Source organism: Orcinus orca, chromosome 18 (genome assembly GCF_937001465.1).
Source record: "Orcinus orca chromosome 18, mOrcOrc1.1, whole genome shotgun sequence".
Lineage (NCBI taxonomy): Eukaryota > Metazoa > Chordata > Mammalia > Artiodactyla > Delphinidae > Orcinus > Orcinus orca.
The window spans coordinates 8,113,326-8,185,414 of NC_064576.1; the positions used below are offsets into that span (position 1 = coordinate 8,113,326).

At 40.1% G+C, this 72,089-nt stretch overlaps 1 protein-coding gene across 1 annotated transcript; it reads left to right on the forward strand.

Annotated features, from left to right (window-relative positions):
• The first annotated feature begins 37,339 nt into the window (after window positions 1-37,339).
• On the forward strand, window positions 37,340-55,383 carry SLC10A2 (solute carrier family 10 member 2). The gene is made up of 6 exons (XM_004273614.1): window positions 37,340-37,758; window positions 44,429-44,547; window positions 48,759-48,847; window positions 50,034-50,209; window positions 52,382-52,539; window positions 55,072-55,383. Exons 1-6 carry the CDS (start codon window positions 37,382-37,384, stop codon window positions 55,227-55,229), a joined length of 1,077 nt encoding a protein of 358 aa, XP_004273662.1. The 5' UTR covers window positions 37,340-37,381; the 3' UTR covers window positions 55,230-55,383.
• Window positions 55,384-72,089: the final 16,706 nt, after the last annotated feature.

A 72,089-nucleotide genomic window follows, 5' to 3' on the forward strand; every position in this document is an offset into this window, starting at 1 on the left:
GTGGGATTGCTCGATCATATGGCAACTCCATCTTCAGTTTTATAAGGAACCTCCCTACTGTTTTCCATAGTGGCTGCACCAGTTTACATTCCCACCAACAGTGTAGGAGGGTTCCCTTTTCTCCACACCCTCTCTAGCATTTATTATTTGTAAGCTTTTTGATGATGGCCATTCCGATGAGTGTGCAGTGATATCTCATTGTAGTTTTGATTTGCATTTCTCTAATAATTAGTGATGTTGATGCTCTAATTTTTGAAGGGAAGAGTCAGAGAATTTGTAGGCAGGTATTAAAAGCACCAGGCCTGGTTTCCTTAGTTGCTGAAAATACATATTTGCAAGACAGATCACTAGGGAGAGAGTCTATACATGAAACAAAGCACTGTTAATAATCCTACAAGAAAATCAAACTAATGACTACCACCAAATAGCTGCTTTGCTGTATTGCACTATCAAAAACAATTTACACATTTTTAGATTTAAATCTGATGTCAAGGAAAGCACCCTGACGTCATCTTAGTCCATTCTTTCTTTGCTCTTAGTTTCCTTAGATCTGTATCTGCATATTATAATCAATAACCCAATATTTGATCAATACTGACTACATCTACTATCAATATTGACTGCATTTACTAATGAATGTTTTAAACAATGTTCTCGCTTGTTAGCGATAACAAGGTTATTAGAAGAATCAAATAACTTAGCAGGTGAAAAATCATCATAGCACAGTGCCTGGCACAGTAGATAAATAGTTCAATAATTATTCCTCTCTAAGTCAAAATGAAAAAAGAATGTAAACTAACCACTAATAAATCAGTATCTCTTGACTTATTAAGTCATTAAGACTTGCTTAAGTCACTGCAGCTATAATCCTGTAGGCTCCAGATCATATAATTTTTTTCCCTCTGGTCCTAAATGGTGAAAAGTAACTTGTCTCTTTTGCCTGATATATTATTGGTACAAAACATACAAAAATAATAACATGTCAAGCTGAGCATTCTGCTTAACTGCCTTCTTCTTAAACTTTGTCTATCCCTTTGACCTTGAGGAAACATGAAGTGAATCTCTTCCACACTACAGGTTTAAAGAGGTGATTACCCTGCATATCCAATGAGATAGTGGCTTATCTCATAAATTTCCAACTTCAAGATATATTCCTTTAGCTGTTGAAAGAATTAACCTTTTAACTGATAATAAACTTTAATTACTGATCACAACTAGACCTTTCGATCTATTGTGACTTAAAATGAATATTCTGTATATGAGCGAGGTAAGCCTTGTGTGTAGCCACTCACTAAAGATATTTATGCCTCTTGTTAAGTTCCTGTGTCAGCCAACTCTTAATTATTTGTGCTAATATATAACAGCATAATTGAAATTAATGATCAAATAACGCCATCCTATTTTTCAAAAACCTTTGTTTTGTATTTGCCACAAAAAGTACCACACTTAAATAACTTAAGTTTCGAGCTTCCAGGAAGATGGCGGAAGAGTAAGACGCGGAGATCACCTTCCTGCCCACAGATACACCAGAAATACATCTACATGTGGAACAACTCCTACAGAACACCTACTGAACACTGGCAGAAGACCTCAGACCTCCCAAAAGGCAAGAAACCCCCCCCCCACATACCTGGGTAGGGCAAAAGAAAAAAGAATAAACAGAGACAAAAGGATAGGGACGGTACCTGCACCAGTGGGAGGGAGCCGTTAAGGAGGAAAGGTTTCACACACTAGACGCCCCTTCGCGGACGGAGACTGCGGGTGGCGGAGGGGGCAAGCTTCGGGGCCGCGGAGGAGAGCACAGCCACAGGGGTGCGGAGGACAAAGCGGAGAGATTCCCGCACAGAGGATCAGGGCCGACCGGCACTCACCAGGCCGAGAGGCTTGTCTGCTCACCCGCCGGGGCGGGCGGGGTTGGGAGCTGAGGCTCGGGCTTCCGTCGGAGCGCCGGGAGAGGACTGGGGTTGGCGGCGTGAACACAGCCTGCAGGGGGTTAGTGCGCCATGGCTAGCCGGGAGGGAGTCCCGGGAAAAGTATGGACCTGCCGAAGAGGCAAGAGACTTTTTCTTCCCTCTTTGTTTCCTGGTGCGCGAGGAGAGGGGATTGAGAGCGCTGCTTAAAGGAGCTCCAGAGACGGGCGCGAGCCGCGGCTAAAAGCACGGACCCCAGAGACGGGCATGAGATGCTAAGGCTGCTACTGCTGCCGCCACCAAGAAGCCTGTGTGCGAGCACGGGTCACTATCCACACACCCCTTCCGGGGAGCCTGTGCAGCCCGCCACTGCCAGGGTCCCGGGATCCAGGGACAACTTCCCCGGGAGAACGCACGGCGCGCCTCAGGCTGGTGCAACGTCACGCCGGCCTCTGCCGCCGCAGGCCCGCCCCACATGCGTGCCACTCCCTCCCCCCAACGGCCTGAGTGAGCCAGAGCTCCCGAGTCAGCGGCTCCTTTAACCCCGTCCTGTCTGAGCGAAGGACAGACGCCCTCTGGCGACCTACACGCAGAGGCGGGGCAAAATCCAAAGCTGAGCCCCGGAAGCTGTGAGAACAAAGAACAGAAAAGGAAATCTCTCACAGCAGCCACAGAAGCAGCACATTAAAGCTCCACAATCAACTTGATGTACCCTGCATCGGTGGAATACATGAATAGACAATGAATCATCCCAAATTAAGGAGGTGGCCTTCGAGAGCAAGATTTATGATTTTTTCCCCTTTTCCTTTCTTTGTGAGTGTGTATGTGTATGATTCTGTGTGAGATTTTGTCTGTATAGCTTTGCTTCCACCATTTGTCCTAGGGCTCTATCCGTCCGTTTTTGTTTTTTTTTCCTCTTAATAATAATTTTTTTTATTTTAATAACTTTATTATATTTTATCTTATTTTATTTTACCTTATCTTCTTTCTTTTATTCCTTCCTTCCCTCCTTCTTTCCTTCCTCCCTCCCTCCCTCCTTTCTTTCTTTCTTTCTTTATACTTATACTAACTCTTTCTACTTTTTCTCCCTTTTCTTCTGAGCCGTGCGGATGAAATGCTCTTGGTGCTGCAGCCAGGAGTCAGTGCTGTGCCTCTGAGGTGGGAGAGCCAACTTCAGGACACTGGTCCACAAGAGACCTCCCAGCTCCACATAATATCAAATGGCGAAAATCTCCCAGAGATCTCCATCTCAACACCAGCACCCAGCTTCACTCAATGATCAGCAAGCTACAGTGCTGGACATCCTATGCCAAACAACTAGCAAGACAGGAACACAACCCCACCCATTAGCAGAGAGGCTACCTAAAATCATAGTAAGTCCACAGACACCCCAAAACACACCACCAGACGTGGACCTGCCCACCAGAAAGACAAGATCCAGCCTCATCCACCAGAACATAGGCACTAGTCCCCTCCACCAGGAAGCCTACACAACCCACTGAACCAACCTTAGGCACTGGGGACAGACACCAAAAACAACAGGAACTACGAACCTGCAGCCTGCAAAAAGGAGACCCCAAACACAGTAAGATAAGCAAAATGAGAAGACAGAAAAACACACAGCAGATGAAGGAGCAAGATAAAAACCCACCAGACCTAACAAATGAAGAGGAAATAGGCAGTCTACCTGAAAAAGACTTCAGAATAATGATAGTAAAGATGATCCAAAATCTTGGAAATAGAATAGACAAAATGCAAGAAACATTTAACAAGGACCTAGAAGAACTAAAGATGAAACAAACAATGATGAACAACACAATAAATGAAATGAAAAATACTCTACATGGGGTCAATAGTAGAATAACTGAGGCAGAAGAACGGATAAGTGACCTGGAAGATAAAATAGTGGAAATAACTACTGCAGAGCAGAATAAAGGAATAAAAATGAAAAGAACTTAGGACAGTCTCAGAGACCTCTGGGACATTAAATACACCAACATTCAAATCATAGGGGTTCCAGAAGAAGAAGAGAAAAAGAAAGGGACTGAGAAAATATTTGAAGAGATTATAGTTGAAAAATTCCCTAATATGGGAAAGGAAATAGTTAATCAAGTCCAGGAAGCACAGAGAGTCCCATACAGGATAAATCCAAGGAGAAATATGCCAAGACACATATTAATCAAACAGTCAAAAATTAAATACAAAGAAAACATATTAAAAGCAGCAAGGGAAAAAGAACAAATAACACACAAGGGAATCCCCATAAGGTTAACAGCTGATCTTTCAGCAGAAACTCTGCAAGCCAGAAGGGACTGGCAGGACATATTTAAAGTGATGAAGGAGAAAAACTTGCAACCAAGATTACTCTACCCAGCAAGGATCTCATTCAGATTTGTTGGAGAAATTAAAACCCTTACAGACAAGCAAAAGCTGAGAGAGTTCAGCACCACCAAACCAGCTTTACAACAACTGCTAAAGGAACTTCTCTAGGCAAGAAACACAAGAGAAGGAAAAGACCTACAATAACGAACCCAAAACAATTAAGAAAATGGGAATAGGAACATACATATCGATAATTACCTTAAATGTAAATGGCCTAAATGCTCCCACCAAAAGACACAGATTGGCCGAATGGATGCAAAAACAGACCCATATATTTGCTGTCTACAAGAGACCCACTTCAGACCTAGAGACACATACAGACTGAAAGTAAGGGGATGGAAAAAGATATTTCATGCAAATGGAAACCAAAAGAAAGCTGGAGTAGCAATTCTCGTATCAGACAAAATAGACTTTAAAATAAAGACTATTAGAAGAGACCAAGAAGGACACTACATAATGATCAAGGGATCAATCCAAGAAGAAGATATAAGAATTGTAAATATTTATGCACCCAACATAGGAGCACCTCAATACATAAGGCAAATACTAACAGCCATAAAAGGGGAAATCGACAATAACACATACATACTAGGGGACTTTAACACCCCACTTCCACCAATGGACAGATCATCCAAAAGGAAAATAAATAAGGAGACACAAGCTTTAAATGATACATTAAACAAAATGGACTTAATTGATATTTATAGGACATTCCATCCAAAAACAACAGAATACATATTTTTCTCAAGTGCTCATGGAACATTCTCCAGGATAGATCATATCTTGGATCACAAATCATGCCTCGATAAATTTAAGAAAATGGAAATTGTATCAAGTATCTTTTCTGACCACAACGCTATGAGACCAGATATCAATTACAGGAAAAGATCTGTAAAAAATACAAACACATGGAGGCTAAACAATACACTACTTAATAACGAAGTGATCCCTGAAGAAATCAAAGAGGAAATTAAAAAAAATACCTAGAAACAAATGACAATGGAGACACGATGACCCAAAATCTATGGGATGCAGCAAAAGCAGTTCTAAGAGGGAAGTTTATAGCAATACAATCCTACCTTAAGAAACAGGAAACATCTCGAATAAAAAACCTAACCTTGCACCTAAAGCAATTAGAGAAAGAAGAACAAAAAAAACCCAAAGTTAGCAGAAGGAAAGAAATCAGAAAAATTAGATCTGAAATAAATGAAAAAGAAATGAACGAAACGATAGCAAAGATCAATAAAACTAAAAGCTGGTTCTTTGAGAAGATAAACACAATTGATAAACCATTAGCCAGACTCATCAAGAAAAAAAGGGAGAAGACTTCAAATCAATAGAATTAGAAATGAAAAAGGAGAAGTAACAACTGACGCTGCAGAAATACAAAAGACCATAAGAGATTACTACAAGCAACTCTATGCCAATAAAATGGACAACCTGGGGCTTCCCTGGTGGCGCAGTGGTTGAGAGTCCGCCTGCCGATGCAGGGGACGCGGGTTCGTGCCCTGGTCCGGGAAGATCCCACATGCCACGGAGCGGCTGGGCCCATGAGCCACGGCCGCTGGGCCTGTGCGTCCGGAGCCTGTGCTCCGCAACGGGAGAGGCCACAGCAGTGAGAGGCCCGCGTACGACAAAAAAATAAAAAAATAAAAATAAAATGGACAACCTGGAAGAAATGGACGAATTCTTAGAAATGCACAACCTGCCAAGACTGAATCAGGAAGAAATAGAAAATATGAACAGACCAATCACAAGTACTAAAATTGAAACTGTGATTAAAATTTTCCAACAAACAAAAGCCCAGGACCAGATGGCTTCACAGGCGAATTCTATCAAACATTTAGAGAAGAGCTAACACCTATCCTTTTCAAACTCTTCCAAAATATAGCAGAGGGAGGAACACTCCCAAACTCATTCTACGAGGCCACCATCACCCTGATACCAAAACCAGACAAGGATGTCACAAAGAAAGAAAACTACAGGCCAATATCACTGATGAACATAGATGCAAAAATCCTCAACAAAATACTAGCAAACAGAATCCAACAGCACATTAAACGGATCATACACCATGATCAAGTGGGGTTTATTCCAGGAATGCAAGGATTCTTCAATATACGCAAATCAATCAACGTGATACACCATATTAACAAATTGAAGGAGAAAAACCATATGATCATCTCAATAGATGCAGAGAAAGCTTTCAACAAAATTCAACACCCATTTATGATAAAAACCCTGCAGAAAGTAGGCATAGAGGAAACTTTCCTAAACATAATAAAGGTCATATATGACAAACCCACAGCCAACATCGTCCTCAGTGGTGAAAAACTGAAAGCATTTCCAATAAGATCAGGAACAAGACAAGGTTGCCCACTCTCACCACTCTTATTCAGCATAGCTTTGGAAGTTTTAGCCACAGCAATCAGAGAAGAAAAGGAAATAAAAGGAATCCAAATCAGAAAAGAAGTAAAGCTGTCACTGTTTGCAGATGACATGATACTATACATAGAAAATCCTAAAGATGCTACCAGAAAACTACTAGAGCTAATCAATGAATTTGGTAGAGTAGCAGGATACAAAATTAATGCACAGAAATCTCTGACACTCCTATACACTAATGATGAAAAATCTGAAAGTGAAATCAAGAAAACACTCCCATTTACCACTGCAACAAAAAGAATAAAATATCTAGGAATAAACCTACCTAAGGAGACAAAAGACCGGTATGCAGAAAATTATAAGACACTGATGAAAGGAACTGAAGATGATACAAATAGATGGAGGATATACCATGTTCTTGGATTGGAAGAATCAACATTGTGAAAATGACTCTACTACCCAAAGCAATCTACAGATTCAGTGCAATCCCTATCAAACTACCACTGGTATTTTTCACAGAACTAGAAGAAAAACTTTCACAATTTGTATGGAAACACAAAAGACCCCGAACAGCCAAAGCAATCTTGAGAATGAAAAACGGAGCTGGAGGAATCAGGCTCCCTGACTTTACACTATACTACAAAGCTACAGTAATCAAGACAGTATGGTACTGGCACAAAAACAGAAATATAGATCAATGGAACAGGATAGAAAGCCCAGAGATAAACCCATGCACATATGGTCACCTTATCTTTGATAAAGGAGGCAGGAATGTACAGTGGAGAAAGGACAGCCTCTTCGATAAGTGGTGCTGGGAAAACTGGACAGGTACATGTAAAAGTATGAGATTAGATCACTCCCTAACACCATACACAAAAATAAGCTCAAAATGGATTAAAGAGCTAAATGTAAGGCCAGAAACTATCAAACTCTTAGAGGAAATCATAGGCAGAACACTCTACGACATAAATCACAGCAAGATCCTTTTTCACCCACCTCCTAGAGAAATGGAAATAAAAACAAAAATAAACTAATGTGACCTAATGAAACTTAAAAACTTTTGCACAGCGAAGGAAACCATTAACAAGACCAAAAGACAACCCTCAGAACGGGAGAAAATATTTGCAAATGAAGCGACTGACAAAGGATTCATCTCCAAAATTTATAAGCAGCTCATGCAGCTCAATAACAAAAAAACAAACAACCCAATCCAAAAATGGGCAGAAGACCTAAAGAGACATTTCTCCAAAGAAGATATACAGACTGCCAACAAACACATGAAAGAATGCTCAACATCATTAATCATTAGAGAAATGCAAATCAAAACTACAATGAGATATCATCTCACACCAGTCAGAATGGCCATCGTCAAACAATCTAGAAACAAATGCTGGAGAGGGTGTGGAGAAAAGGGAACCCTCTTGCACTGCTGGTGGCAATGTAAATTGATACAGCCACTGTGGAGAACGGTATGGAGGTTCCTTAAAAAACTACAAATAGAACTACCATATGACCCAGCAATCCCACTACTGGGCATATACCCTGAGAAAACCATAATTCAAAAAGTGTCATGTACCAAAATGTTCATTGCAGCTCTATTTACAATAGCCCAGAGATGGAAACAACCTAAGTGTCCATCATCGGATGAATGGATAAAGAAGATGTGGCACATATATACAATGGAATATTACTCAGCCATAAAAAGAGACGAAATTGAGCTATTTGTAATGAGGTGGATAGACCTAGAGTCTGTCACACAGAGTGAAGTAAGTCAGAAAGAGAAAGACAAATACTGTATGCTAACACATATATATGGAATTTAAGGGAAAAAATGTCATGAAGAACCTAGGGGTAAGACAGGAATAAAGACACAGACCTACTAGAGAATGGACTTGAGGATACGGGGAGGGGGAAGGGTAAGCTGTGACAAAGCGAGAGAGAGGCATGGACATATATACACTACCAAACTTAAGGTAGATAGCTAGTGGGAAGCAGCCGCATAGCACAGGGAGATCAGCTCGGTGCTTTGTGATCTCCTGGAGGGGTGGGATAGAGAGGGTGGGAGGGAGGGAGATGGAAGAGGGAAGAGATATGGGAACATATGTATATATATAACTGATTCATTTTTTTGTAAAGCAGAAACTAACACACCATTGTAAAGCAATTATACTCCAATAAAGATGTTAAAAGAAACACTTCAGTGTAAAAACAAAAAAAATAATAACTTAAGTTTCTTCTCTTTCTATTTCTACTACCCGTGTTTATAGATGAAATGGTAATAAGCAGACAAGAGTCATATAGGTCAACTAGAAGAATATAAGAAAAGAGATGAGCATACTCAGAAAAGAATATTCATTCCCCAAATAAATAAGAATCAACTGCACTTCCTATTATAAGAACAGAGTGGGGGGAAAAAACTTTACATTGTGGTAATTATAAGTGATATGCCATCAGATCAAAAACTATTATTTTTCACGAGGCCAATAAATAGTTTTCATCTTATTTATCAACTTCAATCTAAGTTATATGATGCTAAGCATTGTACTGCAAAGGATTGCAGAACCAAGGACATGGATGGAGGGAGAGTGGTAGCGTATCTTCCTCTGTCTAGACTTTTGAGAATAGCCTCATTCATAATAAATTGCTTGAACCATTTCATATCCATCATGCTCACTTAATTCATGTAAACTTTACCTTTGAGCCAAGCATACCTTCCGTTTCTGAGATGTAGATTACCATTGACCATCCACGTCCTGCTCCCCACCTCCACTAATGCAACTGCCCCTGCAGATTCCCAGAAAATGGCACTCACTCCCAAAGGAGGACAGCAGCCATGAGAGAAGCTACATGGGAAGTTCAATCCAGAAAAGGAAGCAGAGAAGACAAGACAGCAAAGCTCCATGGGAACAGTCAGAGATGGCCACAGCTTTGAAGGGAGCTTATAATTCTTAGGGGGAAAACGAATAATGCAAGTTGGATGTCCCTGAAATCTTTGCCTGGTGACCCACCTTCATAAGGATTGACCCAGCTTGCCTACGGATCTACTTATGGGCCAGGGAGGAGGATAACATGGGCTTCTATAGACAGTATAAAGTGAGACTCTACCTGACAGCTTCTGGAAGACAATTATTTGTACAAAGCAGTAGCTGTTCTACAAAAGGTCAGTGCTAGACAAATACGCATTCAACAAACATGTTTACCCAGTGCCTAGGTAATGAAAGAATATATGTATTATTATGATGATGATGATCATCTATACCAGACTGCACTCTGACACAGACCTCTGCCTTGACACTACTCCTGGCCCTCTGGAGATTTGCTCAGACTATCAATCTGGTTTATCAGAGCGGGAACCCAACACTTCTCTCAAAGAAGAAGGAAAACTTCCACAATTACTTCTCTCACAGCAACAAGGATCATTTCATATTCCAGAGGAGTAGTTGCCCTCCTGTGGCTCAGCACATAGCTCCCAAAGTGTGTTTACTCACTAGGCTTTCCTGCGCATCCATTTCTTTAACAAGTGCTTTGCCCTTAGAGAGCTGATGCAGACAGATGTGTAAGGGCCTCTCACCGATGTGCCTTAGATCTTGAATGTCCTTCCAAACAAACGACCAGTACCCAAAAGCCCATTTATTGTAGAGACAAATGTATTTGTTCCTACTGTAGAGCTACAGACGAAGCCCAGCAGTTTGGAAACAAGTAAAGGAAAAACATATCTTTACATCGTTATGTCCTGTGTACGGTTTCAGTCAAAGTAACAAGACCAACCAAGTAACAAGTCCAAACAAATTTACACCAAAGACCTCCTTCACCAATTTTAACATGTGTGTGCATACAGCTTGTAAAAAGAAAAAAACCTGTTTCGAAGACTGAATCTTCATTTTGCAAGTACCCAATCTAAGTAACCACTTATTTATGTTAATTTAATAAATCCTTGATAATATCCGTGTGTGATTTGTACCTGCATTTCTATGACTTGAATATTGAAACAATGCCTTTATTATTTTTTAATGTTCCTAGACTATTTACCTTCATAATTGCCTTTTTTTCTATTTTCCTTTGTAAGCTAAATTCTAACTTCACCACTCCCAGCCTGTGTGGCCTTGAGCAAGTCACTTCCCCTTCTTCTGCCTCAACGTCTTTACCTATGAAGTTAGAATATAATAGCCCCAAACCCCTAGGGTTGGTGAAAGGATGGAACGTGGTGATACACTGAGAAGCACAGAGACCTGGGACATTTTCAGTTTGAATATCCATTCAGGGAGAGATCAAAGCCTCAGGTGACAATATCTGAAACTTCAATATTACAAAGTGAACATGAAAGAAGTATTAACTTTTGTTATTGTCACCCAAGGGCCCAGCACCCGATAGTAGCATATTCAAGGCATCCAAATCCTAGACATTCTTATCTCAGTAAATAATTTCCCATCAATGATATTCCCATCATTGGCTGACTCCTGACTTTCTAGACTTTCCCTCTTTTCTGGTACCTGGGCCTGATGACAATTCGGCTCCTGTGGTTTCACTTTTCAAATTCCCTGTAGGGAAGGTTTTGTCCTCTGGCTTCCTTCTCTTTTAACTGTCTTGAGTTGTGCGATGCCTATCCTCCAGTGCCTCCCTCATGACACCCTTGCCTTGCCAAAGGTAACTAGCCAATGAGAAATAAGTACCTGGCAATGGAGGCACTGGCTCCAGTGCAGCCTGGGAGGGCCTCCTGAGTGGGACCAGGTGAATCAGCAGAGATGCACCTTTGGAGCTTGTTTGAACTCAGTCTTTCTTCCAGCACTTTGTGGTTGAAAGAGTGATCAAAAACATTTTATAATGAAAGCAACATCACATAGAAGTAGAGAGAAAATTAGCCATCAACTAGATGCAATCTTGGCACGTGCTCTAACCCTGTTCCGCTTTCTTGCTTCCCAGAAAGCCTAGAAGGGAGGAAGTGTTTCGAAGAGAAGCGAGACACACCTAAACCAGAAGCAGCAATGAGCTGACTGGTTCAGACCAGCCAGTCCCCCGTGAACGCCAGCATCAGGCTCCACAGCTTAGGCTCTCAGATCTCCACCCCTAGTGCCACCAACCTCCTTTGGGGCTTCTTCAAAGCTCTTTTCAAGTTCGTCCCCACCTGCCTGTCCAGCCCTGTCTCCTTTGATTACCTCCATACATAACACGCTCCAGCAAGGCTGGAATATTTGATGTTCCCCTGTGATCTTTCTCAGTGACGTGTAATATTGTTTCCACCAGAAAGTTATTTACCCCCATCTTACTCATTTTCCACATCAAATTTTACTTTCCCCCCTGACCACAATCACCGTGTCCTCCCACTCTCACCACAAGATATAATCTCTCTCTATCAAACCTCCCTTAAAACTGTGGGTATACCTCTCCTTGGGCCCTATTCCATTCTGCTCTGCGCTATAATCATTCACACATTGAATTTTTTGTCTTGCCACCATTAAACCATATTCAGCTTCAAGGTAAAGACGGTATCATTGTATCCCCTGCCCTGCCTAAAACAGAGCTGGGCATGCTGAAAGCCCTGAGTAAATATTTTCAAAGTTGAATTGAAGATTGTATTATGGATAGATATCCTTTGATTTACTTTATATCTATTTAAAGTTATTTTGTTTCATTTTGAAAATATTACTGACTCTATCAACTTAATATTTATCTTTCCCTTTTGTTCCTCTTACTGGCAATGAACAATATTCTCTACAGAGTGTGTATATATGAAACCCACAAGGAAAAACGAAAGCGAGAGAGAGAAAAAAATAGAGAAAGAAAGAAAATGGTGAACCAACCCTTATGTTTACTCTCCATGTTTTATATTTCCAGATAAAAGTCCAACAGCACCTCCATGTTCTCAGATAACCTGCGTAATACACTAGGCTATGGCTCTACTAAAAAAAAACACAATATTTAAAAAGCAAGGTTATATTATTCTTTGAGACCATACTTCTCAATTATCCTTTGCTTTGTCTCTAGATCGTCTTCCATCCCCATGAAGTTTAGTGTTCTCTCCCTTTTTCCATTGTAAATAATTCACTTCACAAATGCAGAATGAAGTTAGGTTTAATCATAGAAGGTTATGAATGCTGGTAGAAAATAAATCATCTCTCTTTATCCTCCCTGTGCTTTGCTTCTTGGTCTCTGTGGCTTCTTCTTTCTGGATCTGTGCCTCTTCAATGCCTTAAGGTCTAAAAGTTGAAAAGTGGCAAAGATGAGAAGAATTTTTGTTAATGAGAACAATTGGGTACTGTGACTTTGTAGTCAATGTTCTCAATACGAAGCAAAAGAATGCTAATTTCACAGCTAGCTTAAATGTTTCATCTTGTTTTTCAACAGGAACACCTGGAAGAATGTACTGTTTTTGTTTAAATAGATTTTTATAAGGCCCAACATATCCCAGCATATTATGATGAACAAAAGGTTTTGAATAAAGACAGTATGGTAAAGATAAAAATTGTCAATATTTTGTTTTCCAGATTATTTAAAAAACATTGAATCACAGAACCAGTAAAGGAAAAGAAAGAAAGAAAGAAAGAAAGAAAGAAAGAAAGAAAGAAAGAAAGAAAGAAGAGGGAGGAAAAGGAAAGAAAGGGAAAGAAAAGAAAAGGAAAGAAGAGAAAAAATGCTGGTATGGGAGAATTAACACAAGCTGTCTTTTATAGTAAGTAAATTGAAAGAGCAAAGACTTTCAACTAACTTCCACAGTACCTGTCAAAGTCCAGGGTTGAGTCTATCTAAAGAAAACAATATGGTCAGTTTCTACATTAAAGAGCTCTAATAAAACCATCTGAAATGTCTAAATGTTTGTTCATTGTGACTCACGTTTTTCCTGAACACCCCGTCATGTACCTAACTGTTGTACAGTCAGCAACATATAAGGTATCTTTCCAGGTTCAATGACCAAAAGGCTAAGTGTCTTGGAAACCTTTTGTCTTCTACCTTCTATAGCACTTGTGCTGAAGGGAAGAGAATGAGGTGGGTGAAGGGTGTTCAGAAACTAGAATATACATTTTTTAAAAGTAAATCAGTGAGGAAGAAGAGGTACATTGGAGACATTTTCCTCCATCACAATTCTCCATTCAGATATTCCTATTCAAAGACTCAAATTCTCTTAAAAGCAAAATTTCTCCCTATTTTTCTCTTGCCATTTCCTTAAGATTCCATCTATTCTCTATACCTCTTATTTGGGTTGCTGGATTTTGCAAACAAATATACAGGATGTCCAGTTAAGTTTGAATTTCAGGTAAATAACATAATTTTTTAGGACAAGTACATTCCATGAAAGATTGGGAAATCTTACACTAAAATAAAAACCTCATTGTTTATCTGAAATTCAAATTTAAACAATGAATCATTTTTTAGTATAAGTATGTCCCAAATATTGCACAGGACATAATTATACTGAAAAATTATTTGTTGTTTATTTGGAGCTCAAATTGAACTGGACTTCCTGAATTTTTATCTGGCAGCTTGGCTCTTATGTAAAATCTTCCATTATTCAAGCCCAGATCAAATCCTATTTCTTCAGTGAATGTTTCCATACCTATCTTATTTTGAAGGAATTTGTGCATTTATCCATCACCCCCCCAATCAACAAATATATATTGAACACCTGTTTTCCTGCAAGAACTGTGTTAAGGTCTATAGCTAAAAGGCAGAGGATGGCCTGGAAGGCAGCAACAATGACACAAGGGAACAAGTGCCATGGAAAGAGATGCAAAGGGTACCAAGGGAAACCCCCAAATGAGCCTCCTAGAAGGACATCTCTTTTATCTCCTTTCTAACTGTATCTTGTCCAAAGCCAATCACTGTTCACATCCCTGGTTACTACCAGACAACAGCACATCTGCTTGCTCTGAGAAAAGAGAGTCATGAAAAGCTTTTTAAGTAACTGTTTAACTTAAGGTTAATTATCATGTAATTAAAATAAGTAAAAACATCCTTACACATTTGCTAAAAATGTTTAGAGAAAACCAAACATGGTGCACAGAGATATACTTAGGATGGGGTATATTGCAACGTTATTACAAACCTAAGTATGCTGAATGCTCTAAAGTTTTAGTGACTTGATGAATATTAAAAATATCCATTTTTCGGGCTTCCCTGGTGGCGCAGTGGTTGAGAGTCCGCCTGCCGATGCAGGGGACACGGGTTCGTGCCCCGGTCCGGGAAGATCCCACATGTCGTGGAGCGGCTGGGCCCGTGAGCCATGGCCGCTAAGCCTGCGCGTCCGGAGCCTGTGCTCCACAGCGGGAGAGGCCACAACAGTGAGAGGCCCATGTACCACAAAAAAAAAAAAAAAAAAAAAATCCATTTTTCCATTTGCATAGAATGAGGATACTTAAAACATAAAAGATTAATTTGGAAGCACTCCAAACCTTCATTCTCTAAAGTGGGCTCTGCATGTTCCTACTTTTTGATGGCCAGGGTTTGTAGCAAATATGTCATGATTTAAATTTCAGCTACCTGGGATACCAATGGGAACCAGAGAAAAAACATTTTTACCATGGAACGAGATGAGGAACTGACAGTACTCAGGAAGAGGTTTTCATCTTCAGGAAATCATCTTGGTCTACGAATAACAGAGGTGGTGGTGGTTTGGTCTCAGTGTTTATGTCCCACTTAGTTTAATGTAGTAAATCAGGGGAAGTATAAACTTTGCTAATGAGTTAATGTGTTAAGCAAAATTGTTGGGAAGAGCTGTTTGTCCCCATATGGCATACGGATACCAAAGCTAAGACTTCATTAACTGTGAAATACAGTCTATGGCTGTTTTCATTTCAGAGTCAGAAATGGGAAGGAAACATAGCAAATTTTGTTTAATACTCATATAAATCACATTTTGAAATCTCAAAAATACACAAAATCGTCTTACTTTGGGTAAATTTCCCAACATATAAATTAGGATGAACTTCATATATAATTGATAATAAATAGTATGACATTTAGAAAAAGATAAAATGTCAAAAGACACATCTAGAGTGAACATGTCACAAAAGCCTGTGTTTATCACAATAAAAGATAAACAGATTTGGGGGAATAATAGAATCTCAGAGGTTGAAAGAACTTTAAAGGTTATCTAGTTCACTCACCCTGAGTTTTAATATACTCTCCAGTATCTTCTCCCAAATCTGGCTTAAGTATGAGTGACTGTACAGTGTCACCCAGGAGTTTGTAGCCTGTTTCCACTCAAAATCATCACTGAGACTGACTTATTGAGAAAAAGCAAGAAAATGGGACCAAGATTGGGAAGGGACTTTGAAAGCACCTGTTTTCCACCAATTCCACAACAAATAATCCTTTTTGTCTCTCTTTCAACTACCACCCACTTTGTATTCCAACCTTTAGAAAGAGAACATGGGCCCTTGGAGAAGTACTGGGAAGCATGGATGGGAAAACTGATAAGAAAGGAGAGTGAGGGTAAAAACAGGCGTGAGGGTCAGTGGGAACAGTGTGCAGTCCTGAAGGAGGACAGCAAGTGTCTTCACCTTAGTCTGAAGCTGGGGAAAAGCAGTGTGATCAGCGACTTTTCTTTTCTTTAATTGTGGTAAAACACACATAACATAAAATTTACCATCTTAAACTGTTGTCATTTAATAATAGTCCATCATCATGGTTCATACATCATTCTCTTGTGAGTTGTTTTAAGGTGTCAGTCTTTGAAAAGTTGATAAACTCCAACCACCCTGCACCAGCAAACCAGAAGATAAGACTTTCACAGGGGCATCTCCCCAGAATTCTGCCACTAACGGCATATTCCATGCGCAGCTGAGCTCTGTCACGGGTTTATCTTTGGTATCTAACATCCATGTAGTGTCAAAGGATATCTATCTATTTATCTATCTCTCTACCTCTCTATCTATCTATCCAGCAATAATAAAGAATGAATCTCAGTGGGAAGATCCACCACAAAGTATGAAAGTCAAATTTACTTCAACCTGAAATAAAGGATAGAAACTGGGACAGTACAGGATAAAAGCTTAAGTTGGAAAATGGTCACAGTCATTAAAACCAGGACACCCAATAAAAATGAAGAAATAATTTAGACAGTCTCAAGCCATGACAGGCAGGGCTGGAAAGAAGCAACAGCATGCATTAGGACAGATGTGTCTTTGACACCCTTCAACCCTCCCCAGTCAGCAAAAGAATCCTGTCCGCCATTTTCACCCCATTGTCCCTTGATGTTGAGCCTTTCTTCCATCCCCTTTTAGGTGCAACTCTCAGAAAATATATATATAAAATCAATCACTTACACCTTAACGTGAATTTTATTCTACTCAGTGGGCTCTGAGGATTACTCATATGTTAAGCCCTACCTTCTATGATTAGGCACCATAATGAACTGAGTCCCTGGAAATAACCATAGAGGTATTTAAGCGGCCAGATGGCAGGGGAACCAAATAAGGTAGTCAACAGGTGTGCTAGGCCCAGGCAGGCTAAGTAGGTTCAGAATCAGAAACCCAGGCAAAGCAGAAGCTCAGTTTAGAGCCTGGTTCTGACCTCTCTGGCTGGAATTTGTAACAGACATCAGTCATTGACTGCAGCTTTTATTTTGTTCTCTGAGGTTTTGTCTGTTTGTGGTTTTGGTCTGTCTGACATCTTGAGGGTCGCTGGTGAGGTTGGGGTGAGGAGGAGAGTGTATTATTCCTTCTCTAAGAGAAAAAGACAGGGATGACAAGGGTTCTGAAGCCTAGTTTTAACCAGTTATTATAGCATCTATAGCCACCTCCAAAAAGACCTGGGGTAGTCATACACACAAAACACAAGGACGGGGCTTCCCTGGTGGCACAGTGGTTGAGAGTCCGCCTGCCGATGCAGGGGACACGGGTTCGTGCCCCGGTCCGGGAAGATCCCACATGCCGCAGAGCGGGTGGGTCCGTGGGCCATGGCCGCTGAGCCTGCGCGTTCGGAGCCTGTGCTCCACAACGGGAGAGGCCACAACAGCGAGAGGCCCGTGTACTGCAAAAAAAAAAAAAAACACAAGGACACACAAAATTACACTGAATGACTTTAATACTTTGTTCCACAACTCATAATCTAAAATAACTCAGTATGCCACCTCTGCCCTGTTGCTATCTGCACCTATTTTAATGGTTGTTCTCTGTTACTTTAAAAATCCACAGAAAGACGAACCCAAGCATGCCAAAAGAAGGAAAGAATGTAGTCCTAAGACCAGCTTTGAAAAAACAATGTAAAAGGCAAGAGCCATCTATTCTACCTTCCTCATTCTGTGGCCATCACTCTGGTTCCTACTCAGTAGTGCAATCCCTCCACAACATCCTGAGTTACACAGAAACCCAAAAAGTGGCCAACAGCTTGGAATAAAGATGGAACTCTTATAGTAAAAACAAACACACAAAAATACCTCAAAAATTATTTTGCCACACAGGCAACAAAAATTCAAAATGCTCTCCTCAATAATTATCAAATGTTAAGATAATTCTCAGTGAAACAGATGGAATAAATTATAGTTAAATATTTAAACATTTATTGGGGCTGCAGCAACTTTCCAGACAGTCCAAAATCCCAGAGTAATATTCCTCAAGATATAGTGTATTTTTTGGAGTTCTTACCACATCTGAGAAGCTCTGCTATTTCTATTAGGTCCTCAGGAACAGGGAAGGGCATTCTGATGGGTGACTTCCAAATCAATGAGATTTTTCTGTTTATGGAAACAAGATATGCCACAGGAAAATCAAACTCATATGTGAGTAAACTATGGTGTCTCACATTTCTTTATGGGAATTGACATCCATTGATTTTTTGAACGTATACATTTAACCAGAACTCAGGAATGTTTTAAACAAGGCTTTCTCACACAGTATCATCAGCTTCAGTCACTCTATAATTAGATTCAATTAACATGTCCCAAATGTCAGAGGGGTTGGCAATAGTAACAACATTTAGTACAGTTAATGCATAAAAATTAAAATGTTTGCTCTCCATAACATTGAATTACATATCATATGCCTCTTTACTTCTCTAATTTTTCTTTCTAGGAACCTTGAGAATTATGGTTTCTTGTAGTGGGTCATACATTGCGACATATTTTAAAGACAAGTTCACTAGTAGATTACATAGTATGAAGACAGAAAAACCACCTCATAATAGAAGTGAGAAGTTTCCATATCCAACCCCTCTTTCTTGTCAATTGCCTGGTTGGAATTAAGCTTCCTGGAAGAGATCACCTTTGAGGATGAGAGAAGAGTAGTCTGAAAAGATGAAATATAATATTCCTCAAGCTATGTAATAGCAACCTCCAGTTCTGTCAAATAAGAAGTATAAAATACAATAAAATCTAAGTACAATCATGCCTATAATATTTAGTGGATTCATAAGCATGAGGAAAATACCATGTTAAGAGTGCAAGACAGAAAGCAAACAGCAATAAACTATAGTGTGAGGTTTCAGGTTAGTACAACACACTCTGCCACATTATTTTCAGAATAAAGTTTACACATGAATTACTAACTCCAAATAGACTAATTCGTTGACAGAAATAAATTCACATACAAATATTAATCAATAAAAGAGAACAAAAAGAAGGGAGAAGTAAATAAATATTTAATAATTTGTCAACATAAATGTACCCATGTTACCACAAAGCAAGCAATTTTGAACAACATTCCAATGAGATTAAAATAAGTGTCAACACCTTTTTAAAATCTGCTTGAGGATAAGAGAGCTGATAAGACAAGGAATGTAGAGCTGCAAGGAGGTTAAACAAGTATTGGTGATCACATTCCCCCAAGGTTGGAATTCTAAAAGAGAGCATAGAAAGGATTAGTTGCACAGTTGACACTTTTTAGGGATGGAACACTGTGCTCAGAGTTTAGCACATAAAAAATAACCAAGAACTTAAGAATACAGGACAAACTAAAGCCCAGTGTGAGAAAAAAAAGGCACCAGAATCAGATGCATGGTGGTTCCAAATATTGGAGAGTCTGTATTTTAAAAGTATGACTACTGTTTTCAACAAGATTGCAAACAATTGATAGTTATGATCTGAGAACTGGCCAATTTCAAGATAATGAAAATTCTAAAAATAAAAGGCACAATAACTGAAATTAGGTAGATATGAATCAGTTTAGCAACAGAACAAACACAGCTAAATGAAAAGAGAATTGGTGAACTGGTAGATAGACCAGAAGAGAAGATTCAAAATAAAGGATAGAGAAAATGTTATAGAAAATATATGAGAGAATAAGCAATTCAGAAGGTACAATAACAAGACCTAAAATATATGTAATTTGTGTCTGAGAAAAAATAGGACAGAAGTAGTATTTGCAAAAGACAATGGCTGACAGCTTGCCAAAATTGAGGAAAGATGTCAAACAACATATTTAAGAATACTATAAAGTCCAGGCAAGATAAATAAAAAATATATGTAAATACAACATATAAAATGCTGACAACCAAAGACAAAGAGAAAATATTAAAATCAGGGAGATGGGGGAGGGAAAAAGGCAAATACTTTCAAAAGTGCAACAATAAGATTTACAGTTAATTCTCAACAAGCGCAATGAAATTCAGAAGAAAATGGCATAATTTCAAAGCTCTGAAAGCAGGTAACTGCTGAAATAGAATTTCACATCTAGTTTAAATATCCTGCAAGAATGAAGATGAAAATCAAAACTAGAAGAATCTTGTTAGAAGCTCCTCCTTAAAGAAAATGTTGAGTGCTGTTTGCAGGCAGAAAGAAAACCATCCCAGATGGAAGCTCAGAAATGTAAAAAAAAAAAAAGTAAATAGAAAGATTACAAATAAAAGAATACAAAAAGATGTACTATGCAAGCAGTAACAAGAAGAAATTCATCATAGTCATATTAAAAATTGAGAAAATTTGTTTTTTGACAAAACGTATTACCAGAGATAGAAACAGCTGTAATAAAGAAATGTTTAAATCATTAAGAAGACATAATTTTTTTTTTTTTTTTGTGGTACGCGAGCCTCTCACTGTTGTGGCCTCTCCCGTTGGCTCAGCGGCCATGGCTCACGGGCCCTGCCGCTCCGCGGCATGTGGGATCTTCCCAGACCAGGGCACGCACCTGTGTCCCCTGCATTGGCAGGCAGACTCTCAACCACTGCGCCACCAGGGAAACCCAGAAGACATAATTTGAGATTTCTATAATTTAATAAAATAGCTCACAATACATTAAACCAAAGCTGATAGAACTTTAAGAAGGTGTAAGTATATTCACAATTATCATAGGATATTTTAACGTACCTCTCCATATAACTAATAGAACAAGCAGACAAAAGATGGTGGAAATAGAGAATATTTTAAAAATATGATTAACAAATGTGACCTAAATAACACTATAGTCAAAATTGCAGGGTACAAATTCTTATCCAGTGCACACAGAACATTTACCAAAATGGAACATAGGCTCATTCATTAAACAAATCTCAACAAATTTCAAAGGATTAAAGCAAAACATGTCCCTTAACCACAATGCAAGCTATAAATTTCTTAAAAAGATAATTAGGAAACTATATATTTGGTAAATATTAATATATACCTCTAAATAAACCTTGTATCAAAGAAGAAATTTTTAAAAAATTAGAAAACATTTGCCACCTAAACATGCCTCCCTAAAGACCATAGTAAGGTTTTGCTTCATTTTGCATTTTAAATAAATAAAATCACAGACTATGGGTTCTGGTAATGGCAGAGTGGCTCATGGTGAGCTCATCCTCCTACAGATATCAATTATAAATTTTGGCAAAAATATTAAAAAGAACTATTTGAAGGTAATGGATAGCCACCAAAGGCAGGAAGAAACCAAAAGACATTTGATTTTTGATTTAAAAAAAAAAAAAAGAAAGGAACCACCTGGGTGAGATCTATGATGACAAAGCTTCTTTCTGAAGGCAGCCCTCTGTCCATGCAGTGTGGTGTAGAATTAAAGCAGAAAGCCACACAAGCTTGAGATGTCAGAGAAAAAGAAACTGGGATTGCCAGAGAATCTAAAAGTTAAGGGAAAATCCCAGGAAGAAGGAAGATATAGGGAGATTTCCCCAATTCTCCATATAATCTTCCCGAAATCCTTGGCTAACTCCTCAACAGCTTATGTGCGGGAGAGGCACCGAGGAGCGAGGCCGAAAGACAGAGCTGGGAGTCCAAAAGAGGTGGGCATAGTCTTCAGCTTCTGCCCACCACAGAAGAAACGACTTCCGATTTGAGTTCCTACAAATTAGAGGGGTTTTGTAAACACTTCAGGCTTCCCATCAAAGTCAAAGAAGGGCCATGCCTCAAAAGTAAAATCTATGTCTCAAGACTAAGAGTCTAGCCGTTAAGATTAGACTAAGTATGAAACGAAGAGCCTCACTCTAACAAAATGAAAAGCCGATACAAGTTCAATGTAATAAGCCAGTAATTTAACCCAGTAATTTACTGGGTCAATAAGAAACACTCTTCAGAAGAAGATCCTATAATTAAGGTCTCTGCAACACGTAATGTACAATATCCAGTACACACTTGAGAAAATAAAACCTAGACATGTGAAGAAACAGGAAAAGGTAACCCAAGCAAAAATGTAATGATGTCTAGAAAAGACCTCGAAATGTGACATTTAGTCTCAAAAACTGGTGAAGTCAGCACCCTTCCTCAAATAAAAAAAAGTCTAGAAACAAACAGGTTGGATACATAACCCAAAGGTAAGAATTTCAACATGTAGTGTCCCATCAATGGGTGAATAGATGAAGAAATTATCTATTCATATATATATATATATAATGGACTAGGAATAGTACTCAGCCATAAAAAAAAGAAATCTTGTCATTTGCAGCAACATGGATGGACCTTGACAGTATTATGCTAAGTGAAATAGGCCAGATGGAGAAAGACAAATAATGTATGATTTCACTCATATGTGGAATATAAAAAACTAATAAACAAACAAAATAACAAATGAATAAAGCAAAACAAACAAGCAGATATAGAGAACAGGGTAGTGTTTACCAGAGGGGAGTGGGCAGGGGAGAGGATGAAGTGGGTAAAGGGCATCAACTGTATGATGACAGGGGGAAAATAAATTTTTAGGGTGAGTGCACTGTAGGGTATGCAGAAGTAGAAATATCATGTACAAATGAAACTTATACAATGTTATAAAACAATGTTACCTCAATAATTTTTTTAAAACAAGAATATTTTAGCTAGTCAAGTTGCTCTTCCAATAGGCAGGCAAAAAGGTATTCATTCTCAAACAGGAAAGAACAGGTGATGAGCCTTTCTGGATAAAACTAATCAATTGAATACACACAATTAAAAAGATAAATCAAAATCCAAAACTCATAAAAGGAGAACTCAAATAATCTGTGATGAATTAAAATTGGCCACAATTTCTTTTGTCATTCCCCCCAACGAAAGATGAAGGTTTGGGCTTCCCTGGTGGCGCAGTGGTTGAGAGTCCGCCTGCCGATGCAGGGGACACGGGTTCGTGCCCCGGTCCGGGAAGATCCCACATGCCGCAGAGCGGCTGGGCCCGTGAGCCATGGCCGTTGGGCCTGCGCGTCCGGAGCCTGTGCTCTGCAACAGGAGAGGCCACAGCAGTGAGAGGCCTCCGTACCGCAAAAAAAATGATGAAGGTTTTTCTTCCCTACCTGGAATCTGCATCAGAAACGGCGCTGTGCCAGTTCCAGACGTAGATTTCAAGGGGACTGGGATGCTTTCTCTCAGAACCCAAGCGTCACGATGCGAGAAAGTTCTAGCCACATGGAGCGGCAGTGTGTAACTGTTACAGGCAACAGCTCCAGCTGAGCTTCCAGCCAACAGCCAGCATGTGAATGATCCATCCTAGATGCTGTAGTCAACCACATAAGCGTGGGAATTAATGTTATGGTTATTGTTTGAAATCACTAAGCTGTGGGATATTTTGTTACACAGCATTTTAAAAAAACTAAAACACTAATATAGAAGAATTGATAGTAAGCACTAAATCCATTTTTAAAAATCTAAACATCCATGAAACATAATTATAAAGCAGGATGTAAATATTATAATGACTGCAATGAGAAAAAGAATATTATGACTCATCATGGCTCATACTTCACTTCGAGTATAAGCCAACATCCTTACAATGGCTTATAGGGCTCTGCTTGGTCAGCCCTTCCAATCTGTAAACTTCTGCCCTCTTCTGTTCGTCTCTTATTCACTCACTCCTGTCCAGCCCTGCTGACCTCCTCACTGGTCCTAGAATTGCCAGGCATGGCTGAGGGATTTAATCTAGGTTTCCTATGGCTAGAATGGGTACACCAGCTATCTGACTCCACTCACATCTTTTCTGCAAACTTGCCTTCAAGACGAATTATTCAAGAGAATAACCTTCTCTCAACACCCATACCTGGCACTCCAACTCCTTCTTACCCTTTGTTTTTCTATTTTTATTTACTAAATTATCATGTTTAATTTCATTATTTATCTTCTCTCTCCCTCTGACCATACTACAAGCTCCACAAGGACAAAAATCTATTCATTCTATTCATGGAAGTATCCCAAACACCTAGAACAGTTCCTGGCTGATAGTAGGTGATCAAATATATATTAAGTAATATAGTCGGAAGCTGGCAGATTGAGAAGAAATGTGAGAATGCTGATTTTTCCTATCTTTTATGCTAGGGAGTCAAAATTGCATAAAATTCATTATGAGTTTTTAAATGCATTCAATGTCTTATGCTTTCCATAATACCCTCTCAATATTTATTTCAAATCCTTTATTTTACATTTTTCTGATAAACTCATATGAAATCACTTTAATGCATCTAATTTTTAAAAGAGTGTGCATACATGATCTCATTTTTATAAGCTTATCTCTTTCTGTGCCAACAGAAAGACCTTACCCTTCCCTCAGCTTATCTGCATGGGGACACATTTGACCTGATGCTCATTTAATATTAACAAAGGTTATTTCTGGAGGCTGGTATTTGGACATTTTTCTTACTTCCTTCTTTGAACCTGTTTGCATTAATCGAATTCTTTATAATAAATATTTATCAGTTGTAAAAATTATAAAGTTAAATTTAAAAGATAAATTACTTACTGCTTAATGAAGTACCGGTACCCAAATGTCCCCAAGGTAGCTCATATTCAACATGTACCAAAAAAATTGACTATCCTCATCCTATTTACCCCAAGCTTGTTTTCTTGTGCTTCATTGAGGATGAGGCCTGCTTATCAAATTGCAACTTGAAATTTAAATCTCTCTTTGACTCTGTCTTAACAAGGCACCTAGTTACCAAGCGTTCTTTGTTTATAATTTTAATTAGTGTCTCAGATCCATGTCTGCTCCTCAATTCCATTGCTGTGATCAAAACCCCTGTGCAGGAAGCAGTCCAAATTCCTTCATACATCACTGAAATATCTGATCATTTGTCCTTAATAGCTTTTCCTCGCTGTCATTGTCTCTCCCCAGCCTAAGCACCCCTCCTGAATTCTTAAAAGCCTGGACAATTTGCATATATGTAGGCTTTCTTGTATTTTATTAGTTTTGTTTTCTCCTCTCTTTGTATTTACTCAAGTATCCTTCGGAAAGTCGAGTGTTTCAAAGTGCAAAGGAAAACAAGCAAAGATTGTCTGTCTGTTTTGTTGTCTTGGTTTCCCCCCAACCTAGAAGTTTGACAGGAGCTAGAGTACATGAAGATGGTGAAGAGGTGGGGAACCAAAGGGAGAAAATCTGAGAAAGAAGACACATCAAAGGGCATATTCCAGTGTTAATGTCATCTGCTTAATGAGCTGCCCCTGCCACTTGGAGAGGTCTATTGCCCGGATACCACTGCTCCAGGTTTGGTGGGTGTGTGTTTTATTAGAAAGCTTGGTACCCTGAACTTTGTTTTTCAAAGTACAATTGAACATGGCCTCCTGACATGACTGACATATAACTGGCACGCAATGGCCAGGCCCTGGGTCCTCTCTGAGGTGCAGGCAGCGGTGAAGCCACCTCCTAGGGCATCATCTCTCATGGGTCAGAGGTCAAGCTGTGGTGGACATGACCAGTTCTTTGAGGACCAGGAGAGACAACGGTAATCCAGGCACCTGTAGAGAAGCATCGGAAGTCAAAGTGAAACCATGTTCAAGGACTTGTGAGGTTGGGGCTGGCAATAAAGCTGAGGTCAAAGAGAGGTGGAGGAGAGTTGCTGAGCAAGGACAGTAGGTCCCAGTCACATAGCAAACTGATAGGCGAGGCAGGGAGGAAAGGTGGAGATGACTGATACAGTCAGGACACAGGAAGCTGCATATGCGCATCGACCATGGAAACCCCCAGGACAGGGGTTATCACAGCCTGATACAAAGCACTAAGCAAAGGTCCAGCTGAATGTGTGCAGGCAGAGAATATTCTCATGCATTTAGTTAGCAAGGACATCCTTCCTGACACCATTCTGGTTCCAAATACACAGTAATGAGTAAGCAAGAGCCATTCTCCAGAAGGAACTCATAGGGTTGGTGCTATGGATTCAATTGCGTCCCCCCAAAATTTGTGTGTTGAAGTTCGAACCCCCAGTACCTCAGAATGTAGCCTTATTTGGACATACAGTCTCTACAGATGATCGATTTAAGATGAGGTCATTAGGGTGGAGCCTAGTCTGATACAATGTATTTTTAGGTCTCATATTTCAAGTTTTATTTTTTTACTTTTTAATTATGTTTTATTGCAGTAGAGTTGATTTACAATGTTGTGTTAGTTTCAGGTATACAGCAAAGTGAATCAGTTATACATATATGTATAGCCACTCTTTTTTAGATCCTACTCCCATATAGGCCATTATAGAGTATTGAGGTTCTTATTAGTTATCTATTTTGGGCTTCCCTAGTGGTGCAGTGGTTGACAGTCCGCCTGCTGATGCAGGGGACACGGGTTTGTGCCCCGGTCCGGGAAGATCCCACATGTCGCAGAGCGGCTGGGCCCATAAGCCATGGCCACTGAGCCTGCACGTCCGGAGCCTGTGCTCCACAATGGGAGAGGCCCACGTACCGCAAAAAAAAAAAAAAAACTACAATGAGATATCATCTCACACCGGTTAGAATGGCCATAATCAAAAAATCTACAAACAATAACTGCTGGAGAGGGTGTGGAGAAAAGGGAACCCTCTTGCACTGTTGGTGGTAATGTAAATTGATACAGCCACTATGGAGGACAGTATGGAGGTCCCTTTAAAAACTAAAAATAGAACTACCATGCGACCCAGCATTCCCACTACTGGGCATATACCCTGAGAAAACCATAATTCAAAAAGAGTCATGTACCAAAATGTTCATTGCATCTCTACTTACAATAGCCAGGACATGGAGGCAATCTAAGCGTCCATCAACAGAAGAATGGATAAAGAAGATGTGGCACATATATACAATGGAATATTACTCAGCCATTAAAAGAAACGAAATTGAGTTATTTGTAGTGAGGTGGATGGACCTAGAGACTGTCATACAGAAGGAAGTAAGTCAGAAAGAGAAAAACAAATACTGTATGCTAACACATATATACGGAATCTAAAAAACAAACAAACAAAAAAATGGTCATGAAGAACCTAGGGGCAAGATGGCAATAAAGACGCAGACCTACTAGAGAATGGACTTGAGGATACGAGGAGGGGGAAGGGTAAGCTGGGACAAAGTGAGAGAGTGGCATGGAATATATACACTACCAAACGTGAAATAGATAGCTAGTGGGAAGCAGCCACACAGCATGGGGAGATCAGCTTGGTGCTTTGTGACCACCTAGAGGGGTGGGATAGGGAGAGTGGGAGGGAGGGAGACGCAAGAGGGAAGAGATATGGGGACATATGTATATGTATAACTGATTCACTTTGTTATAAAGCAGAAACTAACACACCATTATAAAGCAATTATACTCCAATAAAGATGTTAAAAACAAAGAAAAAGATAAAAATAAATAAATATATTACATGCCCCAACCAAAAGACACTGACTGGCTGAATGAATACAAAAACAAGACCCATATATATGCTGTCTACAAGAGACCCACTTCAGACCTAGGGACACATACAGATTGAAGATGAAGGGATGGAAAAAGATATTCCATGCAAACAGAAATCACAAGGAAGCTGGAGTAGCAATACTCGTATCCAATAAAATAGACTTTAAAATAAAGACTGTTACAAGAGATAAGGAAGGACACTACTTGATAATCAAGGGATCAACCCAAAAAGAAGATATAACAATTATGTATGTTTTTGCACCCAATATAAGAGCACCTCAATACATAAGGCAAATGTTAACAACCATGAAAGGAGAAATCAACAGTATCACAATGATAGTAGGGGACACGCCACTTACACCAATGGACAGATCATCCAAACAAAATAAATAAGGAAACACATGCTTTAAATGATACAATAGACCAGATAGGTTTAGTTGATATTTATAGAACATTCCATCCAAAAGGGGCAGAATACACTTTCTTCTCAAGTGCACACAGAACATTCTCCAGGATAGATCACATCCTGGGTCACAAATCAAGCCTTGGAAAATTTAAGAAAATTGAAATCATATCAAACATCTTTTCTAACCACAACACTCTGAGATTGGAAATCAATTACAGGAAAAAAATGTAAAAAACACAAATACCTGGAAGCTAAACAGTGCGCTAGTAAATAACCAAGAGATTAAAGAAATCAAAGAAGAAATTATAAAAAATACATAGAAACAAATGAAAATGAAAACATGATGACTCAAAACCTATGGAACACAGCAAAAGCAGTTCTAAGAGGAAAGTTTACAGCAATTCAATCTCACCTCAAGAAACAAGAAAAATCTCAAATAAACAATCTAACCCTACACTTAAAATAACTAGAGAAAGAAGAACAAAGAAAACCCAAAGTCAGTAGAAGGAAAGAAATCATAAAAATCAGAGCAGAAATAAATGAAACAGAAACAGAAAACAAAGCAAAGATCAATAAAACTAAAAGCTGCTTCTTTGAGAAGATAAAATAAATTGATAAACCCTTAGCCAGACTCATCAAGAAAAAAAGGAAGAGGATGCAAATCAATAAAATTAGACATGAAAAAGGAGAAATCACAACTGACACCACAGAAATAGAGGATTATAAGAGACTACTACAAATAACTATATGCCAATAAATTGGACAACCATGAAGAAATGGACAAATTCCTGGAAAGGTACAATTTTCAAAGACTGAACCAGCAATAATTAGAAAATATAAACAGACCTATCACAAGTAATGAAATTGAAACCATAATTACAAATCTTCCAACAAACAAAAGTCCAGGACCAGATGACTTCACAGGTGAATTCTATCAAACATTTAGAGAAGAGCTAACACTGATCCTTCTCAAATTCTTCCAAAAAATTGCAGAGGGAGAAACACTCTCAAATTCATTCTACGAAGCCACCATCACCCTGATACCAAAACCAGAAAAAGATATCACAAAAAAAGAAAATTAGAGACCAATATCTCTGATGAACATAGATGCAAAACTCCTGAACAAAATACAAGCAAACAGAATCCAGCAACACATTAAAAGGATCATGCACCACGATCAAGTGGTATTTATCCCAGGGATGCAAGGATTCTTCAGTATATGCAAATCAATCAATGTGATATACCACATTAACAAATTAAGGAATAAAAAACATAAGATCATCTCAATAGATGCAGAAAAAGCTTTTGACAAAATTCAACACCCATTTATGATAAAAACTCTCCAGAAAATGGGCATAGAGGGAACCTACCTCAACATAATAAAGGCCATATATGACAAACCCACAGCAAGCATCATACTCAATGGTGAAAAACTGAAAGCATTTCCACGAAGATCAAGAACAAGACAAGGATGTCCACTCTTGCCACCCTTATTCAACATAGTTTTGGAAGTCCTAGCCACGGTAATCAGAGAAGAAAAAGAAATAAAAGGAATACAAATTGGAAAAGAAGAAGTAAAACTGTCACTGTTTGCAGATGACATGTTGCTATACATAGAAAATCCTAAAGATGCCACCAGAAAACTACTAGAACTAATCAATGAATTTGGTAAGGTTTCAGGATACAAAATTAATGCACAGAAGTCTCTGGCATTCCTATACACCAACAACAAAAAACCATAAAGAGAAATTAAGGAAACAATCCCATTTACCATCACAACAAAAAGAATAAAATACCTAGGAATAAACCTGCCTAAGGAGCGAAAGACTTGTACTCAGAAAACTATAAAACACTGATGAAAGAAATGTAAGATAACATAAACAGATGGAGAAATATACCATGTTCTTGGATTGGAAGAATCAATATTGTAAAAATGACTATACTATCCAAAGCAATCTACAGATTCAACGCAATCCCTATCAAACTACCAATGCCGTTCTTCACAGAATTACAACAAAAATTTTACAATTCGTATGGAAACACAAAAGACCCCGAATGGCCAGAGCAATCTTGAGAACGAAAAATGGAGTTGGAGGAATCAGGCTCCCAGACTTCAAACTATACCACAAAGCTATAGTAATCAAGACAGTATGGTACTTGCACAAAAACAGAAATATAGATCGATGGAACAGGATAGAAAGCCCAGAGGTAAACCCATGCACCTATGGTCACCTAATTTATGACAAGGGAGGCAAGAACATACAATGGAGAAAGGACAGCCTCTTCAATAAGTGGTTCCAGGAAAACTGGACAGCTACATGTAAAAGAATGAAATTAGAACACTCCCTAACACCATACACAAAAATAAACTCCAAATGGCTTAAAGACCTAAATGTAAGACCAGACACTATAAAACTCTCAGAGGAAAACATAGGAAAAACACTCTTTGACATAAACTACAGCAAGATTTTTTTTGACCCACCTCCTAGAGTAATGCAAATAAAAACTAAAATAAACAAATGGGACTTAATTAAACTTAAAAGCTTTTGCACAGCAAAGGAAACCGTAAATAGGACAAAAAGACAACACTCAGAATGGGAGAAAATATTTGCAAATGAAACAACAGACAAAGGATTAATCTCCAAAATATACAAACAGCACATGGAGCTCAATATCAAAAAAACAAACAATCTAATTAAAAAATGGGCAGAAGACCTAAATAGACATTTCACCAAGGAAGACATACAGATGGCCAAGAGGCACACGAAAAGATGCTCAGCATCACTAATTATTAGAGAAATGCAAATCAAAACTACAGTGAGGGGGCTTCCCTGGTGGCGCAATGGTTGAGAGACCGCCTGCCGATGCAGGGGACACGGGTTCGTGCCCCGGTCTGGGAGGATCCCACATGCCGCGGAGCGGCTGGGCCCATGAGCCATGGCCACTGAACCTGCGCGTCCGGAGCCTGTGCTCTGCAACGGGGGAGGCCACAACAGTGAGAGGCCCGCATACCTCAAAAATAAAAAAATAAAAAAACTACAGTGAGGTATCACCTCACACCAGTCACAATGGCCATTATCAAAAAACTCTGGAAACAATAAATGCTGGAAAGGGTGTGGTGAAAAGGGAACCCTCCTGCACCTTTGGTGGGAATGTAAATTGATACAAGCATTATGGAAAACAGTATGGAGGTTCCTTAAAAAACTAAAAGTAGAGCTACCATATGACCCAGCAATCCCACTCCTGGGCATATACCCTGAGAAAACCATGATTCAAAAGGAGACATGTACCACTATGTTCACTGCAGCACCATTACAATAGCCAGGACATGGAAACAACCTAAATGTCCATTGACAGATGTGAAACATATATACAATGGAATATTACTCAGCCATAAAAAGAAATGAAGTTGAGTTATTTGTAGTGAGGTGGATGGACCTAGAGTCTGTCATACAGAGTGAAGTAAGTCAGAAACATAAAAACAAACACCGTATTCTAACACATATATGTGGAATCTAAAAAAAAACAAAAAATGGTACTGATGAACCTAGTTGCAGGGCAGGAATAAAGATGTAGACATAGAGAATGGACTTGAGGACACGGGGTGGGAGGGGGAAGTTGGGGCGAAGTGAGAGTAGCGTTGACATATATACATTACCAAATGTAAAATAGTTAGCTAGTGGAAAGCAGCATAGCACAGGGTATAGCACAGGGAGATCAGCTCGGTGCTTTGCGATGACCTAGAGGGGTGGGATAAGGAGGGTGGGAGGGAGGCTCAAGAGGGAGGGAATATGGGGACATGTGTATGCATATGGCTGATTCACTTTGGTGTACAACAGAAACTAACACAGTATTGTAAAGCAATTATACTCCAATAAAGATTTAAAAAAAAAAAGGAGCTGATACTCCCAGGTCTTCCACATCTGCTTGTGTGATCTGAGCATAAGGAAGGCTTACTTCCTCTGAGCCTCAGTTACTTCATCTGTAAATTGGGGGTGATAATACCTTCCTTACAAGGAGATAGATTATTATTCTATGTTACAATGTCATGATCTTAGTGTTCCAAACTTGACAGATGATAACTGAATAATTTAAGACCCTGGTGACCTTCTCTAAGAAGCCAAATTTCACTTAATCTATTGATGGTATACAAATTTACAGAGAGTAAATGATTGAAGAGCTGAGATTATGAAACCATTCCTTGAAATTACGCATCTACGTTTCCACCAGCTCTTGATGATGTGATCACATGGTTGAAGATTCTCAGAGAATCTGGCTCAGGTAGGAACACAAGTTCTCCATTTTTTTTAAAGATAGTGTCAACTTTCAAGTTTAGTACCACTTTGAAATCATTGTGTGGGTTGCAGTGTGTGATTAGCTGTATTTGTATAAAAATGTTTGCAGGTTTGAACCATTAAAAACTAAAAAGCATACCCAAGAAATAGCGATGGTCATCCTCCTAATAAGAGAGGACATGACCCAGAAAACAAACTTATGGTTACCAAAGGGGAAAGGGGGTGGGGGAGGGATAAATTAGGAGTTTGGGGTTAACACATACACGCACTACTATATATAAAATAGATAACAAACAAGGACTCACTGTATAGCACAGGGAACTCTACTCAATATTTTGCAATAACCTATAACAAAAAAGAATCTGAAAAAAATATATATGTATATGTGTATAAATGAATCACTGTGCTGTACACCGAAAACTAACACAACATTGTAAATCAACTAAACTTCAATAAAATAATTTTTTTTAATATTATGGGTCACTGAGGAAGCAAAAAGGACAGAAGCATTGCCTTCTATAAAGATGATTTGCTTGGAGGTTTATCTAGAATTAACCCAAAAGTACTTTATTAAAGATTCACAGAGATTCATGTTTTTAGACATTTAGAAAATGTTTAATTGATCACCACAAAGTTACTAAGTCATAGTTAGTTAGTTAGTAACCAGAGGATGGTTAATAGAACCAATCCTTGCTAAATGGTAAGAGCAAAATATCCATCTCCCTAACTCCCTCCTAATCTTGATCCTCCCCAAACCCCCCACTTGTACCCCCTGCTTTATTCTCACACGAAATCATCTCAAGTCTAGTGTTATCTTCTGTCACTTGACTTCCCTAGGACAGGACGTGTATCTCCTCCCAGGCTGTTCCTACCAGGATAGAAGCATTGTTATTTTTAACTTCCTATTGAAGTATGGCATACTTCTGACCTATTCAGTCTCTTTTCTCCTGCATCCAAGGGTAATACCATCCCGACCTCTAACACCATAGATTAGCGCTGCCTGTTTTTGTATGGGCTCTTGTGAGTCTGGTCTCTTTCACTCAACATTAACCTTGTCACGGTAGATCATCCATCCTAATTGATGTATAAAATTACACTGTGTGAATAGATCACAATCTATGTACCCATTCTACTCCTGATGGACTTTTGAATAGTTTCCAGTTTGGAGCTATTATGAATAGGGCTACCATGAACATTCTAGTCCATGTCTTTCAAGGAACTCAATTTATGCATCTGTTTAGGTCTTTACCTGGGACTGGAATGACTGGGTCAGAGCCCATGTGTATAATTTAGCTTTAATCGTTTTTGAAAATGGTTGCACCTCCTCCAGACTTTTAATAAGGTTTCACGTTCATTCATAAAAGCCTTAAAAGTCGGCCCAGTGTTTCCCACAGAAGAAGACCTAGAACTCAGATCTTCTGATTCCAAGTCCAGTGCTTTTCACATTCAGTAAATTTTGAACCCTTCATACTACTTCCTCTCACCAATACTTTGCTGTTTTTTTCCTTTAATGCAACTCAGATTCGTGGACAGCTAGTCATTCATAGGCTATTCTCCCCAGGGTATTTTTGCCTCAAAGAGGGTCCTTGGAGACTCCAAATAATAACTCTAATTGTGGACTTGCAGGTTCCACAAAAGGATGGGAGAAAGGAGAGAGGAAGGTCATTTCAGGCAGAGGGAACAGTTCTCCGGAATCTCTCAAGTCCCAAAAGACTGTTGGTCTGAAGAGAGCCATCCCTGATGAAACACAATAGAAAATAGAAAGCTCATCTTTTATCATATGAACTTCAGAGCAAACACCTTGAAAAGCTATTAAATCCTCATTTCTCCAGAGCGATACACCAGAACCAGAGGGAAGCCTGAGCTGTCGAGTTGACTCACAGCCCTTGGTTTCTCCACCCAGGGAGCTAGGAACAGAAATCTGCTGCTGGTTTCTTGAAGACTGCCTATAGCTGAGCCCAGGGCATGAAGAAACTGAGCAGAAAAGACTGAAAAAGATGACAGTGGAAATCAAGCCCCAGCCTCCTGACGGCCCACTCAGGTGTGCATCTGTTCCCCGATTCTGTGTCGTAATGAAAGCAAACGATTTTTTTTTCATATTTAGATCTTTCCTATTCATCCTGGTCTGATGCCTGAATTTGGATGCAGCTGAAGTTCAGGGTATTAATTAATTGTGAATCTCTCCGATACTTGAATAGAAGGCCTCTCGAGCCTTAATGTGCAAATTTATGCAAAAACAATGTGAAAATTAGAAATGCATTGGCACATTTGTTTTAACCAGAACTGTAGCACTCTGTCTAGTCAAACAGACTGCTCATTTGCAAGTTGTCTATATGCAAAGCATTCTGCCCCTGGGAGCCTCAAATCTCCTTAGCAAGTCATCTGAAATTTGAGCAGAGCTTTGTTCTGATCCTACCCTCCCTCTCTCCCTTCACTTTCTCTCCTGCGGACCAGAGGCTCAGTAGGCTTTCACCTGGCACCTCCAGGCACGGCCAGAACATGAAGCCCCTCCCAGGAAAAATCCTAATCCTTCACCCCACCCGACAGGACCCCAATTTCCCTTTCCAGACCAGACCCAGTGAAGTAAAAGAGGCTGTTTGCGGGCAGGGCCTGGGCTAGCTTTCAGACTCTCGGGTGATGCTGGAGGTCAGAGTAGGGCAGCTGCTTGGAAAGCTGACGGACCCTGGGTATGTATGTGTCAAGTGCATGATTCTGCAGCTCTGCACCAGGCTGCCCCTCACCGCCCCCCAGCTTGGCTGGAGAAGAGCCAGCACAGCAGGTGCCAAGGTGCAGCGGCAGGGGGCGCGTTCAGCTCATGCGCCCTTGGCTGGCTGGCACGTGAGCCAAGAAGTGGGTCAGAGATCAGGAGATGCTTGGAGCCAGCCAGCAGGGCAGGGCCAAGTCACTCCACGCCTAGGAGTGGGAAGGGAGCCCTGACAGGAACGAGCTAGCTAATCATTTAGCTGTGGGAGTGAGAAGGGTGATGGGAGAGACAGAGGATCTCCAGGACCTAGTAAGCAGTCAGGCAGAGCTGATGGCAGGCAGCCCACCCATGAGGGGAAGGCAGCTGAGGAAGAGCGCTCCTGGGACAGGGGGCTGCACCAGCAGTGAGCGTGAGTCACTGTCACCCTTTGTGGACGGGGCTCAAGGTTTTCCCAGCAGCTCAATCCACGATGAAGAGGCCATCGTCAGGGACCCCAGGCGCTGAGGCTTTTGGCTCAACTGGCTCCTTTGTTTGGTGGCCCCCCTGCTGCCCATAGCTCATGTTCATTCAAGTTATGGAATCAAGTTGCTCTGTAAACGCTGTTTTCAGGAAGTTCTTCAGTAAGTAAGTGACCAGTAAATTCAATTTTTACCAGCTTGGGTGCAGTTAGGGTCACCCTGATGTCAGTATCCTGAGACCAGTGTGGTCCCTGGGTCAGCATCGTCACCGTGACCTGTGAGCTTGTCAGAAACGCGGACGCCTGAGGCCCACCCCAGACTTCCAGATTCAGAATCTGCCTTTTAACAAGACCCACCCGGGAGCTGTGAGCACGCTGAGTTTGGAGCAGCTCCTTTCTAAGGTATTTCTCTCAATCGCCTCCAAGCCAAACTGAGTTCCAGTATTTCCAGTTATCTGCTGGGTAACCTTGAATAAAGCGCTTCATTTCCTAGGCTCTCAAGTCCTCATCTGTAAAATGGGGATGCTAACCCTATTTAAGGTGATTAAATTGAATAATAAATTAGAATTTGTCCTATAAATTGTGAATCATGATCCAAATATTCAATTTGTTTTGTTTTGTTTTTTTGCGGTACGCAGGCCTCTAACTGTTGCGGCCTCTCCCATTGCAGAGCACAGTCTCCGGACGCACAGGCCCAGCGGCCATGGCTCACGGGCCCAGCCGCTCCGCGGCATGTGGGATCTTCCTGGACTGGGGCACGAACCCGTGTCCCCTGCATCGGCAGGTGGACTCTCAACCACTGCGACACCAGGAGAGCCCCAAATATTCAATTTTATTCTTAGGCCGCATCCTGACCCAAAAATTGGATTATAAACTCCTAAGAATAGGAAGAATCTCTCCTCTACTTCTTTTTTATCTTCCTTATATGCTGAGGACAGCTTTCTGCTCATAATACGTTTGACCATTTGACATGCACAGAAATCAACCTCCCTTGGAACCTCAGATTCCCCCCCCACCGCAAAAAAAATTTCTAATTTCCATTCCTGATGTCAAGCACAAAGAGCTTCCATCACTTTGACCTAATCCTCTGAGGTTCATCCCTCCAAATAATTGTATTGTCTCTTGCTATGCAGCACTTTGTTACCATGGCAACACATACATAATTGTGTGTGTAAGTAACTGAGGGGGGCTTTCCTGGCCGCCTTCCCACCAGACAGTACAGAAAGCATCCTACCCTCCTGCATGCTACTCTCCCATAGGTTTGCATCAAAACCCTACAAGTTTCTCAAACGTAAATATTCTTTATGCACACTATAGACCAATACACACAGACAGAATAATACAGTAGGAAAACTAGTAGGGGAGGAAACTGATGGTCTGGGTTCCAGCTCAGAGTCTGATACTAATCGGCAATCTGATTTGTCACAAGGCACTGGACTTCTCAGGACCCAGTCGCCCCCATTGCAAGGAGATGCTTTCCTGCGGCTTAACCCCTACAATGTTCTGTAATAGTCGGACTTGATTTTAAGCGTCATTTAACTGAGATTATTGAACAAAGCTTCTCAGCATTAAACATTAACACAGCTCTTTTTATATGGCACAGTTCATTATCATGTCAATAAATGATTAATTAGAATTCTCTGTCTGGACCAATAATTTGGCAGGACTTTTATGATCCATAATTTGTGCTGTGTTGTAAGGTTACCTCTCGAAACTGACATACTAGCATTTATTGTTTTTTATTGCCTCTCTGAGGTGGCTTTTGAAGGAGACACCAGGTGACATATGTTTAAAAAGGGTTTAAAAGTTTGATGCAGTTGGAGTAGACAGTACTCATCTCGTGAGGAGTAGAGGACAAGCGCTTCTGTGGACTTCTGTGAGAATTTGAGCAGAAAAGCCAGCAATGAATAACTCAACGGTCTGTCTGGCCAACGCAACAGTCTGCGATGGCGCGTCCTGTGTGCTGCCAGAGGATGATTTCAACACCACTCTAAGTGTGGTCCTGAGCACGGTCTTGACCATCCTGTTGTCTCTGGTGATGTTCTCCATGGGATGCAATGTGGAAATCGAGAAATTCCTAGGGCACATAAAGCGGCCATGGGGCATATGTGTTGGCTTCCTCTGTCAGTTTGGAATCATGCCCCTCACAGGATTCGTCCTCTCAGTGACCTTTGACATCCTCCCCATCCAAGCTGTAGTGGTGCTCATCATGGGATGCTGTCCGGGAGGAACCACCTCCAACATCTTGGCCTATTGGGTTGATGGCGACATGGACCTGAGGTAAGATATCTAAACCTCCCAGTACTGCAATCACCTTGAATTAATCTTCTCAGAAGCCTGTGGCGTTGTGAATGGCCGTATGATCTGCCACTGATCTAGGGTCCAGCTAAGAATTGAAACAGGAGACGAAATGCCTTTACTCGCCTTCCTATGCAGCTGCTTAGCTCTGCGAATTTAGGGGTTCTCTTTTGTGTTTGCGTTTTAAAATCTAACTCAGTTAACAAGGAGTTGTATAATTGCTGTTTCTCTTTGGGAAAAAAGTCAAAGTTTTTCAAAAAAGAAATCCTTTCCAAGCCACAAGCTGCAGCTGAGAAAGTTTTCCTTGTTGGTATCAGAAAAAAAGAAAAACAAGAAACACTTTCTTTGTGGTGATCAGGAGCTTTGAATGCAATCGTGAAACTAAGTTGTTCATTAAAAGTTAGACCCTAGGATGAGACAATGGCCAAGCACAGCCAGTTTTTTGGACAAGCTTTTTCTTGGTATAAGGTGTAAGAAAGATTTTGTACATTTGCTTCACTTCTACTGGCATTAAACAAAAGAAAAGAAAAGAAAAGAAAAGAAAACCTCTACAACAGCTTTTTTAAAATTATGCTTACCTTCCTATAAAATAAACAGAAAATGGTTTCTCTGCTTCCCACAGAGTAATCTAAATTGCAATGCTTGCCCAATTCATCCTGTGCCAGTCTGAACTAGCATTGGAAAAAAAAAAAAAAAGTAATAGGAATAAGACAAAGCAGTAATGCAAGGACACCAAGAATTTTAACGCTGCAAGTTGAATAGACAAATGTCTTTTTCCTTCCCTCACCATTCCTCATTTCCTGTGAAAGGTATGCCTTTCTGCAAACCTGCCAGGTGTCAGTGTAACGAGTGCTTATTAAATACTGTACAGTAGGCAATGGGCTCTGTGCATCACGTTATAACACTCCAAAGCAAGAAGCTCATGTGTAGAAATGTAACCAGAGCAAAATGTCAGACTGGATTCCAGGTTGATCCAGTGCCTAGTGGGCAACTGGAAGTCTGCCACCTGAGCCCGGCTGGTGAGGATTTCTCCAGAAGCTTTAGAAAAGCCATACAAACAATATACCTTCACGTGACATCTCTCTCCCATAAGGAAATACCATCTCTTCCTTGCAATAGATTTTTTTTCTAAGGAAAGTCTTGTGAGGAGCAAAGGATGGCAAGTGCGCTTCAGGTTTAGTTAATCTGTGAACCACCCTACAGAGATAAGGCCTAGCTAGATTTCAACTTGGTGTGACCTGGGTGAAAGCACAGGGTTAAAATTCTACAGGCAAGTTGAGGGGAGTGAACTGAACTGAATACAGGACTTTGCCACCAAACATCTTTTACATAATATTTGTAACTTTTTAAGAAAACAGGAGAGTCTTGTGCCTCCACGAAATGCCACACGTGTCATCATTCTGTAAGAAAAGTGTGTGTGATGCTGAGCTGAGCAGCTACTGGGGCAGATTCCCTTCCGGGGGCTGAAACTGTAAAAACCTAACCTAAAAACTCCAAGTTACACTTTCCTGTGGTTTTAAGGAAATCTTGTTTCTCTGGAAACAGGAGATGATTATGTAATCTTATCTCCCTCACATAACAATGCCTGTAAGATGTAAGAACCAGAATTAGAATTTGAAACCTTGGTGGAAAACCCCCAGCTGAATCAGTATAGGTGAATCCTTCAGCAGCTCCTCTAATGGGACACGTGCCACTGAAAATTGTTAATTTTCATTCTAGAAAGTGCGCACTCCACAGATCTTCCTTGTCTTGTAAACAACACCAGCACACATCCAGTGCAGTCATCACCTCTCTAGCAACTTCACCTATCCGGAACTCAAACAAGACCCAGTGAAAGACTCTGCACACCCAAAGTAAATCATTCTTCATCTCATAGACTTTCCTCACACAGCACCCACTTACTCTCCCGATTGTAAAGCTCTAAAACTTTTTCCCAGCACAGAGGATGAAAAACAAGAAGTAGGGTGGAGCAAGCTGTTACAAGGGGCAGGCCTATGTCCCACAGCAGCCAGTGGCCGCAAAAGCCTGACTGCAAAGGAAAAGATCAAAATGCCTCCAAAGCGAAGAAGCTAAGTCAGAAAGCACAGCAGCTCTGCATCACTATTTTAGGGACACACAGCTCTGTAAGCGTATCACCCAGAAGACATCACCACATTTTAGTGGAACAAGTAATAACGATAACCCATGATCACTGAAAGGACGTTAAATTATGCCTCTAGGAAGATGATGACATTATGCATTGCATATGTTAGAGGAAAAACTGTTGAAATATTTCTTCAGAGTAAATTAAGAAAGTGACACCTCAGCTATTGGGAAACAGTTTTCCAACACTTTTTATTCTTCTGGAGTGAGCAGTGGATAACTATAGTCTCATGATCATTTATGTAGATACAATTCTATCTACCCTTTATATTTCTGATTCTGTCCTCTTGGAACTTTACCTTCTCCATTTCCACTTGAACTCTAGCAATGGCAGCGAAGATATGACTGTTTATACCAACAGGTATCTGCACTAGTTGAGCAGATACCATATAACACCGGCAAAACAACTCCATCTGGCTTTAACTTCCTGGATGTGGTTCCTGGGAGAAATCGAATCATCTCCCCTTCACGCTGTCATCTCTTCCCAAACCTGGGAAACCACTGCATTCTGCAGTCTCTGGTGACTTCAACACACACACACACACACACACACACACACACACACACAGCAAAAAAAGCAGACCTTACTAATGGAATCCTTGCTCATTGTAATACAGCAAGTAATATTTCAGCTCCTTCTTAGACCACTCCAGCCTAGAAAGTTGTGGGAATCTGATCCGTGAACAAGTATTTTCACCTGTTCTAGCTCTGCCGTGGGCGCATTATGAACAAAATGTCTCAGGGAGAAATGAAGGTGGTGCTCTCAGGTGAATTTGCTGGTGGCCCACAGTTTGGGGAACAAACACAGAGGCTTCCACCCCCTTGTGTCTTCTGTATACCCAAAGACTCCCCATTTTTTAATCTTTCCTTTCTTTAGCAATGGCCTCGGTCACACCACACAAGGATTTTCCTTTCTTTATTTTTTTAAATTTTTGTTGGAGTAGAGTTGATTTACAATGTTGTGTTAGTTTAAGGTGTACAGCAAAGTGAATCAGTTATACATACACATATATCCACTTTTTTTTCTTTGGATTCTCTTCCCATACAGAGCATTGAGTGGAGTTCCCTGTACTACACAGTAGGTCCCTATTAGTTATCTATTTTATATATACTCGTGTGGATATGTCAGTCCCAATCTCCCAATTTATCCCTCCCCAACCCCTTAACCCCTGGTAACCCTAAGTTTGTTTTCTACATCCATGACTCTACTTCTTTTTCATAAATAAGTTCATTTGAATCCTTTCCAGAGATTGTCATACTGAGCGAAGTAAGTCAGACACTGAAAGACAAATATCATACGATATTGCTTATATGTGGAACCCATTTTCCTTTCTCTGACTTCTTCTTTGGGGAATCCCTGCCTCTGCATCCTTTCTTCAGTTTCCCCCAATTCCTTCACTGCTATGCACTGTCTACACTCCCTTTGATTATTTTCTAGATTTAAGAGTTTCTAAGTTTTCTTCCTACAACCTTTGTTCTTTTGCCGAATATTGTTACATTTTTCATCTTCCAACTTTGTGTTCACTGTTATTTCAGTTGTTCAAAATCCCTGACCCTCTGGCTTATCACAAATTCAAAGCAGTTCTTCCCATTTCAATGACACAAATGTCCAGCTCCTCTCTAATCTAAGAATTAATCCAACACTATTTGAATTCCCCTTTATTTTCCCTCAGAGGAACCAAGCTTTGTTTTGCTCTGCAGCATTTCTTCTTATTTACTAGCTAACATTTAGTGGACACTGTTAGGGGCCACTCACAGTATAAGTCCTCTAGGTGTATTTTAATCCTCAAACTAATCCTCTGAGGTTAGTACTATTATTTTCTGCATTTAATAGATGATAAAATTAAGGCTCCTATCCTTGACAGAGGTCATAGTCAGTACACGTGAGAGTCAGAATCGGAATCCAGACCTATTCACTTAGCCCTGTCCGGACTCTTAACCTCTGTTCAACACTACTTCTATCAATCATCATGTCTCCGCCTTCTAGCCCCACCTGTATACACTTCTTTTGATCTTTCAAACTTGGTGTTTCATTTCTAATATGATTATAATCTTTGCATTCCTTATCACGGACTTCGCCAAATTCCTCAACATTCACTGAATTCTCATTGATTGCTTCCAAAAAGAAAAAAGAAGGAAAAGTATTCTCCCTGGCAATGAATAGGACTAAGGAAAGAATTTAAACCAAGAGATTTTTTTCTGATGTTTTCTCTTATTCCAATATAAATGCAGGGTATAGTGTTTCCATTGTTGACATCTTTGCTCTTCGTAGAACTTCAAATTTTTTATGTAAAATGATTTTTCCTTGCTAATTTATTCTCCTACATTGTTCCTTAAAATCGTTTATCTGAGTTGGTTTTCCTCTCGTTTTGAGTGGCTCTGGCCATCTTTTCTCTTGCCTCTCTGCAGCATCTCACCACTCCCTTCTCCAACTCCTGTTTTGTCGCTTCTCGTGGGCTTTAAGAAACCATTCTTGCCAAACTCAAGCCAGGACACAACTTCATAAGTTGTCTTAGCAATGAGACAGAATTGAAGCTTTCAGAAGGAAATTTGAAAGAAAAACAAGGGGAGAAGCAGACTTCCTTCTAACTGTTGTTCTCATGGTTTAAAACAAAAAATGGTCAGCCATCTCTTCATTGTGATGCGGGTAATGAACACTGCCCCCTTCTCCACCCTCATCCCATCATCTCCACTCTGGAAAGCATATTGGATGCACTGGAATAAAAGTAATTTTATTATGGGGATAACTTTAAATCCATCCTAATTTATTTCTTTAAATAAAAGATGAAAAAGAGAATGGCAAAGGAAGAGAGAGAGGGGGAAATCAAACTCCAGGATCTTACTTACAAGCAGGACAAAGCACTATTCGTAACAAATTAACTTATTATTCTGGTGTGGAACTCTGCCTTTAGCATCCTATCGCATATCTAAATTAAGTTAACGTGTCACCATAACAGATGGAACTTCTTGGAAATGCTTTACATACATCCCCAGCACTGGTTATTGTTACACAATTTTAGCTCTACTAAGACAAGTATTTTTTTCTAAATCCTTTAAACATGTCTTAAGCGACTTCATTCTGGTTTTTAAAAAAATGATTATTATGCAAGGTAAGCCCCCTGATAAACACCACCCCATCCTTCATTTTGCCAAAACTGCTTAGTTAGATGCAATGAAACGAGCTTCCTCACCTCCAGCTGTTTTCCTTAGCAATGTGTAGGGTGGTTTGTGGTTTTGGGTTGTTTTTCCGGAGGGGAGGCAGGTGTTGTAAATAACTTAATATTTCCTTGAAGTCCACATACAATTCCTTTAAGAACTTACTACTCTGATAATCTCAGTGCTACGGCTATCAGAGAAAGGGCCTTTCAGAAAAATCTCTCTAGCTTCCTGATTCTGTATTATGCTGAAACACAACAGAGACACACACACACACACAATGGCTGGATAGGGTTAGGGTTAGGGTTACAGTTAACTGGCTTTTAATGAGCGCCTTGCGTTATTCTAAGTACTGGACTCACTGGGTCCCTTAGTCCTCACAGCCTATGAGGTAGTGATGATTATGACTTTCTTCATTTCACAGATAAGGAAACTGGCAAAGGGAACTCAAGTAAATTACCCATAGTCATAAACGTGGCCACGCCTGCTTCCAAGCCAGCCAGTGTCTGGCCCAGCCGTTTAAGGGCTCTGTTTCCCAGGAAGAGAATATGCCCCCATACACAGGGCACTTTTCAGGGACCAAAAGACCCGCTACCCAAAACCTCTCCTCCATCCACTGCAGTAGTGCTAAAAATAGCATCATTCCATGCCCTCCACTCCAAAGCCAAAGTCCACTTGCTCAACCGTGTCCACTCACTCAAACACTGATGCTTCAGGAGGAGCGCTACCAGACCCCGGTGCTACCGGGCACCATCTGCTAAATTTCTTAGCAGAACTAGAACCCAGGCCCATCCTGCCTGCTTGCATGTTTTCCTTGGTTTGTGAAGTCAGCTTCCTCTCCTTCTCTCAAGCTTCGGGCGTTAGGGGAATAATTTGTCTGCTTTAAGGAAAGACATTGAGGCTTCCTCCCTTGGACGTGCATTCTCCTCCAGGGGCCACGGAGGCCCGTCTCATCCCTAGCAGACACAGCAAAGCCCCTGATGTCTTGGCGGGTATAAATGTGTTTGCTGTTCTCTGATTGGAGGTTCGAAGGGTGGCATGTCCAAGCACCTTGTACCTTGTTTTAACAATGAGTTTATACAGTCACAAAATATCTTCTCTGATCCTTGAGAACCAATGGGGAGGGAGGGGTGGCACAAGACAAAGTAGAAAGACACGAAATACAGATCTCACCATCTTTTCCCCGGTGTGGCCCTGCACAGACCAGGGTACATGTGTATTTCTGTCCATCGGACCGGACAGTGCTGCCGGCAGAGGGTCTTTGGCAGGACTTTCTAATCACGCACCGAAAAATGAAACAACCTCTCCCGTAGAAAACCCAGTTGGCTGTATCACCCTGCCCGTTTCCTTTCAGCATCAGCATGACCACATGCTCCACGCTGCTTGCCCTGGGGATGATGCCGCTGTGCCTCTTAATCTATACCAAAATGTGGGTCGACTCTGGGATAATCATAATTCCCTATGATAAAATAGGTAAGTCATTCCTCCACCAGATTGCTTAACCCGGCCCTCCTCCCCTCTGCTTGTCCCTGGGTAGATCCTCGGGCCAGGCTTAGACCCAGCTAGACCTTACTTCTCACACCAGCAGTAGTTTGTGCCCAGTTAGGATTTCAGGACAAGTCTCGCCTGCGTTTGAATGAGGACTGGCCGCATGTGAATTCTAAAGCTTGACGCCGTGGGAGAACTGGTTTTGTCCTCCACTGAAATCACCAGGGAGGGGGCTGACGGAATGGACCCCCGTACACAGCCGTGTGGACCTGAGGAGGCCGGGGCTGCCGTGCACAGGAGGCTCTGTCCTTCCCTTATCCCAGGGCGCAACGGGTCTGGGGCGCTCCGGAACACTCATATTGAACAAATACAAAAAGCATTCTATTTATGGTTTCAAAATAGGGCACCCGGTAAGCAATGGCCATGAGAACCCTCCACATATAAATAGTGAGTTCCATGAGAAACACACTATTTATAACCCTCCACTGGGAACCACGTCGTGATTCAGAAGTTGATCTACTGGCCCAGCTTGTGTACCAGGCCCTGGGAGTCAAATGTGCAAGTTATATCTCTGTCTCCACTCAGCTCCCAGATGGTCACCCCCAGCCCCAAAGGGCTTTATTTCCTGTTTCTGGGAGAACAGATACTGGTGGGAGGTTAAGTCATTGGTGGAACATGGGGTCAAGGGCGGGACAAGACAGTTCCTGGTCTACCCAAACCAAGCATCCGCTAGAACCACGGTCATCAAAGATGAGATGTAAGTGAACTAGTACCTCAGTACCAATGGCCAGCTACTTGACATGCTAAACAGTCTTTTTTCAGCTGACCTTGCAGACCAGTGTCTCCCTGATGGGCTGCCTCAAAGAGGTGCAGGGGTCCCGTGGAAGGGAACATGTGAGCAAAGACGGAACAGTGCCTCAGAAAGATGTTTGTAAACAGGATTCCTGTTGACATGGGAAGCTGGACTGGATGGCTTCCATTTCTAAGAAAAACTGTTTCTGTGATAAAAACATGATTCGGCTCTACACAACTGAGTTAGAACAAACTTTGGAACACTCACGGGGGACAATCTGTTTTGCAACATTTTCTCAAACAGAGTCTACTCTATTCCTACCATGGCCATTAGACATCCTCCCCACACATACAAAAAAGTGGTCCTTTTTGGCACACCTTGTTCAGTGTGGGATTTCTCCTCACGCGGTCCTTCTACAGACCCCAGGGAGCTCCTTCCTATCAGATGTCATCTCCTGCAAGCAGGCTTTAGGGTGACCCTGTACAGCCACCTGCCTGTGCCTCATGCTGCTCAACTCTCAGTCTGCTCCCTGGGAGGACACCTTCCTTCAAGGAAAAGAGCGCAGTTTGCTTGAGTGGTGTGCACTGTAGGCCTCTCACAGAATGTGTCTGCTGAATGAGGAGTTTTAATTCTATATTATTTGTCGTTGAAGAAAAAAATGTAAGCCTTAAAATAGTCTCCTCTTGATAGTCATTCCCTCCTGGAAAATGCCCCATGGCGATATTGGGAAATTCTAACTACAGTGTGAATGACTGAGAGCACCTTCTTCAATGTGAATACATTTTGAAAAGAAGAGAAAGTGAGTCATTAGTACCTGAAAGGAGGAAAAGGTCATCCTACAAGGCATAAAGGGCAAAAAGAAAAGAAAAAAGAAAACAGAAGGGGAGAGAAGTGAAGAGGAAAAGATAAAAAGTTTTAAAATGAGAGTTTGAAAAAACAAAAGTATTAACTCTGCTTAGTCACCATTTTGTCCTTGTCCTTTTTCCAACCTAACCTTCTTGCTACCCTTTAATGTAGAAAACACACAACCTGATTAATTCACAAGATGTTTTTGATACTTTTCAATGAGGCAATTAAGTAAGGCTCGGGGTATGTGTTTAATTTGTCCAAGATGACCAGGGAGCTGGAAATAACCCTCGGCCTGCTCTCCACTCTGCTCCGTTGGCCGGACTATCAGGCCCAGTTTCCGTACGGTGCTCATCACGTTCTGATGATTCAATAAACACCCCCTGAGCCCCTTCAGATGGTGACATCTGGATGGAGGAGGGAGGCAGCTTGCGCAGCTGGTACCACTGCAAACACTGCAGAAAGCTCCCATGCCACCTCTTCCATCCCCTGCATGTCTAGGACCACAACCCGTGTATCCACTTCCCCATCTGATTCTCACAACAGCACCATGCATTAGACATAATTCTACCCACTTCACAAACGAGGAAACTGAGGCTGGGAGGCTTAAATGATTCACCTGGTTCTCACAGTTTGCGAATAAGGTTCAGCTCCGAGTCTGTCTGGCTCCAAGTTCTACCCCATGACTCTGTTTCCCACTCGCTTTTCTTCTTTTTTCTTTGTCCCTTTCTTCCCTCCTGTACCTGCTGTGTAACCTTGATTACAGACCAAGCTATGGTTCGAACAGTGCAACTGTAAGCTATGCTCTCTCGTCTCAAAGGACAGGCGTTTGCCACAGAGAGCTCAGGCACGTGGGGAATAAGAAACACAAATCTCTAGGCCTCTGGAGAGTAAAGAATTCCAGGCGGGAGTCACACACTCTGAGTGGGATGAATGGCAAAGAGTGTCTTTTCCAGCCAACTTTGAGTCCCGGAAAATCTTTATCCGGTCTCGTCTGGTCAAGAGGGTAAATGCAATTCTGCCATTACCTTTGGCCACTGGTCCTGCTTGTGTGTTTATCTGGTAGCCTTGGGCTGCCCCCAAGAGATTACGACTCAGCAGAGAGGGGCCGAACACGGGCTGGGCTGCCTTTGCACAGATCCAACACATGACAAATACATTACCAAAACTTAACCGCACTCACATTCCAATCACAGTATTGGCACCCAGATTTAAGCGATCGCAGTGCAACCAATTTGTATCAAGACGGCTTTCCTTTAAGGCCTACAAACATCCATTCAGGGAACAGTCTGGACACCCAGAGGAGGAAGTCTCCTCCCAAAGTAGCAGGATGTAAGGATACCCAAAGGGGATTCTTCTGCGGGCTCTGACCAGTACATCCATCAGTGACCTTTTGCATTTCCTTTATCCCACCATTTTCTCCTTACTCTTTCATCCCTAAATTTTTTTTTTTCTTTTCCTGCTCTTGGTACCCTTAGCTATTACTTAATCCCATTGAGTAATTTCTGGGAAAAAGTAATTGCAGACCCTTCTATCCCCAGGAGGGCCAGAAGGCTACAAAGACATTATGTCTTCATCACTATTATATTCATTCTAAATTGATAGTTACAGCCCTGGAATCTAGAATCCATTTCCCGGTCCTAGTTCAATCTACTCCAATACCAGACAACAAGCACTCTCAGAATTTCATTATTCAATTCCACTTTCTCCTACTACTTTAAAAGGGTGTTTGAAAAAGAAACAGCCTGTGAGAAGTTAGAAGTTGTTTGGTGCCATATTATATAAAAGCAGCCATCGGACAAATGAGTGTTAAACAACATGGAGAAACAAACCACAGGTCACAAGAACAGCAGTAAGTTTAATGCAGAGAAACTGAAGTATGACTCTTTTATCTGGCTGGGTGAGCACATTCCTGCAAAGAATTATAATTACTTGAGAGGTCGACAAATCTATTATCTCATGGAAAATTTAAAGCATGCTTTTTCAACCTATTCATTCACTTCTCTGCCGCAGATTTGAAATCACCCCAGTCAGTCTTAACCGGAAGTCATTAGCCACAGGATGCCTGGAGAATTTTGAACTTTTTTCTTTTATTTCTACTACCGTGAAGTAACAGACAGATGTTAAATATCATCTTTGTACACCCCAAGAATACACGCGCGCGTGCGCGCGCACACACACACACACACACACACATACTTTGAAAAGGTATTTTTCCTAGGATATCAAGATCCCAAGGCCACATAAGCCAAGATTCTGACAAATTGAAACTAAAAGATATTGATTGGCAGCATAAAGAACTCTAAAAAAAATTAATCCAGGATTTAGGGAAAGGACTTATATCATCGATATATCCATTTTCCACCAGAAATACTGAATTATTTACTGGAGTAGGTAAAGAAGCAGAGTTTGGGGGGTGGGTTGTTTTTTAAATTATTTAGTGTATTCAGGAAGGGAGCCTGATCTACCTCCTAAACGTTTTTTGGGGCCGCTTACTCTCGTTTTGCTCTTTCCTGTGCTGTATTCTGTTGATCAAATTGCCCTCTGTCACCTGCAGGTATATCTTTGGTGGCTCTTATTGCTCCTGTTTCCATTGGAATGTTTATTAATCACAGATGGCCCGATAAAGCCAAGATCATACTTAAGGTAAGTGTCCCATGCCACAGGCAGCATGGTCAAGTGGCCCAGAGTGTGCACTGCAGCGATGGGTCTCTCCATCTACTGAACTGGTTTTTCTCACTGTATTATAAAGCCCCTTCTAGAGGGTCTTAAAGTTATTAGACATGCAGCCCACTCTTCTAGAACACCCTTGAACCTAGGGGTAAGACAGGAACTGTCTTACCACAACCACAGGGCAAGTTTCTATCCGCGCTTTGAGATTCCCAATTCAAACTTTACCTCTTGGTTTTATTCTACTCTGTACACCGACGGCACTTTGCTTTTATCTGTTATGTGGGTTTGTATTATAAAATATATCTAGACAGCTGTCTTAGAAAAGAAATCGTATCTTTCTTATCCCTGTATCTATATGGCCATCTGTACCTGGCAATTGGTAGATTTTATATACACATTTATATATACATAAAAATAATAATATATAACTATATATATAAATGATGATATACATAATTAGCAACAATTCGTTCCGTTTTACCAACCATATTCTAGCCACCTGATGGAGATAGACAACATAGATGATATAGACAAATATAGACATGGATAGATTCCACTTCTCATGGGGGCAAAATAAGGCACTTGGTGTCCTCTGTTTCTCTGGACCAGAAAAAAAAATGTTAACATCCCCGATTTTTTTTTATGTGAAAAGGAGAAAGCAATAACAGTGTTTTGTTTGTCCATGCCTTTTTAACTTTTATAGAATTTTATCTCCATTTTCTCATTATCATAACAATCATAAAATGTGACTCAGGTAAGATTTCATCCTCAATTACAGATGAAACATCTAAGACTCAGAGAGGTTTCATGATTGACCTAAGGAAGGCAGGCAGGAGGACTTGAATCTGGAAGCCAGCTCTTCTAGTTCTTATTGGAGTGGGTTTTCTTCCTCTCTGACAAGGATAATTTGCAACTAGAACATCATCTTCAGGCTGAGTACAGACTCTCAATTGGTCCTGTTAATCTTAAAGATTAAACTGTGGGAAAAGCCCTAGCATTTCTGGTGGGTCTACCGCGGCCGTCGGGCAAGGGTTACATAGAAAGGTCACTTATTCTCACTTTCCCAGAGAGAAAGAGATGCTTAGGCTTCTTCTCTGACAAGAATATTTGGATTTGCATTGCCTCACGATTGCTGCATCTGCTTGTGTCTTTCTTGCAGGTTGGGTCCATCACAGGCATCTTGCTTATTGTGCTCATAGCTGTGGTCGGAGGAGTACTGTACCAGAGTGCCTGGATCATTGAGCCCAAACTCTGGGTTATAGGAACCCTATTTCCCTTGGCCGGTTACTCCCTAGGGTTTTTTCTGGCCAGAATAGCTGGTCAGTCCTGGCACAGGTATGGTGTTTTGGTAAATCAGACTAGCAATCTTCTTCTGTAATAGCTGCTGTATTTGTTTGCTAGGGCTGCTGTAACAAAGCACCACAAACAGTGGTTTAAACAACAGAAATGTGTCTCCCAGTTCTGGAGGCTAGATGTCCAAAATCAATGTCAGCAGGATTGGCCCTTTCGGAGGGATAAAGGGGATCCGTTCCAGCCTCTCTCCTTGGCTGGTAGATGACCATCTTCTAGCTATTTCTCTCCACATTGCCTTCCTTCTGTGCATGTCTCTGTGTCCAAACTTCCCCTTTTTATAAGGACACCAGTCATATTGAATTAGGGTGCATATGAATCACCTTGTCTTAACTAATCGTATCTTTAGTGACCCTATTTCCAAACAAGGGCACAATCTGAGGTACTGAGGGTTAGGACTTCAGCATATGCATTTGGGAAAATACAATTCAACCTACAACAGCTGTACATACTGATGCAGATTCAAAGTTTCTCACCTGTAATAACATTACCCTATTTCTGAATACATCATTCTATACAGACTCATTCATCCCTAAATTATGCAAGTCCCCCAGAAAGAAAACACTGACTGCCTCTGTTCAGATCCTCCTGGACCATTCCCCCAGGTGCAAGTTGGCCTCTTCCATTGTCACGCGTCCTTATTCTCCAAACAAAGTGACTTCAGCCGAAGCACCCAGGTTGGCCTTGTGATCCACAAGGGTTCCTCAGGCCAGAAACAGGATGCACTCATGATCCACAAAGCGCTGGGTATCAGAACTTGTTTTAGCGTGTATGGGCTTTCCTCTCTGACTAGAGCATCGGAATCAACATTTAATTTTATTTTATAAAGAAATATTTAATCAATATTGTATTTAATAAGGATATATTGCTTATTAATAAATGCTATCCATATACTAAATATAATATAAATAATCTGTGTATATATGCACATATAGAAACAGATGACACAGATACTTCCACTGCTCAGAGGGCAAAATAAGTTAATTGGTGTTCCTTGTTCCTCGGGACAAGAAAATATTATAATCCCCAATTTTTTTAATTTGAAAAGGAGAAAACAGTAACAGCGGCTTTTGTTTACATAAAGCTTTTTAACTTTTGTAGAGGTTTATGTCCATTTTCTCATTATCATAATGATCATAAGGGTGACTAGAGCAAGATTTTATCTATGTATATGTAGAGAAAAAGTGATAAAACATTTATTTATATTATAATGTATTATCTAATAATATGTTAATGAGTTACATATTTGTTTAATATAAATAAAACTATATAGTGAATACATACATTAAAAACAGATATATGTATACGCACATACACATGTACTTGTTCTCATATCTGCTTTTTTTCCGGAGTAAATATTTTTTTAAATTGAGGCTTAATTGACAATGTTGTGTTAGATTCAAGTGTACAGCAAAGTGATCGTTATACACATATGCATATTATTTTTCAGATTCTTTTCCTTTATAGGTTATTACGAGATATTGAATATAGCTCCCTGTTCTAGACAGTAGGTCCCCTTGCTGTTCACCTATTTTATATATAGTTTGTGTATCTATTAATCCCAAACTCCTAATTTATCCCTCCCCACCCACCGCTATCCCCTTTGGTAAGGGTAAGTTTTCTACGTTCATATCTGCTTTTTTTTTTTTAAACATCTTTATTGGAGTATAATTGCTTTACATTGGTGTGTTAGTTTCTGCTTTGTAACAAAGTGAATCAGTTATACATATACATATGTTCCCATATCTCTTCCCTCTTGCGTCTCCCTCCCTCCCACCCTCCCTATCCCACCCCTCTAGGTGGTCACAAAGCACCAAGCTTATCTCCCTGTGCTATGCGGCTGCTTCCCACTAGCTATCTACCTTACGTTTGGTAGTGTATATATGTCCATGCCACTCTCTCGCTTTGTCACAGCTTACCCTTCCCCCCCTCCCCATATCCTCAAGTCCATTCTCTAGTAGGTCTGTGTCTTTATTCCTGTCTTACCCCTAGGTTATTCATGTCTGTCATACAGAGTGAACTAAGTCAGAAGGAGAAAGACAAATACCATATGCTAACACATACATGTCTGCTTTTAATGTTATACAATAACAAAGCAAAACAAGTACACCCCAAACAAACCAATGAAAACATAGGTTCTCGGAACATTTCTTTCAGGTGTCGAACAGTTGCTTTGGAAACAGGGATGCAGAATACACAGCTGTGCTCCACCATCGTCCAGCTCTCCTTCACTACCGAGGAGCTCAACCTCACATTCACCTTCCCACTCATTTACAGCATTTTCCAGCTCATCATGGCAGCAATATTCTTAGCACGTAAGGAACACTGATCATCACATTTCATTGTGATGTGCTTCTTTGAGAAATCCTGGAGTTGCTAGTATGGCATTTTTTAATTCCCTTTTTCTGGTAGTGAAATCAACAGGTGGGAAAGGCCACCGATAATATTATCACGACTTCCCGACTGCTGATGAAAAAAATTATAATCTTACCAAAACGTTCTAGCAAAGGGTATTTTTAAGTGAAAAGTAAGGGAGGTTGATTCTCTCCACTGACTTTCTTTTTCTCAGTAATTAAGGAGCATATTAACCTGTTAGGACCATTTTATAGTGTGCCTTCCTACCTGCTTCCAGGAACCCTGAACTGGTCATTTTTCTCAAATCATCATCTTGATATGCTTAGTATATATGTAGGATATTTATCAGAAAATTAGTATACAAGGGATGTTTATCAGGCTAAGTTATATTGGAAGACATGTATGTATGTGCATATATGTGTGTATATATATATTTTTTATAATAACCATACAATTGAAATAGTTGAAGCAAACATGTTCTTTATTTCAAGTACTAAGAATAGCCAACTTGATTTTTAATTTCACTCTAATGTAGCATATAGCTTTGATCCATTAGCCCCTGCCACCTGCTGGCTTTCCCCTACTTGAAACTTTTCTTTATATTTTGTTTTCTAAGTACTGGTCATATTTGACCTTTATTTTCAAATTCTGGGGATTTTTGGGGGGGGGGTTGGTTTAATAAAGAAACTTCCTCTTAAAGCTTAGTGGCATTTTAATGAGGATTGTATAGTGAAAGTGAATGACAAAATAATGTGACTCTTAAGTGACACAATGACCAGAGGTACAGTTTTGTATAGGCTGAGGTTTGGTTTTTCACGTAGCTCCAACAGATGTTTAACTGGCCCATAGGAGTTAATCACTCTCTGTGCTATCATCTTGAATGTCATTCTCGAAGCAGAGTTGTCCTTTCCAGTACAGGACCCTCTGGACCCATTAGAAACGTTCCACTGACTTATCACTGGCACAGGAGGGAGGGCTCCACGGCCTAATTACCTTGTTTACCTGTATGATGGAGATGTACCAGGTTTGGTACACTGTGGGATTTTCCCAAATAATACTAGTGGTGTCTACTAGCCAAACCAGAGAAAGTAGATTGGTGATAGGACAATTACGTAGATTTACTAGTTAAATAACTAATTCAAAAGGGATTAGTAGATAAGCTGAAGGAATAATGGAAAAGTGGGCAATAGTATTGCTCTTGTATTTTCCCACAGTTTTAGCAGCAAGAATGAAAACAAGGATATGCGATGCCGGGAAACATATTTTGGTGTAAGGATTAGAAGTCTAAATACTTTGGGGGACAAGAAAAGGAAAGAAGGAAGGGAAGAAGGAAGGGAGGGAAATAAATAGTTTGGTTAAATAAAATCAGTGATAAGTTGAGGGATTCCCGGCTCAAAACAGTTTATAATAAAAGTGTTGGGATATTGTAATTAACCACAAGCTCAATTCAATAGAGTCAATAGCTCAGTGGCTTCAAAACTAATATATTAGTAGAAGGGCAGAGACCAACCAAGGGGATATTGACCTTGACATATTAAGACCTTGGAAGCAGGCTATTGTCTCTCTCAGCTGTGTATCATCACAAGAGTTACTGTTTACTGAGCACTTACTACTCTCGCAGGGCTGTGCTAGGCCCTTTACCATTTTATCTCACAATTGCCCTATGAGATAGACAGTATTATTATACCAATTTTAAGTGTGAGGTATTGGGAACTGAAGGTGCCAATAAATAATACTTTCTTTTCCCCTGTAGACTTTGGAACCAGATGAGAAGTAGAAGAAAAAAGAATCAGATATTTAGATAACAAAATAGCTCTTTTATTATAGATAAAGTTTAATTAAAAAATATGGCTCAAAACAACGACCACATGGGCTTGGTAATACCGTCCCTCTCCACTGCTTCCTACATGTGCATGTAGCACACACATACACACATCAACTGCAGGCCAGTCTGTCCAGGTGTGAGCTGACCTCAAATATATGCTGAGAAATGGCTGCCACCAGAGACTAGCAGCTTCATGGAAGAATCACCCATCAGCCAAGGCTCCCCCATCATAGGAAAGACAGAGTGAAGGCTGGGAGAGAGTTATTCCAGCTCAAGTCCTCCAACACAGACCAGTAGACCAAGGTCCTGACAACACCCCTTAGCTTGTAGCATATTATTGAGGACTAGTGCATAACTGGGAGACAGTAGGGACAGAATAAACATCTGCTGTTGTTGTTATTGGTGAGTACCACCTACAGGGCTTATGCCTGCAGAAATCAGGGGAGCAAATAGCCCTTAACTGTGTGCTAGGTCCTTCTGAAGTGCAGTCACCCCTCTTACCATGAGCGATCATGGAACTAAGAATGGTGATCACGCTCTCTAAGTAGCCTCCAGCCCACAGAAAATGCCAACTGCTTTTTGAGACATAGATTATAATCACTGTCCAAAGTAAGTTTGCAGCTTATTATTATGAAATTTGCTTAACCTGCTGTGTATTGTTTTCTAGTCTATATAGCATACAAGAAATATTACAGAAAAAACAATATGGAACTTCCAGAGGGCAAAGGCAATGAACCAGTCCCTGAGTCATCATTCCAAAAGGAGAATGAAGGATTTCAACCAGATGAAAAGCACACACCAGTGGACCAAAAGGAAAAATTCTAAAGAATACGCATCAGCTATAACAATATTTAATTATTTGTTTTGATGGGATATTTGGCAGAAAAAACGTTAAGGAGAAAATTTAAGTTTGAACTGAATTCATGTATTGGTTTTGGTACCATGTGACTGGTGGTCCAAATCCTTAATGTGACAAATATTTATACATATATACATATATACATATATATATATATATATATTCTGTCTTTGAATATGCCCCCAAAATATCCTCAAACCTCAGACTAAACCCAACATAAGAAACACTGAGAATTTAATAACCAAATTAGAATCAAGCCCATAACTCGTCAAGGGTTTTGTATAAGCGTTGCTCTGACGTGGGAGTCCAATGATGCCCACTTGACCTTTTTAGGAAAAACAGAATTCTTTCAAATGGCTTGAATTTGGCCGCTCTTCAAGCCCTGGAGAGAGACTTCCTCTAGGCTTGCCTGTGTGACACTGGCTACTATGACAGCCATTTGGTTCATGCAAAGCTCCCACAGTAGGCAACATAGAGCAGGGAGGTGGTGGAAGACACAAAGACAGAAGTATTGGAAGAAACTCGACTGCTCTAGTGGGTGAACTCCATTCCATGGGAGATCATGGGAAATACATGGAAAAGCACAGATAACAAAAACTTGCTTGCAAGGCAAGACAAGAGTCAATTAGGTGTGCAAAAGTAGCGGGTAAGAATGAAGTCAGGGGGCCACGCGGGAAGTGAGTAAGTATCAAACAGTGTTTCAGGAAGAAGAGGACAAGCCCAGGGCCCAGAAATGGGAAGAGCATCACCAAGTGAGTCCCTGGGATTCTGTGAGCCGGTCTAACAGGAGGAAGCAAAGAGGATTTGGCCAATGGCAGCGGAGTCTCATGGCAACGGGGAAGCAGCTGGCCGACAGTTGGGTGTCTCCATTACGGGGCTAATTTAATCTCCTTTCCCTCATTCCACAGCAAGATGTGGTACCTCCTTAATTCAGTTCAGAGTGGTCTAGTTCCATTTGCTATTCAGACATTTTCACTAACTCACCCATTCCCTTTCCAATGCGTTGGTTTCCAAGGGCCTTTTGCACTTGGTTGGTGTGAGTTCAGGTCCAGCTGGTGCCCCTCAACATTACAGGAACATGAATATCAGCTCTAAACTTAGTTCTTCCAATACCGAAGGGGAGGGATTCTGCGTTTAAATGTTGTAGCATTTATGCCTTTTTATACCACGTTCACATTTACAATTGAATAAGGCCTCTGTATTTTTTCATCATTAGACAAATACATTAAAAGGAACTGAGGATTTTTTAAAGGCTAGTAGAGAGGTGGTACCGATCTTCCCACTAGGGAGGGTCAAAGACTATGCTTCCAACAGTGCAAAAGGAAGATTTTTCAATCTATCTGTCAAGTCCCTCCTATACTTTCCTCACCAAATGGAAAACAGGCAGGTTTATTAAAGGCACACTGTGAATTCATATCATAATTTCAAGACACCCAAAGTCAAGGGCCTGGATGCCAACAGCTGCAGCAAGCAGTTTTTTCCTCCCTGTTGATCCAGATGCGTAAGTCAAACAGAATCTGGCTCGCTATACAACGTGGTATCTTGTGAGTGTTTTTTTTTTTTCCTAATGTGCTAGAGGGAAGAAAAATAGATGAACTTTTTCAAATGAAAACTCTCTATTTTTAAATGAGTTTGAAAAGCTGATTAAATTATGTATTTTATTACCTCTGTGAGTATCCTATTAAATGAATTATTTTAAAGGCTTGAATAAATGAAAATAATTTTTGTAATGGTTGGTCTATTTGGGTCTTTTTGACAACTGTCAAAATGTCTTCACTCTTCAGTTCGAGAGATATAAATAAGGTGAATATTTTTAAATGTTAAATTGCTTTTTGAAAGGTGCCTGAAAGAAACTCTTAATTAAATACTCTAATAATTAGGTCTCCCACTGATACAGACTGAGGTGGTCCCCAAGAAAATCATACTGGGGGAACATTAATCAAATATTCTTAAAGACAATGTGACGATACCTGATTTTAAATAATGGTAAAAGTATTATGTGTACTTATAAGGCCATCACCGTCTTCTATGAAAAAAAAATATATATAGAGAGAGAGAGAGAGACAGAGACAGGCAGACAGAGAGATGCAGAGATACAGAGAGACAGAGATACTTCAATTATGGTCCTGGTGCATTAAAATCTCTCATTAAAAAGAAGAAGAAATTCAGGTTATGAACCTCATTTGACTACTCAAAGACATCACTCTGTTCTCCATCTAGGAAACTCTCATTCTCTTCCAGAAGGAAACAACTTATCTTTCTGGGAATATTTGGCATCCCATTGCCTATTAAGCCTTTATTTCTCAAAAACCACATTAGCTTAGAACAAGGGTCTTCAGGTCTGTGGTATGGATACTCCCAGTTCATGAAATTTCCCAGGAGTCTGCAGGCATGGAGGGGAAGCAGGTCCCATTTCTTCAACCTGCATACGTACACTTTCCCAAAACTACCCTGCTTAAATGCCCCAATGCTTGAGATGTTCTCCCTTTCTACCTCCTCCTTCCTGGCAAGACACTCCCCCTTGAAAAAGGAAAGCCTTATTCTCACCAGCCCTCATCTTACTGTGGTGCATCGGCCCAGGGTAGAAGAATTTTGAACACAAACTAAAGGAACAATTCAGAATATTAGTGTCTAAGAAAGGCTTCTCATCTTTCTCAATTTTTAGAAACACTGACAGAAGACACTTGTTTTTCATCCAAGAGATGACAAACTTATGGCAAATATCCGAACTGTATCTACCTATCTTGAAGTTGGAATTCAAATGTGAGGGGATTGACACAGGGACCCATACTGATGTTATTTGTTAGAATTGAAGTCAAACATTTTTTTTCTGACAGAAAGTGTGATTTAGCCAATTGGTTTGACAACGGCCCTTGCTTTGTCTGTTAGGAAACTCAAAGGGCATTTTTCCATGAATTAGATGAGCAAAATCTGTAGCACCAGGGTTTTAAAAAATATAGTTAAAAATGTGATAATGTAAAAAGTACATTACAAAATGATTAACGTAGAATATATAAAGACTCTTACAACCCAATAGTAAGAAGGAAAAGGACGATTAAAAATGAGCAAAAAATCTGAACAGATTCTTGAGCAAAGCAATAAAGCAAATAAGCACGTGGCCATGGCAAACAAATACATGAAACGATGCTCAACACCATGAAGAGTCAGATAACTTCAAATCAAAACCACAATGAGGCACCACTGCATCCCAATAAAATCGCTAAAATGTAAAGATTACTGATGATAGCAAGTATTGCTGAGGATATAAACACTCAGAGATTGCTGGCGGTAGGGTCGCTTCAAAACCAATTTGCAGTGTTTTATAAAGTTAAACACACACTAACTGTATAACTCAGCAATCTCACTCCTAGGTTTTTACCCAGATACTAGAAGTAAAACATACTAACAGAAAGATAAGAGGCCCGAAACCTGTAGAAGGCATGGACTGAGACAGGAATGAGGGAACATTTTTGGTGGCGGAGATGCTCTATATCGTGATGGTGGTGGTTATACAACCTTAAAACATTTGTCAAAATGCACGGAACTGTACACGTAAAACTGGTGAATTGTATTCTATGTAAATTACACCATTAATAAAACTGATTAGAAATGTTATTGGTCAAGATGAAGCAGGTAAACTTATTCCATTCCCAATCCTCTCTGAGAATACTGAGTTAAATTTGAAGCCCGTAAGTGAAAGAGTAATAGGCTCTCAGAGCTATTCGATAGGGCTAGCCAAGCTTTCTGCAGTCTATTTCCTAGGAATTGAAACAGTGAATAGCGCAAGTTCCAGAGACATTTTGAAAACCAGGTATTTCCAATTCTTTGCTTTCAACAAAACTGAGAGGTTCTGATCAAGTTGTCAATCTTGCATAGTTTCCTTGATAGACCGCTGTGATTTCTTTGGCAGGTAACTTGGAAGGAGTTCAGATTCGAGGCACAATAATACATACCAAAGTCCTTTCGCTGTTGTCTCTCTCTTTATGTGGAACAGGTTGATCAGCACTTAAGTCCATTTCTTTTCATTTTTTTTTTTTAAAAAAGGAGCAAAGTGGATGCTGAACCCTATCCCAGTCTAACAATAACAACAAAAGTTTACCTGGTGCCATTGTGTTCCAGGTTTCCTTTAACTTCCACACTACGTGCACTGATTTCACCTGCACAGCGATCCTACAGCACAAGTAATGTTTTCTCCCTTTTACAGAAGAGGAAATTTAGGCACAGAGAGTTCAGTAACTTTCTCAATATCACACAGCTGGCAAGTGGCAAAACTTCAACTCAAGAAACCCAGCTCCACATTCTGTGCTGCTGACCCCATTGCTAACCTACAACATATTCATCCACAGGTACATGGAATCTCACAGTTTTCACAAATTCTTTAGATTAGAATAATACTCTTCAGTGGAAATGAAATTAAAATATAAATTCAAGTAGAAAGAAAAACAATGTGAAATTCCCAAATATGAACGCAGAACTTGTCCATGTTTTTTTCCTTTTTAAACAGCTTTATTGAGATATAATTTATTTACCATAAAATTCATCCATTTAAAATATACAGTTTTATGATTTTTACTATATTTACAGACCAGTGAAGTTATCTCCCTATTTTGAAACAATTTCACCACTTCAAAAATAAACATTATGCATTTTATCTGTCACCCACCTATTCCTTCATCCCTCCCAGCCATAAGCAAACACTTAATCTAGTTTTTTGTCTCCACAGATTTCCTTATTCTAGATTTTCATATGAATTAAGTCAGGTAATATTTAGATTTTTTTATGATGGTTTCCTTTCACTTAGCATAATGTTTTCAAGGTTTATCCAACCTTCCACGTATACCAATACTTTGTTCCTTTTTAATGGCCAGATAATATTCTATTGCATGGATACCCCAAATTTTATTTATCCAGTCATTGGTTGAATGTCAATTGAAGGCAGAACTTGTCCATATTTTTTTTAATTGACAATGGGTATCATGCCTATGATGTATGCAAATTCCATTGGATACATTTAAAAGTGATGTAACAATTTAATTTAAAAAGTTCAGTATTTACAAAACTGTGTTTGCAACTATAGTCAGAAATTGAATTTATAATTAATCTTATGATGACAAATGGCAAATAGCACCTAAAAATGTATAAGGTATTCATAGGTTTTAAAAGTTATTTGGGGGGTATGAAATCTAGTTTTCTTTTTTTTAATTCTAGTGTTCTAGCCGTCTATTAACTTGCTGAGTATTGCATTTAAAAGCCTGGTCAGTGTTATAGAGGTGGTAAGTGAAGCTGAAGAAAGATCGTTTTTTCTGCAAAGAAAATAATACAGACACAAACACACACACACACGCACACACACATATAGTGCAAGAAGTAATAAAAAAAGATAGTATCATTATTCAAAATTAAAATAGTGGCTTGGGATGTTTAAACACAAAGATTACTTGCATGTTGAACCAGCAGGGTTTTCAGCTGACTTACTGATGTTCATTCATTATATTGAATTATACTGATGTTCACTTCATTATAAAAGTTCTTAAGTCACCATGGTTACATCATTCTCAAACCAGGAGAATTTAAAAGAATAGCTTTTCAAAAATAACAAATATGATTCAGTCCTTCTGCTACTGTGGATTTAATGACTTTTTTGCAAGTAGTCTCTTGGAACTAAGGAACGTTATAATGACTACTAAATGTCTATCCTTTAAAGGAATCAGTAAGGACAATACAGATATTCATTAAGGACAAAATGAAACAGCAAGGTGGACAGGGTTATGAAATAACGTTAAGTAAAAAAATAAATTAGTATTTAATTATCTTTACACTGAAGTACATGCAAATGATACGGGTCAAAAGGAAAATGGAAACACGAAAACTGTCTAAGGAAATGGAAGTGAGAGATGATTTTTCAGTATATTTCTTTATTAGTATATAATATGTGAGAACCAGATAAACTCAAGAGGGAAAGAAAGAAACATTAAGAATCGCCTCGAAGGATAACCTAGGTTCGCACATGGCAATATACGGATCTGGGTGAATGTGGCTGGAGGGGGAGAAGTACACGCCTCTACTGGTTTTAACATCTTCTGCCGCCTGTGTCTTTTCTCTTCCCAGCAGGTCCCCATAAGTCTCTGTTCCTAACCAGTGGAGCACAGGCTCTCCAGGTGTGGCCAACACTATCGTCTGGTTAACCCAACACCCATTTCCGATTCCCTTCTCCCATCCACCCTCTCAACTAAAAACTCACCATCCCACTTTTTTTTTTTTTTTTTTTTTTTTTGCGGTACGCGGGCCTCTCACTGTTGCGGCCTCTCCCGTTGCGGAGCACAGGCTCCGGACGCGCAGGCTCAGCGGCCATGGCTCACGGGCCCAGCCGCTCCGCGGCACGTGGTATCTTCCCGGACCGGGGCACGAACCCATGCCCCCTGCATCGGCAGGCGTACTCCCAACCACTGTGCCACCAGGGAAGCCCTGCTCCCACTTTTATTTGCAGCTAGGTGGCCATATGCCACAGTTCTAGACAATTACATGTCAGCAGAAATGTCCAGGGAGATTGTAGTAAAGCCTCTGGTAATTTTTGTTGATGTTGCTGTGAGGTAGCAGATGCATCCGGCATTGCTCCTTCTTCCACATCCTTCTGCCTTCAAGACAAATGGATGCCTGATGCCACTCTAGTGACTAGGAGGGAACAAACAGGGACCCGCACACACACCAGCCCTAGGACCGCTGAGCCACTGAACCAATGCCACCAACCACCTGCCTCCGGACTTACTGATATCTGAGAAGAATAAAACCTACTTTTTAAAGCTGCTGTTACCCTGACATGTCATTACTTGCAACTAGAAGCATTCCTAACGTATAGACCTGGTAATTACTGTAAGTGGAGCTGTCTTGGGTATAAGACTTCCACACAAACATCTGAGGACACAGTGAAGGTGGACAAGAAGAGGCTGAAAGTCGTAGGGGGACAGTCAAGACAAAGTTCCTCCAAATACAATTTTGTTCGGGGCACAACAAGGTGACAAGTTCTGTAAAGGCAATGAATTTTTTTTTTTTTTTTTGGCCTTACCATGAGGCTTGCAGGATCTTAGTTCCCCAAACAGGTATCGAGCCCAGGACCATGGCAGTGACAGCACTGAGTCCTAACCCCTGGACCACCAGAGAATTCCCAGTAAAGGCAATAACTATAACATTTAGTTTGCCTATCTCTTATCACAAAAGAAACTCAGTACATATTTGCAACATTGAATACATTGGCTCTGAGTCAGATTATGGAAAATGTTGCACATTTTCAAGCCAAAAGAATCTCCCCATAGACTTAAAATTAAAAGTAATAAACACGGAAGTTACAGATATAAGGACTATGAATATTTTATATTATTTCCAAGTAGCTACTGCCAAGCTATGTGTTGGAATATTTCACTTTGTACTACATAGCACAATTATAATTTTTATTAATTCTTCCCAGACCATGCAAATTTCTTTAAAGTATATTTACACTACTCATTTGCTCTAATGTAAACAAAAGTCCTACCCTACAGTGATCGGATGGGATTAGAAAGACAAAACAAAAATTCAAATTATATAATTCTAATGTGTAGTATAGCATTTAAAGCTTTCAAATACATACTTATTACATTGGGTTTCCAACTGCACATAGAGTCATGACTCAGATGGTTCTTTTACTGAGTAAATATGCATTAGGTGCAATTTTAAGCACTCATCATTAACTAATCCAACCAGAACAAACCCATTAACAGTGAGCTTATCTGGTTTATCAAGTGAATCTAGACTAGGTTCTTAGGAATATGCTTAAATGTTATATTTATTCATTAGACCTCGCTAGAATCACAAGGTAACATATTCATTATGCCAGGGATTTTTAATGGACCGTTGCAAGTGATGTTCTCCAAAATGCTGAAGTGATATAATACGATTAACTTTATAAGCCAGGTGTTAATTCTCATGATGTAAAGGACCATGAATGAATCACCAACACTATAAAGAATTTTGTTACCTTTGGTCTCTAAGCTCCCTATATGATGTCTTCCCAAACTTCCAACCCCCAGTCTCCATTCACCTTAGAAACTTTGATCTCTTTCTTCTTTACCTGGAGATTCTACGGTTGAACCTGAGAAATTTCCTGAAAGCTGATGCTTCCCCCAGACCACCAGCCAAGGTCCACTGCCTGGGGCTTCTCCTAAATCCAGGCTCCATTGATTTAGAGCCTGAGGAGGTGAGAATAGAATCACTTGTCCAGCATGAACTGGTATCTCTAAAAATATATATATCATTTTATCTTACATAGCACATACCACATTGACCAAAATGCTGAAAGTGATTTCATTTTCAGATCTGGTGATCTCCTTATTATTCTCTACCCATAGATTTTATATCTGCACTATCACTTGGCACTTCCCAAAGGTTTATGTGGTTAGTTTTCTTTCTCCTTCCCCAAGCCTCGTAAAAAGGGTTTGATGAAGATTCATTGAATAACGGCTATTTTAAAGTACTATAGATCTTTAAAACACTCAAAGTGTCTTTATTCCTTTTTCATGCCACCTGGCCAAAATTTTCTTATTCTTGTGTTTCAAAAAGTCATTAGTCCTACAACGTATTATTTCATAACTCACGAAATATACATTGGTTCCACACGTAGGTATCAGTAGCCCACTTGTAGTTACACCTTCCTGTTCTCACAGACATTTACCTAAGGCTCACACTTTGCTGAATTACAAAATCCTTGTAAAGACCTTCAATGATGAGGGCAGTTACCAAAGGGCACACTGCGATTATGCCTGTGTGCGTGCATTCTTGCACTCACACACGTTTCGTGTGCCTAATTAGTGCAAACAGGATCCTGATATTTACAGGGAAGATGTTTTCTGTGAGAAACAGCCCTATGCTTGCAAAGGTAGGATGCATCTTTGCAAGGGAGAGACCTTTGACTATAACGTTAGGGTGTGTTGGCCGCCTTATGATCCTTGCTTGCCTTTGTTTATTGCACTCATTTCTGACAATTCAGAAAAGGCCGTTTCTAGCAGTTAACATCTACTCAGCAGCTTCATTTCCTGAGAGAACGTGCCTTAAGGACACTGCCCCACCTCTTCTACAACTCCCTTCTTCAAGGACTTGAGCATTTTATAGACTTGTAAAAAACTGTGTGATATCAGATGATGACGATGTACATCTGTCATTTACCTAAAGTTCTGTTCCTTCCACACTCCATCTTATCTCTTTTTTTTATAACTCTATTTTATTGTTATTGGGATTACTGAATCATAAATCTAAGAAGAAAAATGTTCCATTTAAAAATATGTTTTATACTATTGGGGGATTACACCCATACTTCGAAGCTTCATCACATATTGCACAGCAGTTCTTTAAAATGTCTGTGTTGTATCACACAGCATGAGAGTATTTCAACCTCTCTTGCATTCCCCCCCCCAATATATAACTTCCATGTGGTCAGGGACATTTATACTCAATCCTACATAACCTTGGCACCTAATATAGTGCCTAGCTCATAATAGGGGCTCAATGATATTTGTTAAACAGAAGTATGAAAATCTATTGTTGAAAATATTGACATGTGAAACATTTTTCTTCTCCCATTTTCTTCCAATTATAAATCTCCTTATCAATCTTCTCATCTTTCAATAATCCCTTATACCATCTGTGACCATCTCCATTATTTACTTCTTGGCTCTATGCTCTTCAACTACAGTATAAGTACAGTCATCCCTCGATATCCGTGGGATATCTGGATATCCAAAACCCCCAGAGATGCCAAACTCAGGATGCTCAGGTCTCATATAAAATGTGGTAGTATTTGCATATGATCTATGCACATCCTCCCCTATACTTTAAGTCATCTCTAGATTATTTATAATACCTAGTACAATGTAAATGCTATGCTAATAGTTGTAAATACAATGTAAATGCTATGTTAATAGTTGCCGATGTGCAGCCAATTCAAGTTTTGCTTTTTGGAACTTTCTGGAATTTTTTTTCTGAATATTTTTGATCTAAGGTTGCTTGAGTCCTTGGATGTGGAACCTGCAGATAGGGAGAGCCAACTATAATGCATCACATTAAAATAGAAATAATGGTTTAACTTTACACTGTTAATGACATATATCCAGCCTGGATCTCTCGTTTCAGCTCTAGTCCTGTAACTCTAATTGCATTCAGGGCATTGCTACTCTAAAATAACATCTATCCTCTTTGTACCAACGTTGTCTCCACTTACCTAATTTCATTTTTTCTAACAACAGCATTCTCCAAGTCAGCCCAGCTTGAAAATCTGCAGTCATCTTCTCTTCCCTTTCCTTTATCTCCTATAGCCAACCAGTTAAATGACGGGTCCAGTATGAATTCAAAAAGCCTCCTAAATCCAGCCCCTCCTCCTTGCTTTCATCCCCATACTCCAATACTGCCCCTCATTTTCTCATATCTGGACAACTTCATTAGCCTCTTGGTTTCCCTTCCTCCAGTTTCTCTTCCCGCCGAATTCCCATCCACCCAGCCTTTGACAGCATCTCCAACAAATATTGAGTCGACTATGATTTGTTCAATGAATGAATGGAAGAATGTATTCATGAATAAATGCTCTAGTATATAAAGTGCCTTAGATCTTTAGGTCATTGTAGTCTACAATCTGACTCCAACTTTTGTCTACTATTTCCAAACTACCCCACCATCCCAAGTAGCTTTCCCTAAGCAGGCCAGAATCAAGTTTCCCTGGCTTTAAAAAGCACCCATCCCTCTTTACACATGCAAACTTCGCCCCAAACCTCCATGAATAGATGTCTAGAATGACTTGTGCCCCTCACTAGCCGTCCATCTTCTCAGAATTCCTATAACACCCCCTATCCAATAGTGATTAATGTTGGCATTCTATCTGCAATGGCACTGCACTGTTTCTTTCCCATATGTCTTTTTTCTTCAGCTAGATTTACATAATCTTGGAAGACGGATGCTATGTCTTAAGGTCTTTGCTCAACTGACTATGATGATTTAAAGGACTATGCATTTCTTTAACTCTCAACAGGCTTCATTTTACCTTTGTATACTTCCTGCAAAGAATAAAAAGGAAACAAACTTTAAAGCAAAAAAAAAAAAAAAAAATCTATACATAACAGGCTCCTGAAAGGAGAGGAAACCACATGTTCTACACCAGTTAATTAATATGGAGCATATAACTCAAGAGACCTTTTTATAAGTAGAACTTCCTAAAGGCTTCCATCTACAGCCATGAAACTGAGAAAAAGAAAAGAAAATCAAAATTAGAAGCAGAATATTTTATTGTTTTTATTATTGCTTTCTGAAATGCCCAAATTAGCTTACTATTTATTAGCAGTAGGATGAAATGGGAAATGTATATATATATAAACTTATTCCTGCTGTTGTGGAATAACTATCTAGAGAAATTTATTTAATGTGATGGTTTTCTATTGCTTAAGAATAACAAACTGTACAACCTGTTTTTTAAAAGCATCCAGTAATAGTAAAGTCAAAAGACAGAGAATAAACAGAGACCGAAATCAGATTTCAAAGAAAGTACCATATAATTTTATTAAGGATGTTGTTCCTACAACTCAAAAGTTGAAAATGCTCTTATCGGATAAGTTTCAAAGATAAGAAGAAAAACTGAAGATAAGAGTTTATTTTTGACCCTCCAAGGACTAGCAGGCATTTAGTAAAGTATTAAAAATAATAAAGGAAATAACTCACATGTTTTGGCCTCAGGAAATACCCTGCTGTTTATGGAAATAATTCCCCAATCTTTATCCCTTGTTTTTTCAGATAATTATTTCAGTATTCATTTAGCTTTGTTGCTTAATAATAAGAGTTTCAGGGGAAAGATTCTAGACAAAAAGACTAATATGTAAACAGAGCAACCCCAGGCCATTCTGTGAGGTGAACTGCGCATCTTCTTTTCCCCCTGCATTCTGCTTCCTCTTCCTACCAGGTGCTCACCGTGGGTCATTAGAAGTTTCTAGTCTTATCTGGCATTCCTTCCCCAGAAAACTTATTCTCCAATAAGGCTGACCCTCTTCAATATTTTACCATCACTCCTCATATACACTTGACTCCACACCTTAATGTGAACCATTTCTGTAGCCTCTGACACCTTCTTCTCGCCTCTCCAGATATCCAAGTTTCATCATCCTTGGAGGTTCCACTCGAGTCTCACCTCCTCTGTGGAGTCCTCCCTGATCACATCAGCGTCTTCAGAAATGCAGCAGAGCTGCAACATTCATACAAATGCTGTATCTTCTCTCCTCAAGTAGGTTTGCCTGTCCTGGTGGAACGATACTGTCGACGAAAATAATCAGTCAACAATCTATAATAGGAATAGACAGACAGGAGTTTTATTTCAGCCAAGCTGAGGACTGTAGCCTGGAAGCCAGCCTCTCATATAACTCTGAGGAACTGCTCCAGGGAAGCACGGTTTCAGCACAGTTTTAAGTCTTGTCAGAACAAATAACACCAAACAAGTCAGAGATACATTCCTTCAAGGTTTCAACAAAACAGATAAGAACCTACACAGTGAGTCAGGATGGCCTTGGCCCCTGGGAAGGGGGTCATCATCGAAGGAGTCCCAGCCTTGGCATCCCAGGAAGGAAGGCATTTGATCTTCATTTTTAACATGGACGTTTTTTACCTCTGGTCAATGCGCCCTTTCCTTTAATAATTCCAGCAGATGTACAATGTACGTTTGATAGGCCACAAACAGGCTGTTTTAGTTAGCATAAAATTCAAGTTAACTCATGTATAAGCCAGAAAGACTTCCCCATACTTCAACATGTGAACATTTCTTTTATCAATATCATGTTTTATGCTTCAAAAGACAAGTGACTGGGGCCCAGAACATGAGCCTACCTTGTTTAAAATGCCCACCTCTTAAGTCTTCACATCTTGTTTACTGCCTTCTATTTTGGTGAGCTTTTGTGGAAACATGTCTTATCTCCCCCGACAATAGGAGACGCATCTTGAGAGCAGAGCTATGTCTGATATTGTACGATTCAACCACCAATACGGGCACTGTCATACATGGACTAAGAAATAACTGGGAACTCTGGAAATATCTGTTTAATAAATGTAACATAGTGGTTTGGAGTTCGAGCATCTGGAATCTAAGTATGGTTCTGTCACTTACTACCAGTGCAGTGTGACCTGGGGGTTGTTATTTATCCTCCACCAGCCTCAGCAGCTGCATCTGTGAAACATAACAGCATCAGTGATTTTTCGGTACTGTCTTGGGTACTCCCAGGGTTGTGGTGCTTTTAGCGGTCTCCTTCCATCCATAACTGGGAGAATGGCCATGTCTGAGGTAAGAGACAGTGCTTTATTTAAGAAATTTTAACTATCCCATTAAACTCTCTGAAGAAAATTTACTGACTCTTATCACAGTATTTTTCTGAAGTTTTCCTTCCAAACTCGTAAAGGTATGGGAAGGCAATAAAAAAAAAAGGAAACATTTATAATATATATGTTCACTCTTAATGACCCAAACAAATGATACTGCAAAAGACTTTGCTGTCAAATATCACTTTGTAATCCTCTAGGGGTATCCAACCTCAGTTAGGAGCGACAGGCTGAATTCTAGAGACGGTTTTGTGGTTCACTGCAGTCTTGGTGGAAGTCTTTAACCCATGACACTCACTTCAGTGAAAAGTTCGAAACCACCTTCAGTCATTTCACACATAACAACACATACTTGCTTTGTGCTACTGCGGCTTGGCTGCAACACGGAGCTACACCAAAAACGGATCTGAGCCTCCAAGTGGCAGGTTTCTGGAAACTTAACCTTTGCTTACCTGCGTGACTCTCTGATTCTCACATGCCAAAACAATTAAAGAAGCAGGAGTGGGTTAAAAAGTGTCCTTTTTTTTTTTCTGTCTAAGTCATTGCACACAATTCCTCTGCATAATCTGTTTTCCATTTTGCAGACTTCAACATCTTGTTTACCACCGCTCAGATGGACTGTTTCTATTTAGAAAAGTTTCTGAGTTTCTGTGAATTGATTCAGAGTGAGATTTCAAAATATAAAAAGTAGTCATTATTCAGTAAAAGAGGCATTGCCGATCAACCGTGAGTGTGTGCGATGAGGCACGTGCCCGGGAAGTGAGCTGACTCTGGACCTCTCATTCATCGGAGCATCACTTATCTCTTGTGCAAACCTTGTCTCACAGGCCCTGTGCTCGGCATTGGGAGTCGATCAGTTTCCTTGCTTCAGGCTCCCATATATGGTCCTTTGTATTTGCAATTCGTAATTAAGATGATCTGATTAGCAACTCAAAGAGAGAAACGTTACCCTTCCAGAAGATCCATCTGAACACGAGAAAGAGTTTAAAATCAACCTCTCAACAATGTGATACGGTCAAATTCACTTCCTGGCCATGGTCTTTAAAGGTCTTCCATAAGAGCGCCTCTCCAACGTCACTATGTAACCCCCCGCACTCTTTCAAGCCATGAAATATATTATCTGAGCTAAAGTAAGTTAGTCATAGGCTCTGTGCTATAAATGCATACTCGATTTAGCCTTTTTAAACTTTTATTCCACTGTTTTTTGCCATCCTCTCCCTCCTTGGAAAATACTTTTTTCTACTCTGTGTCTATCAGATCGAGACTGCTTTTCTCAAATTCAATCAAACAGAATCACTTCTTCTAGAAAATCCTTTTACGCCGAGTTTCAGTCACGATGTTCACTCGAATAAAGGACATTCCACTCAATCTCATACAGTATCTAGATTTTTCTAAAATATAAGTGTAAATATGCATTTACTATGCACCTTGCACAGAGCAGCTGTATAATTAATATCTAATGAATGCATAAAATTTCCTTCAAGTTCTCATCTCTCTGCATGAAGAGTCTTTCCAATATATCATCAATCTCTATTAGTGTACATTTTGGCACATCGACAGTTTTGTTACGAAGAGAAACCAATCACAAAGTTATAAAGACCATTAGAGATACTTAAAAAAAACGTGTGGGGTTCACATAAAGAGAAAAGTAAAGGTTTAGTCATGTAGTAGTATGAGCCACTTCAAAGGGGCCTTTGATTTTTAGAAGTGAGTCCTGGGAAACGTAGACTAAGACGAACAGAAGAGGTGCTTAACAAGTTAGCCCCAGTTTTCTAAGAACACACACACAATGACTGGTCAAATCATAAATGGTGTCTTTTTTACAGAAATTTCAGTAATGAATAGACATATCCAGGGAATTTGCATAGAGAAAAACAGATTTCCATGTTAGTCACCCAATGAATGCAGATCAGCAAAGCAGTTACAGTTCTAAGCTGGACTCCCCAAGGTCTCCTTGGCCAGAAATGGTGGAGGCCCATAGAAACTTCTCAAATTAGGCCAGAATCCTGGGACTGACCTGGCACAGAACCATAGGGAAGCTGGAACAGAAGCCAACATTGACCTCAGCATGGAACTGCCAAATACAAAACACCACCAAAATTTTAAGAGAATTAACTACACAACAGTCAGAAGGCTGAGCAAGGATGAGAGCGCATCTTCTTAACATATCTCTCCTGAGCTCAGAGCATTGACTCTTGCCTAATATCTGACAATAGAAAATATTATTTCACCCGTTTTGTGTCGGAATCAACCCCACGATAAGACCTTAAGTCAAAGCATGGTAAGTGGTTGAGGCTATTTCTCACGTAGGCACAGCAATGCTGAGGAATATGAATGTTAAAAGGGAAAATAGCAGTTTGCAGGACCTAAACTGAGAAAACAGAATATTATTTATATAATATGTATTATATAAATATATATAATATATATATGTGTATATATACACATATATATATAGCTTAACTTATTAAACTTGATGTTCTTTTCCATTGAATGCCTTATTAAAGGAGTGGGAAAGAATCATTGCTTGGTTAGTGGTCCCAAAATATAGTTTTCTGTCTAAGTGTATCTCAATACGCAGTCACTTGAGACAGTGACTCAGAATTGGGTGCTGAAGGGATTTCAGCAGAGATGCCTTCTTTATGACATTGCAATACAAACGTAGAAGTTAATCAAATGTAATGAAATTTTTCCTTGCTAATCTATGCAGCCAACACTGTATCGGCGAGTAGCTGTTTAAATTTACAGCTTCCAAGCAGGGGAAGTTTGCTGACAGGTAGGACACAGACCGTCTTAGGAGGAAAACACCTGCGAAAGCAATTTTTTTCAAGTTCTTAACATCCTATGCCCTACCTCTGCAACCAGTCCCAGGAAATGCAGCTTTTGAGTCGTGACACACAATCTGCTGGCTTCAAACCCTGCAAGAAGTTGGATGGGAACCGTCTTCGGACTTAACTATATCCTCTGTCTACTGTGTGACTCTCAACACATGCCTTTGTGTGTGTGTTCCTCAGCTATCCCCTCTCAAGCAGCCTGCTTCTGAGTCGGTGAGGCTGGGTTCAGGAACCCCACGTCCACCTTGCCCCAAACAAGTGGCTTCACTGTTGATCTTAACCAGTACTAATCAACTCAGCCCTTACATGTAAAGTAGACCAGACAGAAAGCAGCGTGTCCTCGGTCATCTAATTACATTACCTGCAGCACATTCTGTTCTTTTATTATATTTTTTGACCTTTCACTCTTGCTAAACTTAATAATCTAACACCATATCTGATTTTTTTAATTCTATGTATACACACAAAAAAGGGAGACTTGAGGACGAGGTCAGACACATAAAAGTGTGATCTCCCCAGTCACAGCCAAATTCCTAAAGGGTGAGCCCATTAAATGGCCAAACAAAATAAGACACATTGCTAACTTCATTTTCAAAAAGTTCCCACGTGTAGGTTTATAAGGGC

Coding starts and splice junctions, on each gene's coding strand:
- SLC10A2 (XM_004273614.1), top strand. CDS start 37,382: ATGAATAACTCAACGGTCTGTCTGGCCAACGCAACAGTCTGCGATGGC. Junction 44,548..48,758: donor AATTCCCTATGATAAAATAG/GTAAGTCATTCC, acceptor TGTCACCTGCAG/GTATATCTTTGGTGGCTCTT. Junction 50,210..52,381: donor GCTGGTCAGTCCTGGCACAG/GTATGGTGTTTT, acceptor CATTTCTTTCAG/GTGTCGAACAGTTGCTTTGG.